Here is a 60,610-nt window from a genome sequence, read left to right on the forward strand (position 1 = left end):
ATAATCCACGTGTAGTGATGGATGGTTGTAATCTCAGAGCTGGGGAGATAGAACAGGGATATCCCTGGGGCTCACCGACCAGCCTAGCAAATTCCAGGCCAGTGAGAAACTACTTCATATAAATAAGTAAATAAATAAATGAACAAGTAAATAAATAAATGTGGATGCCAGCTGAAGAATGACATAAGAAGTTGTTCTACACACACACACACACACACACACACACACACACACACACACACGCACGGAAGACAGACTGGTTCTCTTGCTCAGGATGCCATGAGCTAAGATGGACCACAGCAAACCTCTACCACATCCCTTTGCCTGGACCATCTTCCTGGGAGGAGATGATCCCAGCTCTCCCAAGGGTGGACTGCTTCTAGAACAACAGCCCGCCCCCCCCCCAAGTCCACAGTTCCTGGCTCTCCCCACTCTTAGAACCTGAGGCCTCCAGTTTCCTTCCTTATTTCCTGGAATATTCCAGAAAAGACCCATCACCCTTGGGGCACGCCCGAGTCACCAAGGTGACTGTTTACCCTCTATCCTTAGAAACCATCTCCGGTGGTGGCACAGCTGCCCTCTGCCCATAGCTGAGCCATACAAGCAAAAGTGCTTCCTGCAGGGGTTGACATCTGCCAGGCTGGGTTTCCGACCCTTCCAGCCACTTCTGTCTACCCAGGTCCCCATGGACTCTCACATTTGGCTGAGAGCCATGCATAGCCACAGACAAAACTCACCTCTCCAGCTCTTCAGCCACACGTTGGCCAAGACACCAGCAGACATCCAGGCCTGGGACAAAGCCTTGGGCTCTGGGCTCAGAGAAACATGCAACCAAATCCTACCTTCTCTGGCAGCTGTGTGACCTCAGGCAAGTTGTTTCATCTCTCTGGGCCTCTGTGTTCCATAGATAGCATTAAGATAAGTGCCTTCTCCTCCCTGGGCTGTTATTCTAAGGAAAGTGTTGTAGCATCTAGACCTGATTACATCCTCACTGGCAGGAGGACTCGCCAGTCCTGAGAGGGCCCTAAGCACCTCACCCTTTTCCTGATACCCTATACCCCACTGTACCAGAAGATCTTGCATCCCTCTCTGGGGAATAGCCACCTGCTTGGACAAGAGCAGAGGGTTCATGTTAAGGCTACACTGGTACAGCTAACAGCCCTTTGCTAACTGCCTCCTCTTTATGTGATGAGACTCTGGGACACCCAATGGTGGCTAGGACTCTTAACACACTCTAAGTCCTCTGATGCTGCTTATGTCCTGGTGGCCACAGTCCTCTGTGACAACCCCCACCCCAGGAACAAGTTTCTTTTCCCTTGACAGTATTTGCCCCTCTGGAACTGGTCTCCAACAGCACATGCCCCCCACTTGCTATCTTCTGGGAACTGAGTCCAGCAGCCTAAGGTGTGCCCTGTCCCTACTCTGAGAATCCTAGGATAGGAAAACGTGACCTAAGCCCTGGACACAGAGAGACCAAGTAGGGAAACTGAGGAAGGCCTGGCCACAGGAGCAGGCCTCCATGAAAATGAGCCTACGTCATGCTTTGGTGAAAGGTTCCCCCACCCAGAGATGGAAACTCCACTCCCAGGCACATGTTAAAGGATGGAGCCCTCCGGAGGGGTTACCTCTGACAGCCCCATACTTACAGATGGAACCTGGGTGTTATTCCAGGGCCCAAAGAGTGGGCTTGCTCCTTACCATGGGAGGATGAGGCTTATTTAGCTCCCTTGTGCTGCAATTCCTCACCTCGTCAAGATGCCAGACCCTTAAACTTCTGTTCCTTAGACACAACCCCACCTCAGCAATTTTATCACAGCGGCATAAATAGACTGAGTCCTGGAACCAAGGAAATAAGAGACCTGTCTTCTCCCAGCCCCGGCCTCTTGCTTACTAAGGTGCTGTCTACAAGGCCAGGGGAAAGCAAGGCGAGGCAGAGCCAAGGCAGGGACCCAGAATCAGGACAAGAGGGCAAAGAAGACCCCAGTTATGGCCTGTCCTCTGCTATCCCACTCAGGGAAAGTTCCGTGTGTGCTTCTCCCCCTTCCTGCATGGCAAAACTCTATCCTCATCCCTAGCACTGTCCCAAGCCTACCTCTGGTCAGCCCACCTGGGAGAACGGGTCCAGAATGAGGCCAGCAGGGACTGGAGTGGTGTCTACCAGAGTCACTGGTGAGTTCATCCCCAGAGGGGATCCAGGCCCAAGCTGAAGGCCTGGCCTGCCCAGATCTAGGGCAGCAGCAAATCGGCTAGTCCCCGCTCTCAGAGCACAAGCAGAGAGAGCAGGCCTTAAACAGAATTGCTGAAGGGGGGCCTGTTCCAAATGCCCATGGAAAGAAGACAGCTTTGCCTGGTTAGGTCAGGAACAGAGAGAGGATTCACCTTCTCCTGCCCCAAGAGAAGGGTTCTCAGACCCCTGTCACTAATGACAGTCCCCACTCACACTGACAGCCCTTTCCTGGTCCTGCCATGGTTTGGACCCCATTGAGACTGGGATCCCCATAGCCAGCCCTGCTTCCTAGAAGACAGCTCCAGTCTGTGGGTCCCTGACCACCCTCAGACCCACAGGTCAAAGTCTAAGAAGCCTCAGCACCCAGAAGTACCCTTAACAAGTGCCTCAGGGCATTCCAGGGTACCTTGAAGTTTGGAAACAACTGTGAAAGGGGACATACCCACTTCCTGCTCTAATTCAGGGTCTTTTTGTTGAACACCTACTGTGTGTCTGACTTTGCTCTGGCTCTGAGAGTATGTATGAGAACATGTAGCCCTTGACCAGACCACGGGATCATCCACCATGGTGGTGACAGAGTTCACAAACAAACGATGAGACAAGACAGGACAGAGTCATCAAGGAAGGTATCTCAAGAGGGGATGCCTGGGTTGAGAGCTAACGCAGCCGCAGAACTAACCATTCGGTGGCATTGCCTTCCTCTGACTCACAGGGACCCAGCTCTGAGGTGTGGGACAAGTAGGGACAAGGACAGAGAGAGAGGCCCAGCCTCCTCCATCAGACAAAACCCTTCACCAGTGAAGCATGGAGGAAGTGGCTATGAGAGGACCACATGTAAATAGGCCTGTCCACCCAAGAATCGTTCTGGAAACCTGTGGTCAGCTGCAACTTTGCTTAAGGCCAAGCTCCCAGCTCCTGGGAGCTCAAAACGGCTGAACAAACTTCAAGCTTCACACAGGGCCGGCTGGCGATGAGTTCAAGGCCAGAGTATTTCCGCAAGGTCAAACCACAACAGGAAGGTACACTAGCAGTCTCTGGGGCAGCCAGCCTGGCACAAGGCACCGGCAAGCATCCCAGAAGCACAAGTCCAGGCAAGCATGGGACATGCCCTGCCTCTGCCATGAGCCTCCATACCTCATCTATCACCAGGAGAACAGGATAGAGAGGAAGCCATCTCGCGGCCTCCTCATCTCTGAGGAAGGCTGTGTCCTTGGTCTCTGTCCTAATTTCATCCTATTGAAGCCAACACAGGAGGAAGGGCCTTACTTGGCTTACAGTCCATTATTACAGGGACGTTGAGACAGGAACTTGAAGTATCATAACCACGGTCAGAAGCAGAGAGACAAAGGCAGCCATGCCATGCTGCCTGCTTGCTACACTGAATGCTCAGCTAGCTTTCTTCGCCCTGAAACAGCCAAAGGCCCAACCAATGCATTGGCGCCACCCGAATTCAAGGCGAGTCTCTCCATCTCAATTAATCATCAAGATAATCCCCCATATACATGTTCACAGACCACTCTAGATAATTCCTCACCTGGGATTTTAGTCCAGGTGATTCTGCAGTGCCAAAGCCACTCAGAGTTCTGGGGGTTCTGAGGTTGGCTCCCCCATACCAGAGTACATCTCTAGTTAACCCAACCCAAAAATGAACACATGAGACCTGCTAAGGATGAAGATTCCCAGAAAAATGGATTTGGGGGCATCTTGGGCAATTTACTTCCCAGGGTCACTGCTGGCAAGTTCTCATGATGCTCTGCTCTCTCAGTACAGGCATAGCTCTGCCTCCAGAGTGAGGCTCAGTCTCATCTTTATAAGCCAGCCTTGGTGATAGGACCTGTGGTCCCCTGGAGGGGAGGGCCTCAGGAGCCTACTGTACCCCATATCACACTCACCTGCAGATTTTGGCTGTGCCCCCAGTTCCAATTGGGCCTCCCTACATTTTAGACGAGAGAATGTCCCAGGTCATACAGCACCTCAGAGCTCTGATCTCATGGCCTGAGTGTCCCTAGGCGTCCACCCAGCCCTCTGCCCAAGTGACACTTTCCTGACCTGTCCACAGGTGTAGGAATTAAGTGTCCTGGAAGAAACAGGCTTGGTCTAAGACCCACACCCCTACCACAGCACAGGGGGCTGTCCCCAAAATCTACTTTACCCAAAGGTCTAGAAGGGGCAGCCACAACCTGGTCACCTTCCACACCTCAAAAGTCCTGGTGTATGCACCTTGACCTCCATAGTTCCAGAAGAGCCCATCATGGGCAGTGAGCTAGCTATACTCCTTCAGAAAAGATGCCCTCCCCATCTATTTACCCAACCAGGCCACTCCACTGGTGCAGGCCAGCCAGCCACAGACAGACCCTTGCAGCCGCCTTGTCTATTTTTTCCTCCCCACTTAATTTGCAACCTCCTAGCTTCCAAAATAAACTTCCCCCAAACCAGTGGAGCTCCTTCTGGCCCAGGATCCCTCTATGAGAGCCCCCTTCAGCCCCTGCCCCCACTTCAGCCCAGGCAGAGCCACCAAACCCAGCCTGGCCCCTCGGCTGCCTCTGGCCTTGATTTAGAAGCAGCTGCTCATGCCCCGATTGGATTCTGACACCCCAGTGCCGGGGTGTCTACATCTGTGGGGACGCCCGGCTGGACATCTGTGCACATGGGTCCTGGCTGGAGGCCGAGGATGCTGGCCCTACCTTCATTTTATCATAAGTGCATTCACACATACACACACATATGCATTGACATAGGCATACAGGCCTCCTCCAGCATTTTCTTTGTGTTGGTAGTGTGGGACTTCCTTCTTCTCTTGGCTCCCATCCTGGCCCCTAATATCCTTCTATCATGTGACCCCTCCCCTCATTTGTCCACCACCATCCTCAGCCCCTTCTATCCCCAGACCCATCCTGCCACCTCGCCAACAGACCTGATGAGTATTTGTCTTAGTCAGGGTTTCTATTACTGTGACAAAACACCATAACCAAAGAGAAAGTTGGGAAAGAAAGGGTTTATTTGGCTTATACTTTTATATCATAGTCCCTCACTGAGGGAAGTCAGAAGGAGAACTCAAACAGGGCAGGAACCTGAAGACAGGATGCAGAGGTGCTACTTACTGGCTTGCATCCCCTGGCTTGCCAGGCCTACTTTCTTATAGAGCCTAGGATGGAACCTAGGGATGGAACCATTCACCATGGGCTGGGCTCTCCCACACTGATCACTAATTGAGAAAATGCCTTACAGATGATTTTCATGGAGGCATTTCCTCAGCTAAGGCTCCTTCCTCTCTGATAATTCTAGCTTGTGTCAAGTTGACATACAAAACTACCCAACACAACTGACCCTTTGTCAACACACAACCTCCTGGCGTTGGTGGTGTACTCCCAGCACTCAGGAGGCAGAGAAACAGGCAGATCTCTGTGAGTTCGAGGCCAGCCTGGTCTACAAGAGCTAGTTCCAGGACAGCCTCCAAAGCCACAGAGAAACCCTGTCTTGAAAACAAAAAAAAAAACAAAAAAATAAAAATAAAAAATAAAAAAGCCACAGCCCTTCCCCAAGATCTCACATTAAAATCATAAATAATTTTTAAAGTCCCACAGTCTTTACAAATTCAAACACATTAACATTTCAGTCTCTTTAAAATTTCCAATCGCTTTTAAAAGTTCAAGTCTTTTATCTGTGGACTCCTTAAAAATCAAAATTAAATTAAATACCTTCTTTGAGTGGGAGGGACTAGGGCACTGTCACAACTGAACAGCATAAATAACCCAGTGTCCGATTATCTTGATTTTCTGGACTGCTCTGAGTCCAGAGGAGTGCTCCGGCTCCACCCCCTGCAGCACACACGGCTGTCTTGTAGGCACCAGCTAGCTCTGGCCACTACTGCTGCTGCTCTTGGTGGTCACCCCACGGTACTGGTACCTCCAAAATGCTGGGGTCCTTTGCTGCAAGTGGGCTGCACTTTCACCAATAGCTTCTCATAAGCTCTCTTCATGGTGCCAAGCTTCAACTTCTTTGCAATGACCCCTTCAGCCCTGGGCCTTCAACTGCCACTGAGGCTGCATCGTCACCAATGGCCTCCCCTGGCCTCTCACAGTGCCAAGTCTCAGCTGCTCTCCATGACTCCTTCGTGCCTTCAAAATTATTACCACCTGGGTGACGCTTACAGGTTACTAAGTCCTGCTGCCATCATGAGGTACAACCATAGACACTTCCCAGGAGATTTATTTCACCTCAGTGACGCTGGTCTCTTCTTAATTGCTGATAATGTCTTAGCTCCAGCCAACCAGCACCAAGCAAAGCTTCACTTTAGTAGTTCTTGTTTTGGGTTTTTTGTTCTGATTTGATTTGGCTTGGTTTGGCTTGGCTTGGCTTGGATTTTGAGGCAGGTTTCTCTGTGTAATAGCTCTGGCTATCCTGGAACTCACTTTGTAGACCTGGCTAGCCTGGAATTCACTTTAGGTCCCAAGTGCTGGGATTAAAGGCGTGCGCTACCCCAGCTAACCAGAACCACAGAATCTTAATTCAAAATAACAAATGGCCCTGATAGAGCCTTTAAACTTCCCTCTGAGTCTTCACAAGCCAAGCCTCAATCCCCTTCACTGTTCTCAACATTCTTATTTTCCAAGTTCCCACAGAACATCCCACAAAGCTCTTAATACTCAATGGCTCTCCTAGCTTGCTTCCTATGGCTTGCTCAGCCTGCTTTCTTATAGAGCCCAGGACCAGAAGCCAAGAGATGGTACCACCCACCATGAGCTGGGCTCTCCCCCAACTGAACACTAAATGAGAAAATCCTTACAGCTGGATCTCAAGGAGGCATTTCCTCAACTGAGGCTCCTTCCTCTATAATGGCTCTAGCTTGTGTCAAGTTGACACAAAACCAGCCTAGAAATGTGCTCTCAACATTCTCTTCCACAATAACTCAGTCCTAGATGCAAGTGTCGTCTTCTTCAGGAAGTCCTCCTGAGCAGCACAGGGAAGCAAGTGCTCTAAGTGAGCCCACCTTCCGTCTCTAAAGCCAAGGGGCATTCAGAGGGCACAGCCAGGATGAGACTGCTATAATCCCACAGGTCCCTTGGCCCTGCCTGGGGTGCTACAAACTCAGGGTAAACAGTCGTCTCATCACCAGTAGAAAGTGATCCCTCACCCAGGGCCGGGGGGCCATTGAGTCCATCTCCTGATGCAGGGGTTAAGGATATTTAATTCGCCCATGAATTAAGGAATTTAATTCAAGAATTGAAACTCCAACTAAATGTTTGATCTTGTGAGCTGTTGGATCCTCAAACCAACAATTCTGGCTTTTTTTTTCCTCCTTCTGAGGTCTTTTCAAAAGGCAAGGATGAAAGAGGAACCATTGCTCCCCGGGCATGTATGTATGCCTGTTTGAAGGGAAGATCCTAGACTGGCAATATGGTTCGGTAAAAGCGCTTGCCTCCAAAACTGCTGGCCTGACTTTGACCCTGGATGACCCACATGGTACTGACCCCTGCAAACTGTCTGCTGACCTCTCCATTTGCATCATAGTACGTGACACACAGATGATAGATAGATAGATAGATAGATAGATAGATAGATAGATAGATAGATAGATAGATGTTAACCCTGGCCATTGAGAAGCTGGTGCAAGAATGTTATACACTCTTGTCAAAAAGCAAAAAAAGAAAAACTGAGCTGGAGTGGGGCAAGTTAAGCATCTCTCCCAGTAGAAGAGACAGCACATGCTGGAGGGGAGACAGCAGACAGGATTCATAACTGCCAACCACACAGCCCTCAAGGAACAGGCTAGAGTCATCCTCCAAGCTGACTGACCGCATGAGCTTTGCATGAGCATCTATAGGAGGGTACTCCCAGAAGCTGCGTCCATCCCTAACTACTGCCTTGTCTGGAAAGTTGGCTTTCAGCCATAAATATGACTGAAGATGGCACCATGCATTCTACTCGGGAATGACGGAGGAGAAAATTGAGTCCTCCATGAAACACCTAAGCAGCCTATTTTCTTTAAGATCATAAAAAGTAAAACAAGTCAAGAAATTTGGGACTGGGGAGGTGACTCGTTCAGTCACGTGTCTACATGCAAGCCTGAGGACCTTAATGCTATCCCTAGCACCCACATAAAGGCAGCTCACACCCGAACCTCAATACCGGGAGGGAGAGACAGGCAGACCCCAGAGTGCAGAGAGGACAGAAAGTCAGCTAAAAGAGTACATCTATGGCACACTTAGCTGTCACTCACAATGTGAGGTTGGTAGAATAGCTCCACTACACACTAGACCTTTCTTGGAGACTCCAGGCAGAAGCTCCCAAGGCTGTCTGTATGCCTCTTGGTAGTCACTACAGTCTAATGTTCCCTGATTTCTTTCGCTAAAGAGAGTGTGAAATGATGAGTTCACATTGGCCACGCAGGCCATGAGCAGCTTTGTGTTCTGCCATGTTTTGGACGGGTAAGTGTGACAGGTCACTGATCCCCCAGAATCATTTTTCCTAGGTGGGGTCACATTGAACATACTTGTCCTAACAGCAGCTTGAGCACAGTAAGCCCTGGAGGAGTATGTGTTCCCCTGGTGCCCCTCTACTGTCCCAAGGGGTGATGCACCTGCTTCACACAGCCTGGCTTCTAAAAGGCAAGAATGAGCGAGCACTGTCCCAGCAGTGGACTCAAGTTGACTACCCATCCCAGCAAGGGGATGGAGCCCACAGAGATCAGCACCAGAATTCAATCCAGTCTGGCAGACAAGAAAAGATGGCACTGCACTCCTCTCATTCACAACAATGACCAGAGGCTGGGTCGGTGGACCAGACCCCACATATGCCAGATGAGGTGCACAGGGAGACCACAGGCTGAGATGACCACTCTCTGCCCTGACCTCTGAAAGCCCCTGGCTTCAGCCAGCGGAGATGTGCCCAGCTTCCCCTCCGAGGGGGCTGGGGGAAGGTGCCCAGGAGAAGTATATATATATATATATATATATATATATATATATAAATAAAAATATATATAATAACAAGCATATATATATATATATATATGCTCTTTGCTTGTTACAAGCATGAATGGCTACTGGGATCATGTTGTAGACTCTATTATTGTTATAAGCTTTGTAACCAACACTGTCTCTTAGCCTGTAGGACCAGGAATCCTATGATCCTAGGGTAGCTGGCTCATTTTTCTCACAGGGAAAGGATACATGGCTATCCAAGTGCCAGCACCCTAGTACAAACTCCAGAAGGCAAATGCAGAGCATCCTGGCTAGCGAGAACCAATCAGAAACATCCAGGGAAATGAGACCATCCTTCCCAAACAGCAGAAGATTTCATAATGCATGCACTTGGACTATACAATACAACAAACACATGAAACTCAAAATTGCTTTCTCATGAGTTCACATTTGATTTATCACAAATTCATTTATGGAACTTGCAAAACCTGGGTTAAGAAGGCAGCTAGCTGGTAGTGTGCTTGCTTAGCATACACAAAACCCTGCATCAATCGCCAGTACCACATGAAGTGGGGATGGATGGTGGCACAAACATGTAATCCCAGGACTCAAGAGGTAAAGGCAGGAGGATCAGAAATTTAAGGTTATCCTTGGCTACATAGAGAGAAAAAGGTCGGCCTGGGCACCATGAGGCCCTGTCTATAAATAAACATTAGTTGTTAAACCCAGTTCTATCTACAAATCTGAAGAAGAAGGTGAAGCTGAAGCCATACAAAATTTAGCACACCCACGGGGGACACAGGGAAGAGGGACATGCTAGCCAATGTCACAACAGGCATCTAAAACAGGGGCCCTCAGATCAGCTAGCAATCTGCAGCCATCAAGGGCAAAAAACAGCCCTTGAGAGGTGGAAAGAGGGACCCTGCTCTTGATTAGGAAAATCTAAGACCCATAGTAAATTCAGGTGTGGTACAGGAGGATCCAAGTTCAAAGTCAGGCTAGGTTATGAAGTGAGATCATGTGGGGGGGGAGCACATACAAAGCAAATGCCAATATCATCCGTGCATCTTTTCTGAGTCTTGATAACACTGTCACTTGTTAAAAGGTGTTTTTATAGTTATTTTGGGTGTTTGATTAATGCAGTATGTTTCTAATTATTTAAGGCATTTGATTAGCCTATGCTTCCATGGGATGTTGTTATCTACCCATTTCTGTGTCACAATTTCAAACCATCACCATGATGTCACTGAACTGGGAGCTGAGAGGATCCCAGCACAGTCAGGTCTAAGCTGCCAGAGCTAGCTGGTTCTGGCAGCCCCTGGTTCTGAAGATGCGTAAATGACACAGTAAGAGGTTTGGCAGGTGTTGTGAAATAACCCACCCAAGGTTGCCCTTAACATTTTTAATGATGTGTATGTGGTCCCAGCCAAGATTTTAAAAACCAGAGGAGAGGCTCAGCAGTCAAGGATTCACTGCTTTTGCAGAGAACGCAGGTTTAATTCGCAGCACTCGTGCAGAGTGGCTCAAACCATCTGTAACTCCAGTTCCAGCAGGATCTGGCCTCCATAGACACCTGCGCTCATGTGCAAACACACACATACACACACGCAGGGGAGAATTTAAAACAAAATAAATCTTTAAAAATTTTTTAAAATAGAGGAGGCAGCCAGCGTGGTAAAACATGACTGTCATCCCAGCATTTGAGAGACTGAGGCAGAAGGACCTCTGTGAGCTGAAGGCTAGCCTGGGCTACATGATGAGTTCTAGGACAATCTAGGCTATATAAGCAGACCTTGTTTCAAAATAAAAGTTACAAAAAACAGAGGACTCGGCCAGGCAATGGTGGTGGGCATCCCTTTGGTACCAGCACTCAGGAGGCAGAGGTAGGCAGATCTCTGAGTTTGAGGCCAGCCTGGTCTAAAGAGCGAGTTCCAGGTAAGCCAAGGCTACACAGAGAAATCCTGTCTCAAAAATAAATAAATAAATAGAGGACTCAAACAGAACAAAGTACTGATCACTTTGGAATGTGGAGGATTCATACGTGGGCTTTATTTACTAGTGCTCTCCTCTCCTGTGTATATTTAAATATTTTCATAATAAGAAATTTAAATCCATAACACACACACACGTTAAGGAGGGAAACTTTTATTCCAAGAATTCTAGTTGTGCCATTGACCCTTTGGAACCTCACTTCCTCCTATGGTCTGAGAAGGAAGGAAGGAAGGGATCCATGGAGACTGCAATCACAATCCTAAATCCATTTTCCGGTCCAGGGGGTCATTACCCTAGACCTTGTACCAGATGAAGAATGGAAATATAGCCTCCAAAAGAAAAGTCATCTGGGTCCTGGCTGGGTATCCTTGGGGTGCCACCTGCCGAGAGCGTGATGTTGGGCAGCTCTTCCCAACTCTGAGCCTTTGTTTCCTGGTTAATGACAGGAGGTTCAGTTTCTTCTGGAGGTTGGAGGCAGTGTTAGCCTACTTTCTTCCCTGGGCACTGACACACAGGGGAAAAAATAACACTGAGGGCTCTGCTGGGGGCTGCAGGGAAGACAGTGAGCCCTCTGAAGCAGGGCCTCTCTGGCACCAGGGGTGGAGGTCTGTTATAGAGCCAGCAGATGCAGAGTCCTGGGTTTGACCTCCCAGGACTCGAGAAGAAAGAAACGGAGCCTGTGTAGGAACACTCCACTTCTCCCAAAAGAGTGGGTCCCAAACTGGCAAATATCCCCATTTTTTCAAGAGGAATTGAGGTTCTAGCACCCTTTGCAAAACTTCTCCATCTCAAGTGTTTAAAAGTCCTGAGGGAGCTGAGCCAAACCCTCTGAGAGCATATGTAGGTGACCTATGTGTCACCACAGAACAGGACAAGGGACTGACATCCCTGGAGGCTTTACTCACTGCCCACAGCCTGGCCCAGAGCTCCAGAGACTTCATCCAGCCCACCTTACTGGGCCCCACCACTGCTTAGGACAGATGACGAAACTGAGGCCCAGAAAGACCAAGTGAAATCAAATGCCAGTCTTCCCAAGAACCTGCCATTAGGGTCTGTGGTGCCTCACGGCTCATAAAGGGCCCTTAGGAAGCAAATGCCAGGCAGGGAGAGGAGTAGGGACTTGCCCAGGGCTAGACAATGTGAATGACTGGCCAGGTCTCCCATTCCTTTCCTGCTTGGGGACCCAGGCTGGGTAACTTTGGGCGGTGCTGTCATGCAGGTCCATACATCTCCACGCTGGGCAGTGAGGCCACAGAATCAGGAAAACTCCCCTCCTCCTTGAAATGCATGCACAGACAGGAGATTGTTCTTGCCCCAAGCTGGGGCCTTCACTTTCTCCACTTCAAAAATGCTTGAAATTAGGCTAAAAAACCTCAGGTACCAGCCCTACAGACATTTGCTCCATTATCAGGTGCCTCTGGGATTGGGCTAAAGACAGATCCAACCACAGGGTTTGGAGCCCTTCCCTCGGGAGCCGGAGATAATGCACACACATGCCATGTGATTCTTTCTGACTAAAACCTGGCTGACCGACCAGTGGGCAAAGTGCCTGCCTCAAAAGCATGCCGGTCTGAGTTTGGACCCCCTGGCGCCCACTTAAAAGCCAGATGTGGTACTTCCTGCCAGTTGTCTGAGCACTGAGGAGGTAGAAACAGGTGAAATTCATTGGCCAGCCCACCTAGCCAAATCCATGAACTCCTAACTCAATGAGAAGCTCCATTGTTTGGTAAAGGGTGACTGAAGAAGACGCCTGACCTCTGACCTGCACAGGAACGCATGCGTGTGCATGCATACACACACACACATACGCACACGTACACACACAGCCAAGGGCTAACCTCAGTAGTAAAGTACTGGTGTAGTATTTTGAAGACCCTGATTCTACCCCTAGTACAAAAAACAATAATAAAATTAAAATAAAATCTGGCTTCTCTTCCTGAGTGAACTTAATAGGGTAAAAAGAACTCACTCTGAAAGTGGGCCACTCAGCTTAGTCTTGTGCATAGATCTGTAATCTCAGGAGGCAAGAGGCTGGCAAGTTCAGTGTCAACCTGGGCAACTTGTTGAAATCCTGTTTCAACACTTAAAATACAAAAGGGCAGACTGGAGAGAAGGCCAAGCGGCTAAGAGTGTATTGCTCTTCCAGAGGACCCAAGTTCAGTCCCCAGCACCCACATCAAATGACTTACAACTGCTTGTAACTTCAGCTCCCGGGAACCTGACACCTCTGGCATTTGCAGACACCAGCATTCATGTGCCACGCCCCCACACAGAAACACACCTACACATAATTAAAAGTAAAATAAAATTTGAGAAGTATAAAGGGCTCAGGGCCATCACTCCAAGACAGAACACTTGCATTAAGCTCTGTGTTCACTCTTACCAAAAATAAGTAAATAATGCCAGCAGGTAGTGGCATGCCTTTAATCCCAGCACTTGGGGGCAGAGGCAAGATGATCTCTGTGAGTTTGAGGCCAGCCTGGTCTACAGAGTGAGTTCCAGGACAGCCAGGGCTACAGAAAGAAAACCTGTCACAAAACAAACAAACAAACAAAAATAAACAAACACATTTAAATAGGCCATGTGGAAAGTGAGGGGATGATCATGTCCTGTTATATGTAGGGCACTCAAAGCTCTGGTCATAGAGAGAGTTAGAGTTGACTAGCAACATCTCAGGCCTGGAGAACTAATGATAACTTCCAGAAAGAGCCTATAACCGTCCCACATGTAAACACCGCCTCCCCTTTCTAGACTGAGATACTGACTCACATATGGACCAGGGCATCTAAGCTGTTCTGAACTCTGTGGCACTCGCTGGTCACGTGGCATGACAAACCAATCTTTACATCCAAACAGAAATGGTAATAATAGGCCCTGGGCTGTTGGCCTGTGTTAAAGTGCTTTAGAACAGGGTTCCATTCCCCATACACACGACTAATAGTATCTGTTTCTGGAGCTGGACCCAGAATGACAGTCAGGAGTGCTCTGGGACTGCGGCTCAGTGGTACTGTACTCTGCACTTGTGTGCAACGCCCTGGGTTCAATCTCCACCAGCTCTGCCTAGTACCAGAAGATTAATAGGAGCAGAATCCTTAATAGTGGCTAACTCTGAGGGGCTGCCCTCAGTCAGTAAAGTCGGCAAAGTAGACATGGGTCCTGAGTTCTATCCCCAGAACCCTGTTAAAGCAAGCAAGCAAACAAACAAACAAACCAGCCAAGCATAGTGACCCACACTTGAAATCCCAGCGCAGGGAAGGTAGAGTCAGGGGGATCCCTGGGGCTCATTAGCCTGGCAACTTCAGGACAATAAGAGGCCTTGTCTCAAAAATAAAATAGATGACATTCCTGAGGAAGAACATTTGAAGTTGTCCTCTGGTCTCCACATGCACATACATACATACACATACACAAAGAACTATTGAGGCCTTGGGCTATATATATATATATATAGCTCAGTAGTAGAACACTTGTCTGAATGTGTGAGGCCCTGGGCTCCATCCCCAGTACCACTAAACAAACAAAAAGTTCATAAAGGCAAAGCCCTTGGGACAATGGCTGCACCCACACTGCAGGGCAACCGGCAATTGAACTTTTTAACTAGTTTGTGTTTGTATCTTCACGGTCGAACGGGTCTTGAAAGTTAGGAGAGCACACTTCCTCAAAGAGATTTTCCCAGTAAGCTTTCCACTGACTCAGAGAAGGCCCTCCCTCCCTTATCAGAGATCAGGGCGAGCCTCCCTGGCCTTGGCCTCAGCACCCTCCTCTCTCGTGGCGGCTCTTTCCAGCTCACAGGGCTCGTTCACCCCACCACTCCGGGTGGGGACCTACTCCAACACTCAGAAAGAAGTGGAAAAAGGGACCAGGGAATGTCACTGGAAGTCCATGGTGGGCTCCAGGACCCCCGCTTTCTCTTGCTTCCTCCTCTATGAAGTGGAGGAGATAACCACAGTCACTTGTGGTTGGGATCTGTGTGTTGCAAGGCTTCAACAGAAAACATAGGCAGAGACCCCAGACCAATGCTGGCACCAAGGATTCAGGATCTCAGAACAGTACATCCAAGGCTGCCTAGCATGGTCCTGGTTTAAATCTGATCTCCCAGCAAACCTTCTGGTTAGGGTCCCCTATCACCATTTTTAAATGTCATGATTTGTACTCTGCAAGATGGCTCATTGGTAAAGGCACTTGCTACCAAGCCTGACGACCTGAGTTTGATCCCGGAACCTAATGGTGGAAGGAGGGAACTGACTGTTACAAGCTGTCCTCTGACTTGCAGGAGTGCACCATAGCACACACACATAGAGATAAATAAATAATGGGCTGGGGAGATGGCTCAGCAGTTAACATTGTACACTGCTCTAGCAGAGGACCTAAATTCAGTTTCCAGCACCAATAGTGAGCAGGTTACAACCACCTATAATTCCAGTCCCAGAGAGACTGGATGCCTCTGGCTTCTTTGGGTACCTACCTTATTCATATATACCCACACAGTGGTATGTAATTTGAAAATAAAACTTAAATAAATAAACTTAAATATTTTTAAAGATGAGTAGAATGCCAGCAGAAAAGCCTATAACATACATGTCCCGACTTGGAGTTATAATAGGCACCCTAAATTAATTGCCTACTGCCATTTAAATTGTGATTTATTTATTATTTTCTATCACTATACTCAGTCTCCAGATTGGCTCAAAATAGCTTAGGAATCCTGCACCACCCTTAAGCCTAAGAATGGCCCTGCCCTGAACATCCCACAGTCTGGCCCTTCTCTAGCTCACTGACTCTTAACACAGGGAGAGAAGATCATGGGGCCAAGGGGATGTGTTCACCAGGAGCCTGGATCCCCTCCTTGGCTGTCACTCTGGATACTAGGCTCCGGGGCTTCCTTGCACAGGTGACTCTAGCCAACTTCCAGGATAGGTGGATCTCTCTTGAAGATCCAACCTGAGAGGACACACTGCACACTAGTGTGTCTAGCCCTCAGGCTGAGGGATAGCCAAGGGTCAGCTTTCAGGTGGGTGGAGGGCTGGGGTGGAGAGGGCAGGGGAGACAAAGTTTGTCTATGCAAGCTGAGATGTTTACATGTGTGCACACGAGTCCCTGGAGGGCAGGAGAGGCAGAGGTGGGAAAAGGTGAGAGTCAGGACCAGGCACCAGGGGCCCCTCTCAATGCCCCTCGATGCTGCACCACGCAGGACCCATGCAATGTAAGCAGCCTACACTCAGAGCAGCTTTGCGTGTTATTATTATGAAAGCATGTTTGTGAGAGCAGACTAGAACATATTTTACTCCTCATTTTATTAGCTTGATTTATAACCTGCAAATATTTAGACATTGTGGTACACGAACTCGCATCTGCACTTTTGCCGGCCTCCACGGACCTCTACCACCTTCTGCCCAGTCCCTGTGCCAAAAGCTTATCAAGCCCCTCCTGTGTTAACCCAGACAACTCCAGGAGTCAAATGTGGCCATGGTGGGGGTGGGCAGCCAAACTCACACAGAGAACACAGCTGGTTCTACAAGGACAGAGGCCTGGTGCCTTTCTCTACCCCTTGCTTTTAGTGGCATAGAGCAGGGTCTCTGGGCTTTTGGCTCTCTGTTTAGACAGGGGGCTTCTCTAGCTCATGGGATGTAGCCCCAGGCAGGGGCAGAGGAGTCTGGACTCTATCAGAAACCTGGAAAGGTTGTGGCCCAGCTATGGCAGGTAACTATTAATACAGAATTAAGCTTCTACTTCAGCCAGGCATAGGTTTTTAAGCGGTAACTCCACTCGATCCATTCATTCCACAAACGTGGCACCCACTCATTCTGTGCCAGACACCAAGCTAAGGGCTGAATCTGCCTGGTGTGAGAGAAGAAATTAAAAAAAAAAAAAAGCGCACAGAAACCCAAGCACAAAGCTAGGATTGGTGCCTGTACTTAAAGGAGACCTCCACAGCCTTCCAGTCCCTAAGTGTAAGGTCTACTCAGAAAGGCGAGGGGTTCACTCAAGACCTTGCTGCCTTGAGCGCGCCAGAACCCAGGGCGATCCAGAAGCAAGGTTTCGGATTCCCGGAGTCTCAGGCCACTGTCCCAAGCTGCCCGAAGCAGGGAGGCCCTTGTCCAGCTCCGGGAAGGCTGGAGGGAGGTGAGCACTAGGGAGGGGCCGGACCGCAGAACGCGGGGGCCTGAGGGCCGGGAGGGGTACGGCGGGGACAGGCGGGCGGCACCGCAGCCTGGTGCGCCCGGAGCGCTAGCGCCTGGGTGCGCGCGAGTGGCAGCCGCGCTCGGGTGGCTCCGCCGGGGTCGACCGGGGATCCCGGCTCCCAGGCGCCGGCGGGGGGCCGCGGGGCGCGGCCAGGGCGGCGCTGCAGTGCCCGCAGCGGCGGGCTGGGGGAGCTGTGCCCGCCCGTCCCTAAGGCCCCGGGCGGGGACCCAGCAGCTGGGTCGCCGCGCCTCTAGCTCTGCCCAACTGGGCGGCGTGCGGCCAGGCGTGCCTGCAGCGGGCTGGGGCTCCGAGCGCGTCAAGGCGCCGAGCCGGGAAGGCCCCCCAGGAGAAGCCCAGTCCCGCGGGCTCAGGCCCGCCCCCGTGGGGGGGGGGTGTCCCGCGCCGCTGGACCCGCCCAGGTAACCCCATCCTCGGCCCGCCCCCGGCCCGCCCCGCCGGCCGCCCGCCCGCCTCCGCCGCTGCCGCCGCATCCCGGCTCTGGGGCGGCGCTGACAGTCGGGTCCGCCGGGCAGCGGGCGCAGCAGCGGGCGGCGCGGCCGGCTGCTCGGAGGCTGAGCCCCGCCGCGCGCCCCGGCCCGGCGCCCCAGCCCGTCCGCGCGGCGCCCACCTGCCGCCCCGACGGGAGCCTCGCGGACGCTGCCCGGGGCCGGGCGCCCGAGACACCATGAGCCCCCGCTCGTGTCTGCGGTCGCTGCGACTCCTTGTCTTCGCCGTGTTCTCGGCCGCCGCGAGCAACTGGCTGTAAGTCGGGCCGGGGACCGGGCGGGTGGGGCGGACCCTCGGGCAGCGGGCACGGGGGCTCCCGGCAGGTGTCTCGGCCGCGAGACCCAAGGCTCGCGCTCCCGCCCGTTCGTTCTACCGGCCACCACCACTGTCCCGGCTCCCCTCTGGAGGTCCCGGGACCCCAGCTGCCCCGGATCAGGCTTCCTGGCCCGGGGCAGCAAGGCTGGCAGCGTCTGCACCCGGACGTGGCCCTGAGTGCTCGAGGGCGCCAGGGGGTGCGAGCGCGGGGCGGTGTCCCCGGAGCGGTGCGGGACGCAATCGGGCAGGCTGACAAGTCGCCGAAGAAGCCCACTATAGGGAAGGAGTCCCGGGCATAATAGCAGGTTAATCCTGAGGAGTCTGGGCGCGAGCTCCCCGCGCCGCGCTGCGGGCTGGGCTGGAGGCGTGCAGGGACCTGTTTCTGCTTGGGGGGCGGGAGCCAGGCATAGAAGGCGAGGACCGGGACGCCGAGCCTCTGAGAGCCCGCAGGCTGGCTCTGGCAGGACCTTGCTGTTCCCTTAGGCAGGAAGAAACTTCTCCCAACCTTTAATAAAGAAGGCGATGGCCCCCATCCACCTCTAAGGGTCTTGCCTGAGAAGGAAGGGGGTGGTAACCACTGGTGACCTGAGTGTTTCTCCTTGACTGGGTCTGCACTCAGGAGGATCCCTGGGAAAGAGGAGGAAAGCTAAGGAGATGGGCCAGTGACTACGAGAACAAGGAACTAGACCTTCGGCTCCTTCATCCCTCCTTGGTGACACTACCCCATGGCCCTGGCTTAACCCTGGCCCCAACTTCTCCAGCCCAGAGCGCTGCTGCCTTCCACTGTGGGCAGCCAGTGGGGAGCCAAGCTCCAGTATTGATCTGAAAAGCATGAGGTGGGAAGGGGGGGGATAGCCAACAGTGTAGCTGGGGTTTCCATGGAGACAGTGGGAAAGGAAAAATTCTCTCTGCATCAAGACCAAAGAACAAATATCTCCCATGAAATTGCCCTGAGTGTCCAATGGCTGTTGCTATGAGGTCATTGTGGCCAGCCAGGGCCCTGTAGACTGGAAAGGAGTGTGTTCGTTGGGGTCAGAGCCACCCAGAGCTTGGGAGACTGAGGTGATATGGAATTCTCCCAGCTGTTCGGAGAGCTAGCGACTCCAAGGCCCAAAGTGGCTGCAGAGCCTTTGTTTTTCTTGGAGTCTTAATTTGATTAACACTTGAGGGGCAGTGGCAGAGTGGACAGAAACCGGGGCAGAGCCACTACCCCCCTCCCGTGGGACCTGGGTGGCAAACTTGGGTTGCCGGAAGGGAACTGCTTTAGACTTGAAGGAGTCTCGGGGTATCTGAAGCTGCCTCTTAGAAAGGCATGAACATCAGGGGAACTAGAAAAGGTTCTGACCTGCCCAGCACCAAGCACTACAAAAAAAGAAAAGAAAAGAAAGACAGAAAGAAAGAAAGAAAGAAAGAAAGAAAGAAAGAAAGAAAGAAGCAGGATCTGAAGTGTGTGAGCCAGGCCTGCAGCAAACACAGAGACAGCTGCCAGGGAAAGGCCCCCGGGAGCTCCTGGCTCTTTAGCTCTCTTTACAAATGAGGAAACTGAGGCCCAGGGAAAGGAGCTACTTACTGACTCAGAGCTGAAGACTGAACCCACATGCTTTGGTCTCCAGACAATGATAATCTACTTCTTGCCTGAGGCTGTCCCGAAGTTGACCCAGTACACCCAGGTGGAATTGCCACCTGCCTCCAGCCATGTCCACCACGCCCTGGTCCCAGCTAGGGAGGCAGGCCCAGCTTCAGGTCTTGCAAAGCATGGGGAATTCCAGAGCTCAGTTCTTGAGCTTTGAGCCTGCACTGTGGGGGGTGGGTGAGGAGGGGAGGCCTGGCGTTGGAGAGGTTGGCAAACCTGTTCTCTGCAACGGTGATGGCTCCTGTTGCCATGCAGCCTGGCTCTAGGCAACCCAGTTCACTCTGTTCCGCCATGAGGGCTTCAAGTCACGGCTCTCTCTACACAACTCAGAGAGGAGTAAAGAAGGGGTTTCCCAGGACCCTACCAAATTAGAGAGGCTCTGAAGCAGAAGAGGCCCCAGGCACACACCCCCAAACTGGGATCACTGCCGTGTATATATAAACACCTCCATCCTCAGCCAGAAACTGGACAAGTCCCTAGGGAAACGGGTGCCAGAGTCTAACCTCCCAGAAGCTTGGGTCTGGGTAAAAAAACACAGGAGAAGCCACAGCCTGAATGGAAAGGACAGCGCGCCTGCTCCAGAGCAGTGGGGAGCTGCTGCTGTGGCAATCACAGAAGGCTGGAGACTGGAGAACAATGACTTAATAACACTCATTACCCACTGCACTCTCTGAATTCTCACTACATCGGAACCCCATCTTACAGATGAGACCACTGAGGGCCACAGAGGTACTTAGCTAGTAAATGGCAGAGCTATCCAATCCAGCCTCCATAAGCAACAACTTTGGGTTGGCAGCTGTCCATATAGGCATGGTGATGGCACTGTGTCCTTTCACGGGTGAGCCAAGGGCCATTGAGATGGCTCAGTGGGTAAAGACACTTGCTGCCAAGTTCCATCCCTAGGACCCACACACATGGTAGGAGAGAATCAACTACCACAAGTTGTCCTCTGATCTCCACATGCATGCACAGAGGTACAAATAAATAAATATAAAAAGGGGATGAGCCAAGCTGTGGGCCTGGCCCCAAGAGGATAGCTGACAGCATATCCCGAGGGTACAAGGCCTGGGTGTCCCTAGAGAGACAGGCTTCCCATCCATGATGGATTGATAGCTGATTGCAGAGTCTGTGCTGTCCAACGGCTCAGGACACTAGCCTGGTGGAGAAGCCAGGTGTCTCTCTGCATGCAGGCGCTGGAGCTGGGAGAGCTATGCAGCCTGAGGCTGGGCAAGCCCAGAGAAGCTGGATGCTGTTGAATAGGCTGATGTTTGGCATCTAGAGCAAAGTGGCAGCTTGTGCGGCTCCCACTGGTGAAGGAGGAATGGGGGAATACACAGTTAGTGGTAGAAAGCCTGTACTTGACCCTCAAAGAACTACCCTGCTATGTCTGAGTCATGCCGGAGCACCAAGGCTGCACCCAGGGGTCAGGGACACTTGGGCTTGGGTCACAGTTCCATGCTTCATTCTGGGTGGCCTTGAATGAGGTATTTCCTCCCTCCTCCCTCTGGGCTTGTTTTGAACCCCAAATGGAAGAACTAGGAAGAGTTGAGGACAGAAAAAGTGAGTTATCTCTACTGTGTGTTTTCCCAGGAAGTGCATTGAGTGGGGTGTTAACCGAACCCATTGAATAAAACAAGAAACCCCTACTGTACTCAAAGTCAGGCCCAAAGAGTGGCTCAGAGCTGGGGCTCCGGGACAAGACATCCCAGGGTTTCTACCCCAGCTCTGCAACTAACGCCCCCCCCCCCAGAGACCTTGCCTGTCATCTGTAAAGTAGTGTTCATGGGTGCACACGGTTCACAGTGGTGTTCAGGAGTAGTAAGCCCATGCATGCAACATGCAAGGCACAAAGCCAGGCATGCTAATAGAGATGGGGGCCCTCCCTGGCAGCTGCTAGAGCCTGGGCACTGCTGTCACTGAGCTGTAGAGCCACGTCTTTGTCTATAGGGATGATGAAAAGAATGGGTACTTAAGCTCCTTTTGTCCCAACCAGTGCTGTCCAGACCCTATAGTTTTACAAAGATAGGAGCCAGGCTGCCCCCTGCCTGTTCTTCAGCCAGGAGATCCAGCCTGGTTTGCGGGCATCCTGATGGCCAGAGGGTTGTTACCAGAAACACACTTCAGTACCCCTGGGGAGAATAAAAAGAGGTGCCAAGTACCTTAGTGGTCCCAAATCCCCACAGGTGGGTATCCCCAAGCCAAGCTCACACATGTCTGTTTGCCCAGCAGGGATGCATGACTCCCCAGGCTACAGGCAAAGTGGGGTGGTGTGACTCAGCAGTCCAGGCATGGGTAGACCAACCAGCCCTATAGGTAAAGAAGTGGCCTGTCTTCCCCAGGAATGTTTCATTGGTCTCCTCCCTCCCCCTGTAAATAGTAAAAGCCGGTGTCCTTGGAGCCTCTCCCATGACAGTCACTAACACACTCTAAGCACTTTACGGTTTATTCTAGGACCCTTCCCCACCCTGGTATTGTGGGTATTTTTTGATAGACACCCTAGGGCATTTAGCAGTATGTGAAGCCTCCTCACTCCTAGAAACCAGGAACACACACTTCACCCCATGCCAGCTGATGACCCAGTATCTACAGACATCACCAAATGGGTCCCACGGGTGAGGCAGGGTCAAGACTCCCTGGCACACCTGGTGAATGGATGTCTTCCCTTCTCTCCCAGAGCAGGGGGGGGCGCTCCAGCCCCCCTCAGAGCTCTAGAAGAATCAGGGCCTTAACCAAGTCCAAGTCTCAAGTTCTGATATAAGTAAAGTAACCACCTCCTACTACATGCGACATGGTTATGTGGCTTCTGATACTTGGGAGGTCATGGCTCTATGACACACATATGTCCCCCTAGTACCTGGCACATACCTGTCAGGTTATGCATGCTCAATGGGTCAGTGAAAGAAGGGCTCAGTCACTGAGGGTTGGTGGCCTGGGCTAGGAATCCCTGTCTATCTCTCTTCACTTTCCTCGGGCTCAGCTGATACTGAAAGTCCCACAGTGGGGCAGATCTGCAGGCTGAACCCTCCCTCACTAGCTAGAGCAGAGCCTCCCAGCCAGCCTGAATCTTTCCCACCCTCCATACAGGGGGAGCAAGACCAGGCTCTGCCTGAGGGGTTTGCACAGGCGGCAGCCGGGACCCAGCTGTCTGCTAGGGTTTGACTTTCTTCCCTCCACCCTGGATTAGCCATTGAGCAACTCATCCAGCATCTGACAAGACGGTGCTCCCCAAACCTGTTGAAACTCGCCCAACTAGGGCCCTGTGGGTGCGCTCGCTCGCCTTTGCACCAAGCCTCTGCCTCTCGTTCCTTCCTGGGGGATGGAAGGGCTCAGGCTGAGCCAGCCAGGCACAGATTGATCAAGGAGCTGCAAGGGTGACAGCACCCGCCTTTGGCCCCACCGGTCACCCCTCCGCTCCCAGCTAGCCTGCAAGAGGTGCTCCTGGTTTGTTCTGCAAGCAGCTGGGAGGCGGAGCTGAGCCAGGACCCACAGTTGCTTCCCAGATTTCCACAAGAGTTGCCAGGTTTTATCTCTGAGTCCCTAGCTGCATCTTCAGTGGTGACTCAGCCAGCCTGAGGGGAAGCTCACTCCCTGCTGTGACCCCGCCAGTCCCCCTTCTCCTGCAGCCCCTCTCTGCCTCCCCCGTTTTCTGGCAAACCTGAAATCAAGCTATGTCTTAGAGGTTCTCCTCCAAGTCAGAACCCCTACAGCTCCTGGAAGGGACTTGATCTTCACAGAGAATAGGAGAGAGGGGAGGAAAAGAGGGAGGACACTTCAGCCCTTGTCCTAGGAAACTTCCTCCCACCCTGACAGCTGGCAGGCAATCTTGGAGGGGCCTGCTTTCTGCAGGGGATTGCTGATGCCTAGGGAACCTCTGACCTGCAGGGATTCTATTCTTGCAGCAGCCCTACAAACCCAGGATGAGATCCCAGGAGTTTCTCTCCCAAAGCTGGACATAGGAGAGCACTCCCTCCTGAGTCATGGGTGCCTCACTGCCCTGGCACCCCCAGCTTTAAGGATGAATCATAGACATCACTGTCAGGGAAGGTCTCAGGGACCCTGAGCTACCATAAAAGGGAGTGGTGGGCTTCGTGCCTTAAAAACATGTTGGGCACCTATCGGCATCAGCACTATCTGTGCTAGACTCGGCGCCTACAGTATATTCATAGTAAAGTTGGAACTCCAGCCAACTTCCTTGCCTTCATCTCAAAACTTGCGGTGGCCAATGAAGAAGAACTAGGGTAAGGGAGGAACCCAGGTTTGCCCAATTGCTTGCTGGGTAGGAATAGAGGTTAAGCAACAGCCCCACTCCCGCAAGATTGGGTTAGACCACAGAGGACCCTGGCTGCAGCCAGTCTGTGCTGAAATTCTCCTTGGGGATTTCCTCATCTCTCTTCACTCCCCATCTCCAGGCTCCTTTGGCCATCCGGGAACCATGTTTCAATGTTTTCAGTGGTCAGGGGACACATGGAGAGTTCTAGTGATCTAGTAAGGAAAACTGGGGAAGGGGTCTCTGCTGCCAAATTAGAGGCAAGGTGAGCTCATGGGGCACCTTACACTTAACACCCACTCACCCCAGGAAGACATCTGATTTGGGGAGAGAAAAATATTTACATCCTTGCAGAGTGTGGGGTCATCCTGGTTCCCATCGTAATGGCTCCCTGTTGGCCCAAGTCAGCTACTTCCTCCTCTAGAAGATGGAATATGGAAATTGAAAGAGGAAACCAGCCCCCTCAATTAGAAGGAGGGACTCAGAGCCCTCAGGAGCAAAATGCTCACTTAAGAGATAGAAGCAGCAGAATCAAGAGTTCAAGGCCAGCCTGGGCTACATGGCACTGTCTTTAAAGAGGGAGGGGATGTAGCATAATGGTAAAATGCTTGCTTAGCATGCACTAGGCCCTAGCTTCAATGCCCTAGATCACATAGATAGATAGATAGATAGATAGATAGATAGATAGATAGATAGATTAGATAAAGTAGATAGATAGAGTAGATAGATAGATGATAGACAGATAAATGATAAATGATAGATAGATGATAGACACATAAGTAGATAGTTGATAGATAAGTAGATAGATAGACAGACAGATAATATCAACAAAGAAGGAAGGGTATACACTGAGTCTTCTGAGCATCACGGGTAAGAGGAGTTGGGGATCCTAGAAATCAGGAAGTGTGGGCCCCAAAGAAGGTCAGCATTTCTCTCCAACTTAGAAAAAAATGGGGTCTTGTCAAGTTGGCCTTGACATTCAGAGTCCTGTCAGGCAGGAGGGAGGCAGGACAGAAGCAGCCCATCTTCCCCACAGAACATCAAGAATGTCTCCCTCCATTGCTGGCCATTCCCTACTGGCTGCCCTCCAAGGTTCCAGCCAGTGTGGTACCTCCTTCTGGTGACTTCAATGACTACAGCAACCACAGATAACACTGCATAACCATAGGAACATTCATTACCTCAACATCCTTCACACTTAATAACACTCTACTACCCCTGCTGTAGATACAAGTCTCTGGAAGGATCTACCCAGGGAAGAATCAGGCCACCTTGCTCAGGTCAGTGTCTGATGACACCGAGTGGTCCTACCCATGGAGCCCCATGCCATCTTTGGAGCCTAAGCAGCCAACTCTCAGGCCAAGGGGTGGGGTTGGCAGAGAGCCTGTTTCAAGTCCTGACCGCCAGTGACCAGCTTGAGTACAAGCCTTGGAGCCTTAGTGCCCTTCTGGAAAGCAGGGTTAAGGGAGGGGATGCCCTACTCTGTGGTGGCATGGCTATGCAGAAGTATCTGACTACTGAGTGATGACAAAGGTGGCAGGTGTGGTCCCCAGGGAGTCTCCATGTTCCCTTGGCACACTTGAACTTACACTGGACACCAGCCCCCAGCTCTTGATCTCCCTGGGGAGACATTTCCTCCACACCACCCTTTGCCCCTGATCCTGGGAGTGAGAGTGGAGAAGGCCCCAACAAAGAGCAGTCGGCACAGAGTCCCACAGAGTCAGCTGGCTACAGCAGAGGGCGCAGTGTGAGGAGGGTGGGAAGGTCCACAGAGGAGGCGAGAAGCCTCCCAGTGCTTTGCCCTGGGTGTGTTTAGTTCATTTTTACCTCCTACAGTAATAACAACTGATCTCCCCATTTTACAGAGGAGCTCATTGAGGCCAAGGCTCCAAGATGTTCACTAACTTGCCTTGAGTGACACAGAGATAGGAGTCCGACCCAGGTTGTTTACTGCATCACCCCACCCCCAACATACTACTTGCCAAGAGGAGAGACAGGGGTCTTGGGACAGGGTCACAGTGGAGGTCAGCACAGCAGCCACTCAAACTGGTTAAAGAAACAGTTTGATTGGTGGGTTATGTAGCGAGTGTCCTGAGAGCAGCACATGCCTCCCACTCCCTAAAATCACTGCCCCAGATGGAATCTGTGGCCCCTTGCTTCCGCCTAGCCGAACGCACTAGCTGAAAGTCACTCTTGCTTATATACTGTTCCCTTCGGGTACCCCCTCCTGCCAACTTGGCCTCCTTTCGCTCTGCTATGGAGGGCACAACTACTCCTGAGGAGGCTCTAAATGTGGCCTGGGCAGGCAGGAAGGCCAAAGGGAGGGGGCAGAGAGGCCCGGGCTGGTGTCCCAGCCCCCACCTGGACACTGTAGGGCCAGGACCAGTGCCACTGACCTGCTTGGCTCCCCACCACGACCGCTCCTTCCCGGCCCCTCTCCTCTAGCGTCCAGGGAGCATAGGGAAGAGCCACAGAGGTGTGGATTAGCCTCTCCAATTTTGTATATTTTGTTTAAAAAAGCAAGCAAACCTGGAAAAGCTTGGGACAAGCCCAGCTAATTTTAGTTTCTAATGAAAACAGCAGGTGGCTGAGAGGATCTGATCTCCCTGGCAGGGCCAGGGCCCTCCGGCCTCCTCGCAGGCTGCAGTCACGGAGGGGAGGGCCTCCTGGGAGGAGCCTGCAGGACCTACAGGCCCCATTCGAGAAACTGGGCACGAGCTGGCCAGCGGCTGCATGCAGCAGGGGCACCCTGGGCTGGTAGGGTAACCTGATCGATGGCACGGCCATGGCTGGAGTCCTGGGTGGCTGGGGCAGCAGGTGGCAAATTGCTAAGCCTATACTCGGCAGCAGCAGGAAGAAGCCTAAACGGTGGCAGCAGAACAGGCTGGGAGAAACAGGGGTGATCAGCCTCAGACAGCCGGTCCAGGGGCAGCCGACACCCATCAGGCCCTGGCTCTGCCTCTCCCAGAAACGGCTGTGCAGTCGATATTTGAGCCCGACCTAGCTCCCAAGTCAGTGAATGGCACACGTGTCTCTGGGGGAAAGGTTGAGCCACTGTAGGGCACTAGGAGGGACCACAAGGCCGCCCCCATTTCTCTCTCACCCGCTCTTCTTTCCCTTATGTACTCTGCCTTGGGGTGGGAGGACATCAGGACAAAGCCCCTTAGATGAGCTGCAAACATTACTAATACCTTCTGTGTGCCATGCCCTGTGAGAGGCCCAGAAAGATGCAGCCTGAGGAGTCAGCTCTCCGGCTGTGCAGCAGGGCAAATTCACAGCCAGAGATGGGGACAGTTGAGAGCCCAGAGCTGTTTGCTGCTAGACAGCTATGGGGCTTACAAGTCTCTTCAGCTCTGCGGGCCTCAGTTTGCTTGGTTCATCTGTGAAGTGAGGTCAGGTACCAGCCAGGCTCCAGGACAAGCATGTGGAGTGAGGACAGGCCAAGGCCACTGAGGACTGGGGTGCCAACCCTCTCTGGCCTATGCCAGCTCTGACACCCGCCAGATAAAGCCCTAGGGTCTCAGAAAGCAGCAGCAGAAGTGGCAAGGCCTCCCATACATGGGAGGGGCAGCTGCTGTGTCAAGTAAAGGCAGGACCAGGAGGTGGACACTGGTGCTGCTGGAAGCAGTTTCTCGTCATCTTCCTGGATGATATCCCAGTGACTCACAGCTATGGCAGCCGGGCAGTGTCCCTGCCACTGTCATTTCAGCCTGTCTCCCTATTACATTCAGAGCCCCAGGGAGGAATGTTCAGTTCCTCGAGTCCATTACTCCCATTTGGTGGCATGGGACCAGCAGGCCCTCTTCTGCCAACAGAAGGAAAACTCCAACTCTGATAGTGGGAAGGGCCTCACAGACGTACCAGCTAGCTCACTTGCCCATAGCCAGCTCCAAGTGGAAGGGGATTTGCCTTTGGTCACAATGGGCTGATGGCTCAGCCAGACCTCCCTACCTGTTCCTTCTGGCCAGAGACTTCAGCCCCTGAATTCGTCCCTTTACCAGAGACTAGGCAGTGCCCGATCCAGCCAGACCTGACCTGCTTAGCTTACAAGGAGGGGAAAAATAAGGTTAGACATGTGCCCCCCAAATCCTGGTGGGAATGGGGTCTCCTTTCTGAGAGTCCTAGCCTGGGTGGGTACAGGAAAATACCTAATGGTAGGTAATGAAAGGACACAGTGGCCACAGAACAGAGTCCTGGCCCACCGCCAGTAGCTGAGCTCTTGGCGCCCCCTGCAGGCCAAGAGTGACTCATGGGTGTGGTTCTGTAGGAGGAACCCCCCCCCCCACGTTGCAAGGGAAGCAAGGAGTACCCAAGTTCACCACTTCCAGATATCCCGTTCTCCTGACCCTTACTCCTTTCCTTTCCTTTCTCCCACCCTCCCTCCTTTCCAAGAGACTTGGGTTCCGATAAGGATTGGCCAGAGTGCCGCCTGCTAGTCTGTGTATATCCCAGGACTTAGGGAGATGACTCAGTCAGCAAAGAGCTTGCTGGGCAAGTGTGAGAACCTGAGTTCGATTCCCAGAACCCATGGAAGAAGCCAGGTCTGTTAGAGAGGCTATGAGGGCTAAGAGGGGCCCTGGAAGACCAGGAATGCATGCCAAGGGAGGTTGGTCTGTCTGGCTTTGACACTCTCCATCTCCCTTGCCCACTGGTGCTGCCAGGGACAGTTCCTAAGATGCACCCAGGTGAGCTAGGTGTGTTAGCACGCCTTGCCATGTTCAACCTCACAATTGCCCTCTGGAACAGAAGCCGTGACTCCAGTATGGATAAGGAAAGCTAGACTCAACCTTACAGCCATAGGACAGGCAGGGGGAGGGGTGGCTTCTCTGAGAGCCAAGGCCACAGTGTAGACAGGAATGCCCTAGGCTGAGCCTCTGGGACTCAGTAGAAAATGTCAGATACCTTTCCAAGACTACTCTCTAGGCTAGTGACTTCCCAGCTGCACCCCAGAATATGCCCAAAGCTGAGAGGACACTGACAATAAGCAGTTGAGGAGCTGGCCCAGGCACCTGTTCTCTCTGTAACCCCATAGGTGCTCCCAGCACAGTCAGATTCAAGAAATAACCTTAATCTGACCCAGGGGCCTGACCAGCAAAACTTGGATGCTATGTGCACATCTCTAGAGATGTGAAAATAGTAGCTGCTGACCAAGCTGTCAATCCCTAAGTCACACAAAGGCTAGCAAAGGCTATGACGTCAAACAAAAAGCAAGTTCTACCTCTCACCAGCTGTGAACCTTGGACACAAGGCAGCAACCTGTCTTTGCCTCCATCTTCTTCACTTTCAAATGGAGGAGGGAGGCTCTTGCAGGGGACGTGGCTCAGTTAATAGAGGATCTGCCTAGCACAAGGCCCCAGCACCATGGAAACCAGGTGTGATGGTGCATGCCTGTAATTGGGGAGGTGGATCAGATGTTCAAGGTTATCCTTGGCTACATAAAAAAGTAGGAAAAAATTAAAGGGTGGCTATCTCCTTAGGCACACCCAAGGTCAACCTCTAACCTTGCAGGGATATGCACACAAATATACCCCACATACACACATACACACACACACACACACACACACATACACATGCACGCACAAACTCATGTACACACCCCACACACACACACACTCAACCAACCAATATTTAAAAAAAAAAAAGGGAGACTCATTGACTAGCTGACAGGACTAAATGAAATAATGTAAAGTGCTTTGCCCTGGTCTAACTAGGTTCCATAACTTAACTCTTATTACAGTAAAACTTTTCCATATAAGACTTTCTATGTGCTTTCCAAATTGGTCATTCCTCCATTCAGTAAACATTCCCCCCTTCTGCTTCAAGCCCCATGTCAGGCTTCACATAGTACTAGTCTGAGAGCTGTGGGAGACAGGCTTGTCCCCAGACCAGGAGATGAGGCAGCCCCCCAAAACCCTGAGTACAGAAAGAGAAAATCGGGCACCAGGCCGGCTGTGCATCACATCCAACCTCTGTCCCCAGGTACCTGGCCAAGCTGTCATCAGTGGGCAGCATCTCCGAAGAGGAGACGTGCGAGAAGCTCAAAGGCCTGATTCAGAGGCAGGTGCAGATGTGCAAGCGGAACCTAGAGGTGATGGACTCAGTGCGCCGGGGCGCCCAGCTGGCCATCGAGGAGTGCCAATACCAGTTCCGGAATCGACGTTGGAACTGCTCCACATTAGACTCCCTGCCTGTCTTCGGGAAGGTGGTGACACAAGGTGAGGAGGGCATTCTGGGGGCATGAGTTGTCTGTGTGCAGCCCAGGTGCCTGGGGAATTACACTTCTAGGGCCAGGAGCATCTAAGGGGGGTTGGGGGGCCAGAAGCAGCACAGGGCCTGAGCAAGGGCATAAAGAGTGCAATTGAGGGCACTAGGGAGGGGATGACTCAGGAGGAGGCCAGACAGTGCTCTGTGATCACAACACACTCTAAAGCGCAGTTGGTCCAGTATAAGCTGGAGTGGCCCTTGTTTTCCAGAGGGAGAAACCAAGGCTCTAAGAAGAGACAGGGCTAACCTGCCCCAGGCTCTTCAAGGACTAGAGTCAGGCTTCAACCTGGGGTGTTCTGCTCACTTTTGCACCTGGCCTTGGAACCCATTTGTGAACTTATACACATGACAGGGCTGGGGAACAGCTCTAGTGTGGCCGGCTCCTGTCCCATAGGGCTCACAGTCCATTAGGGACCAGACCGTCCACAGCAGCACAACACAGGCAGCTCATATACCTGCAGCACTGACCATGGGCCGGGCACTATTGTAAGGAACACATCATCTAACTCATCCGCTTCTGAGTCTCGCCTCCATGTAGCAACAGCAGAACTGGAGGCATAGAGCAGTTAAATGATTTGCCTGGGGTCACAGAACTAGGGAATGGCAGGATCTGAACGTGTGCCCAGGCGGGGTCTGCACTGTCACGACCAATAAACCCAAGAGCGTCTCCCCTGGCCAATACTGGGTGCTTGGGAAGGCTTTCCCAAGGAGACTGGGAACCTGAGAGGGTATTAAGCTAAATGCAGGTGATCCAGGGCCCAGCAGAGGTTCTGTGGCACTGGAAGGTTCTGAGTCACCAAGATCAAACCCCTATCCTCAGTGGGAATGCTGAAAGGCAGCTGCCTTTCTGCCTCCTGAGCACGAAGCTGACATGTCTAAGCCACCCAGTCGGCAGGGCTCTATGACTCGCTCAAGCTGCAGGAAGAGGTTGCCGGGGCCAACCTTTGTCTTGGCACCTGTGGGCCTGGACAGCCCCGGCTGCTGGGCTCGTGGCAGAGCATTTGGATGCTGTTGGAAACCAACTGTGATTGAAATCTGGAAGCCATTCTCCTGGGAGCTGGCAGGGGCCGGCGGGCATGAGCGCATTTGGCATTGCTGAACTGTGCTGTTCTGAGAAAGACAGCTACCCAACGAGCAGTACAGTGGTGACGGCTCATAGCGGGCATGGCACTGCTGCCCATGGCCCAGAGATGCACTGGGGAGGCCCCAGAGCCAGCTTTCCTATGGAGGCTGCTCTCAGGAGCCCCTGTCACACAGTGGGTGTTCAAAGTATCCTCTAGAGCAATGATTCTCCTAATTCTAATTCCTAATGCCGTGACCCTTTAACACCATTCCTTGTGTTGTGGTGGCCACCCACCATAAATTTATTTCATTGCTACTTCATAACTGCAATCTTGCTAATTTATAAATCTTGATGTAAATATCTGGTATGCAGGATATCAGATAGGTGATCCCAAAGGGGCCGCGACCCACAGGTTGAGAACAGCTGCTCTAAAGAGACTGACAGATAGATCATCAAAGTTTCCTATGATGGGCTGTTACATGCTGTGTCCTCCTCCCCAAAATGCCCAACCATCTCTCCACTAGCTAAGTGGCCCCTAGCAGGCCCCTCCTTCCTTCTGCCCCAGTCATTCCCTCCAGGATCTATGCCTCTTTGGTGTTGTTTCTTTGAAGATATTGTCTTATTAGGTAACACAGGCAGGCTAGCCTTGAACTTGCTATGTAGCCCAGGCTGGTCTTGAACTTGGCAGTCCTTTTGCCTCTGCCTCCTGAGTGCTGGGATGACTTAACAGGTCTAAACCAGGCTCTATATTCTTTAAAGGGGGTATATTTTTATATGTTTTGTTGTTTTGATTGCATGTTTTTATTAAAAAAATAAGTTTCAGGGTGATTCCTACATGTTCATTATTAGAGTCACTGGACATTTTAATATAGTTGATTCGCTACTATGTATCTACATTTTTTTATGGAAACCATGTATGCTCACACTGCTTCTGTATACCTTCACACTGAAATATAACAATTCCCCACCCATGCTCCCTTTACCCATCACTGCATCCCTAAGTACCTGTCCCCTGGCACACTTCCAAACCTTGCATGGAGAAGTCAGTAGATGTCTGCTGGTGATGGGCAGCAAATCAAGACAAGGACTTGAAAGGACAAGGAAAGGGAGGCATGATCAGTGAGTGCCAGCCTGAAGCTAGGAAGGACTTGAGGACCCTGTGGAATAGTAGTCTGCCTTTCTCACTTGTGGGCAGGAACCAAGGGGGGACAACCCAAGAACCCTGCCGGGCCAAATGGAAGCTGTTCTAGAGTTCTACAGTCCAAGTGGCCTGTTCAAGCATCCTGTCCCCTTGGAGCTAAGTCAAGGCACCCTAAGACCAGGCCAGTCACAACAGGCAGACACTAGCTTTGTCTGGGGGACACATCTGAGCCCATCCCACAAACCCACCTCCCTCCATTTTATGTCTGGTTTTCTTCACTAGTAAGACTGCTCTTGGAACACTCTTACCTGGTCAGTCTCCACTGAGCCGGTGGGGCAGGGCACGACTCATTGCTGGGAGCACAGGGCTGGCTCTGGAGGCCCATGAGTTGAAGGACAGCAGAGACTGGCAAACCTAGCGCAGACGACTTCATTCCTCCGGGTCCTTTCTGGTCTCGGGCATAACTCTCAGGGCTATTGCTGACATTCAGTGGCATGTGCAGTGACTAGTTCATGTAAACCCTGACCTGAGAACACGCCAGCCTCACAGGGGCATCACAGTCACTTCAGAAGTGACTGCCAGTCTGGAAGGCCTCTTGCCCCAACTCTCAGGAGGGGGACTCAGTGGGTGTCTGCATATATGAGTTACCTGGTTGGGGCAGTGACCTCAGGGATACAAGGGGACAGAAAAGATCCCCTTTTGGGTCCAGACTGTAGCCAGTGAGGAAAGGAGGGTTGTTTGCTGGCCTATCCTGTGCTATCTAGCCCAGCTCATCCTCACGACAGCTCTGAGTTTATGTCACTCCCAAGTCACAGCTGAGAAGTTTGAAGGAGCCAAGGGTGGTGGTGACCCAGATCCTGCCCTGCCAGCTGTGAGAACTTGGGCAAGGTCTGTGCCCTCTCTATAACTTGGTGTCCTTCCTAGAAAGTGAGGACAAACCCAGGGCCCACCTGCTGAGATATCTGGAGCTGTGCCATTCCCTGGCCTCCATGGGGACACCCACCTCATGCCCAAAGGTCACCACACCCAGGGCTTCCTCGCCAACCCAGCTCAACCTCAGCCAGTTCCTTCCCCAGTTCCAGCTCCTTTCTGCTGGATTGGCTTCCCTCCCGCCATCTGGGGAGATGTCACTGTGACGTGCTCCCAGGCCTTGAGTCAGACAGGCTCCAATCCAGTTCCCATTCTGCATTTGCTGCTGAAGAACTCTGGCAAGCCTTATGTTTTCAAGGGATCAATAAGATTGCTCTGAGTCCTGGTCAGCACACAGAAAGACCATGTGGTCCTCAGAAATAACGACTAGTGGACCTATATCATCACTTTGAACCCCTAGCCCCAGGCAGCTTCCCCCCTCAGAAAAGATGGCATTGAGGCCAGACCCATGGGACCAGGATTTGGGGTACTCTGGGAAGAAAAACATCAGAAGTGAGTTGTGGGTTTGGAAAGGGTAGATGGCAGGGGAGAGAGGGGTGAAGGCAGCAGGGTGGGCACTAGAGTTATGCCTTCTCCTGGCCCAGGATAGGAGCAGGCAAAGATGCCTCCCTTCTGCAACTACAATGCGGTCATGGTGAAGTATCTACCACCTCCCCAGGACACCCCACCTCCCCAGGACACCCCACCTCCCCAGGACACCCCACCCCCCCAGAACACCCCACCTCCCCAGGACACCCCACCCCCCAGGACACCCCACCCCCCCAGGACACCCCACCCCCCAGGACACCCCACCTCCCCAGGACACCCCACCCCCCAGGACACCCCACCCCCCCACCCCCCCAGGACACCCCACCCCACCCACGATGCCCCACCCCCCAGGACACCCCCCCAGGACGCCCCACCCCCCCACCCCCCAGGACACCCCACCTCCCCAGGACACCCCACCCCCCAGGACACCCACCCCCCCCCAGGACGCCCCACCCCCCAGGACGCCCCACCCCCCAGGACGCCCCCACCCCCCAGGACGCCCCCACCCCCCCAGGACGCCCCACCCCCCAGGACGCCCCACCCCCCAGGACGCCCCCACCCCCCAGGACGCCCCACCCCCAGGACGCCCCCACCCCCCAGGACGCCCCACCCCCCAGGACGCCCCCACCCCCCAGGACGCCCCCACCCCCAGGACGCCCCACCCCCCAGGACGCCCCCACCCCCAGGACGCCCCCACCCCCCCCACCCCCCAGGACACCCCACCCCCCCAGGACGCCCCCACCCCCCAGGACGCCCCACCCCCCAGGACGCCCCCCCCCCACCACAGCACTCCCAGCCCCACTACAATGTACTTCTGAGGAAATCAGGCCCTGGCGTGTCCTCCTTCAGAGAACAAGGCTCCAGCCTGGGTACCTGGAAAGCCATAGGGGCCATACTACTGAAGCCAAATGGCTGGAACCCAGGGTCAGTAAGAAAAGAATGAGTTCAAGTTCTGGCTACTCCACATCCTAGCTGGGTAACATTGGACGAGCTGCCTCACCGCTTAGTACCACGATTCCCTTGTGTAAAATGAGGACATACATCTATTCCTATCATATTGTGGAAAGCACCTCGGCTAATGGACTGAGTGCTCGGACAATGCCCACACACAGTAGGCTCTCTGCACACAGTAGGCTGTCTGTGAGGTGGAGCTTTGGTTCAAAGGGTCTTGGAGAGCTTCTTCCTTCAGTCACACAGAAAATGAAGACATGGTGACAGATGTTTAGAGAATGAGGCAGTGGTCTCTTGAGCAACCCCATCGGGAGACTAGTATCCCCAAGACCACTGGCACTAGGGGGCGGAGGTGAATAAGAGCCAGAAGGCAAGGACTGCCCAAGCAGCTAAAGAAACAAAGGGACCTCCCAGGGCAGAGGGCTCAGGCCGCCCTCCAGGCCCATCAGCCCTACCTTCTGGGACTTCCCTTCCCCCTTGGTCTTTGGGGCAAAGATTTGTGCTGGTTCAGGCCTGGAAATACCAGAAATACCAGAAACTGAAGTTGTCTCTCTTTGGGCGGCCACAGCATAAAACCAACCAACATGAGCCTGCTATTAACCTCAATTAGCTTGGAGAAGATTCCATCCCAGACTGTTGAAGCTCCAATGCTCCAGCCAAGCCCCTCAATGAAGGCCCAAAATGGCCAAGCAGAGAGTGGGTAGTGGAAAGGAACCGTGGGTGGTACTCCCCGCTCAAGGACTGTACCGAGAACAGGGTGTCCTGAGTGTTGGGGGCTGAGCTGCCTCCTGCTCCAGAGCCCAGGCTGGGCTGCCTCTGTCCACAGTGAGCACAGTGGAGGTGACTGTTCTCATCTGACCATGGTGACTGCTCCCCAGGGCAGCTGGGAGCACAGGCCTGGGTGTCGCAGAGGTAATTGCCAACCATGGGGCCAAAGCCTGCCCCCACCACTCTTGTGGACACAGACCCTGCATCAAGAGACAGAGGGACAGTCACAGCACACAGAGGCCCTCACAGGGTCTCGGATAGGAGCAAGACCCACGGTCTGGTCACACACCCAGCCAGCATGCGCGCTAGGCTCACACACTGCCCCAGCTCACCCCGAGAAGAGTCTCCACAGCAGCTACACCCCCAGGCATAGTTCCTAGGAGGATAAAAACATCTATTCAGGCAGGGGAGGAGGGCTGTCACCAAAATAGAATTGCTGAGCAGCCATGGGCAGGAGATGTAACCACTGCACAGGCGGGCAGACCTGTGACTGCACACTCGGCTCCCACCACCTCCTGGCTGTGGGACTGGGACAAGTACTCTCCCCCCCCCCCAGGAACCTGCTGGCTAGTCTCTGGACACTGGGGACAGATCAAGCTGGCAGGGGCAGAGGGCTTATGAACAATAACCCCCACCCCCGGTCAGCAGGAGGGGCTCAGTGCTAGGAGCTGCCAATACTATAGTTTGCTCTTCAAGTCTCAAGGAAGCATATGAGAGCCCCAGGCCCGGCCTCCAAGAGAGAGCTCAGTCAGGGTCACAAGGGGGAACTTAAAGCCCACTGAATAATTCTGTGTGCCTGTGCCCCTTCACGGCACTGCAGTCATCTCGATTCCCCAGACTGTCACAATCGCACGACTATGGCTTGCCTTGTGGAGGAGACTGTGAGAACAGCTGAATGATCGGGCCGTGAAGCCAGGCTGTCTGCTGGCTCAGCCATGTGCTGTGTGACAAGCGGCCAAGCCTCTGTAAAATATGGGGATGACCATAGCTCTTCCCTCACTGGGCTGCTGGGAGGAGGCGCTGATCCTCACGTGTGAAAGAGGTTCAGCTACTGGTGTGCTGAAAACAAGGAGCCGCTGTGTCCTTGGCACACAGGCTTTCCTCCTGCCTTGTCCCTCCTTGGTGTCCAGCATTCGGCAGCCCTCATACACATCTTCCTTTACTTAAAGAAAGTAGAGATGCGGTGCCCTAGGACCTAGCCCTTCTCTCCCTCTGCCTTGCACAGGGACTCGGGAAGCGGCCTTTGTGTACGCCATCTCTTCAGCAGGTGTGGCCTTTGCGGTGACAAGGGCATGCAGCAGTGGAGAGCTGGAAAAGTGTGGCTGTGACCGGACAGTGCATGGGGTCAGCCCACAGGGTAAGCACAGATGTTCAAATGGGAGGGCGGGGGCCTAGCCCCAGGCCCAAACTCACCCCAGCCCTCCCCGTGCCCTCCATACCCCAGGGTTCCAGTGGTCAGGATGCTCGGACAACATCGCCTATGGCGTAGCCTTCTCACAGTCCTTTGTGGATGTACGGGAGAGAAGCAAGGGGGCCTCCTCCAGCAGGGCGCTCATGAACCTTCACAACAACGAGGCCGGCAGGAAGGTAGAGTGGCATCAATCCCATTGGCATTGGGATAGGACTGTATGGGCAGGGTCCCTCAAATAGCTCCATGGCTACTCTGGAAAGGCCCATGTCACCAGGCACCTCTGTAGGCCAAGGACTGGTAGTGTGGGGGCAGATGTTATACAGCAGTGTAAGTGACCTTGTCCATACATATCTGACTGGGTCCAGTCCTGTCTCAGGCTCTGTGACAAGCAGATCTGGGATTTGGACCCTCCCGTCCACCCACATACCTGTGACACTATCTGACTTCCTGATGTCTACTTCCAAGGTCCCTTCCAAGACCCTGCCAGGTCACTCGTCACTCACACAAATGCTTCCTTTACTTTGTGGCCTCCAGCAACTCCAAGTACCCCAAGTACAGGGACAGCATCTCATTGGTCTGTTCGCAACACTGCTCGCAGCTCAGCATAGTATCCAGGAGGCACAACAGTGAACCCCTTGAGTCTGCATCAGCCTTGGGGTCCATGTGTTGGCCCCCAGGGGTCCCTCCCCCACCTCCACTGTCCCTGATCACCCCTCTCGTCTCCTCCCTGGCAGGCCATCTTGACACACATGCGGGTGGAATGCAAGTGCCATGGGGTGTCAGGCTCCTGCGAGGTGAAGACATGCTGGCGAGCCGTACCGCCCTTCCGCCAGGTGGGCCACGCACTGAAGGAGAAGTTTGATGGTGCCACTGAGGTAGAGCCACGTCGCGTGGGCTCCTCCCGGGCACTGGTACCACGGAATGCACAGTTCAAGCCACACACAGATGAGGACCTGGTGTACCTGGAACCCAGTCCAGACTTCTGCGAGCAGGACATGCGCAGTGGTGTGCTGGGCACCCGGGGCCGCACATGCAACAAGACATCCAAGGCCATCGACGGCTGTGAGCTGCTGTGCTGCGGCCGTGGCTTCCACACAGCACAGGTGGAGCTGGCGGAGCGCTGCGGCTGCAGGTTTCACTGGTGCTGCTTCGTCAAGTGCCGACAGTGCCAGCGACTCGTGGAGATGCACACGTGCCGGTGACTGCGCCCACCTGTGCCCAGCATCACCTGTGTGGCCCAGGGAAGGCCAATAATTTAAACAGTCTCCCACCGCCTACCCCAAGAGATACTGGTTGTATTTTTGGTTTTGGTTTGGTTTTTGGGTCCTCAAGTTATTTATTGCCAAGAATAGGCAGGCAACCCCAAGGGCGCCAACCAGGGCCTCCCCAAGCCTGAGCCTTTGTGTGTGGCTGCCACTGACCAAAGGGACTTTTGTTTATGCCTCTGGCTGTCCACATTGACCACTGCTGACTACTCACTCAGCTGTTGTCGGTGTCTATTTTTCTACATGTAGACTAAAAAGTGGGTAACAGGGAGTGACTGTGGACCCACCTTCCAGGGAAACAGATGGCCCTATGGCAGGGACAGCAGCTTCTATCTTGGTGGAGTTTCTATCACCGGCAATAAAGGAGCTTGTGCCTCTGCATCCCCGAATACACAGGGACGGCTGCCTGATAATGAACCTGGTAGCCCTGGCTCTTAAGGTCCCTAGAAAGGGAAGGGACAGGTACAGGTCAAAGGCTAAGTGCTCCTCTCAGCCCTCACATGAACAGCGAGATTGCAGGCAGGCACACAGATGAAAGGGGGCAAGAATGGCCACCTGAGGCCAGCCTGCCTCAGTCTCCTGCTGGGAAAGGGAAACTGCCCCTACTCCTAGACCCTCCTAGACAGGGTAAGGCCATCACCCTGGATCAGGTCCTAGCTTGGGCCTAGCAAGTCACATACCCATGAGTCACCCTCACGACACACAGAGAGACAATTAGGGACTGTGCAGAGATTCCCGCCCTACGATATCTCACTCACTTAACAAAATGTATTGAGCAAACACTATGCCCCAGGCCCTGTCCTGGGCTATCTCCCTTGGTGACCACGTACGTCCTGGGAACAAACAGAGGCACATGCCCTCTTTACAGCAGGTAGTCATGCCTGTCAGCGCCCCAAGACCTTGGCAGAGGCAGGGCCAGGCTCCTCCTTAGTCCCTGTATCCAGTGGCAGAGATACATAGGCCTCTTTGGCCCTAAGCAATGGGACAGGGGCTCCGGCTAGAAATAAAGGTACAGGCAGGCAGTAGAAGCCAGAGACCACAGGTGGGGCTGGGGCCCACATGGTTGCAGCGGGATAAAGGCACCTCCATCCCCAGGACCTCGGCCCTAAGGCCTTGAGTACAGTAAGGACAAAAGATTCCCCAAGGAACATCATCGGTAGCTGGTGCCTGGCCCATTGCACCAGCCAAACTGTCAAATATCTACCAAGTGTTCTGCACACAAGACACACAGAGACCCAACTCCTTCTCAGTGGGTGACCAATCCTCAGAGGAATTTCCCAGCATGGTCTCCAAGTTGCTCCCATGTTCAGGACTCCAGGTTTGATGTCTGCAGCTCTGAGATCCCCCTTGGGACTCTGAAATCCCAAGCTCTTTGCTATTGGGTGGTGTGAACACGAAACCCAGGATTCCGAATATGGGCTCAGGCCTGCACAAACTCTCCTCTGGGTCTGTGGTTTGTGTCTCCTAGCGTTGGCTCCCTCACAAAGAGGGTCAACACCCTTGGCCCCCATCCAAAGCTCTATGCTCACTATCCATCTGAAGAGGCAGCCAAAACCAAGTGAGATACTGGATAACCTTGGGCAGGCTGCCTCTGATGCGGATGAAAGCTGAGCTGACCAAGGGTCCCCACAGCTGCCCAGCTCCTCTGGCAGACGTAGTTCAGCACCAGGGAAGATAGGACCCTCTCGACAGAACCAGGCCCCCAGACAAAGGAAGCAGGGGAGCTGTCCCTCAGACAATGCTGAGCCAGGAACTCCATCCAGCGGTAGTGGGGTCCAGACTGCTTACTCATTTGATGGACACTGCCCCAAGAAGGGAGGTACCTAGTTCCCCTAAGATGATCCTCCCGGTGTTCTGCAGGCTGTGACCAGGTGAATCAGACCACAGGCTCGAACCACTGCCAACACCAAAGGAATCCACAGCCACAGAAAAAGAGCGTCGTTGGACCTGTCCAGCTCCAATCTGTCTCAAATGCAGAGCTGGCAGAGGGCTGATATAGCTTGCCACACTTGGATCACAAAGGACCCAGGAAATTGGCCAGGTCCGCATCCTACCTGAACCACTCTCCACTGTTCTTGTCACAAGGCAAAAGTGGTATTCCTCCAAGGCCAGGGCTGGATAAACCCCAGCTCTGGATGCTGCTACCCTACTCTGCTGCCCCACCCCATCCTCCAGTTTTTATATGAGGCTCCTTGGCATTGTGACATCCCCATGGCATAGTCTGAGATGCACGATAAAATGGTTATTTCTTTATCTGGCAATTGTAGCTGTGACTTTTTTTTTTTTTTAAATAGAATAGGGAGAAGACTTCAAGAAGGATGTGGATAAAACAGGTACTACTTGCTAAGTAGTTATTAAGTGAATTCTAAGTATAAGAATACCCCACCCTTGTCTTTTTATTTCTGAACTAGTCAAGGCCCACCAGACCCATCTATATGTATCTGAAATCAGGCATCAATGGCACTACACTTCACTAAGTCATGACCAGTTATGTAAACTTTGCCCTGACTGAATTGATCATCCCTTTCAAGTGTTTGTGTGGGTTTAGGGACTGGACAAAGAAGGTATTGATGCAGGACACAGGGAACAATGGAACAGACCACATTCCCATCTGAGACAAAGGAACACAAGACCTGTGACTAGAAGAATTCAAGAAATAGAAACAGTCATAATGGGGGGGGGTCACAAGACAATGACATGACACAAACCTCTAATAACACACACACACACACACACACACACACACATACACACACACACACACACACACACACACACACACACACGAGGATCCTTGCAATGTGGAGACCCAGGGACCCTCATTCTAGCTGGTGAATCCCTCATCTTTCACCAACCTGTCCCCACTCACATTGATGAGTCAAATGCACAGCAGCCTGGGAACACGTGTCTGGCTTTCTAAATACCCGCTGACAGTAGAGGCTGGAGGAGTGTGTTCTCTGGGTGGCAGAGCAATGTGCATTTGTGACCAACAGGCAGGATGAGGACAGGGGCAGGGACAGACAGAAAAGGGCGAATCAGAGTCGAAGGCAGGAAGTAGGACTGGAGATGTGAAGAGCCAGGATGTGGAACAAGGATACCCACCATGATGCCAGTCTTTCACTGTGGGGGCCCTTAGCTGATCCATTGTCTTCTTTGGAGTTCATCCCCTCACCTGTAATATGGAGCATCCCAGCATACACACTTTATATAGGGCTATGTAACAGAACTTATTGCTTGGAGATAGTGAGTAAGATAGCAGAATATAAAGGGGGACTCCTAAGGAGTATGCCCATTTTCTATTTCTCAGGAACATAGGCAGTGAAGGTAGACAGAGATGAAGGAGGCTCGAAAGGGAAAAGGCAGAGCGGGGAGGGCTAGGCAAGTGCCCTATTCCTCACTCCAGAGGTCAGAAGCATGCCAACCTCCCAGAGCTGAGACAGTCGGGGAGCAGCTCAGGGACTGCATCACAGTGGTCAAAAAGCAGGGCAAGTGTATGGTGAGAAGGTGGAGTGGGCACACCGTGGGCCCTGAAGGGTGGACAGCTCTCAGCCCTGGGCTAGGTAGCATCCTGGATAGATGTCCTGGGAACTCAAGTTCAATGGTCTCTGGGGAGAGTATGAAAACACCTTGAGAACAAGCCCTCCCCAGGAAGTATGGAGCCACCAGAGGCCAGGCTGGTCAACTCTGCCACACATGGCTGAGGACACGGGACTCATGAGGGCAGAAGCAAAGACAGGGAAATGAATGGCTGAGGGTGCTAAACTGGGCTGGAAACTGAGTGAGGACATGGCAGGGGATGGGAGGGCATGGGGGGGGGGGGGAGAAGGTACTGAGCTGCTATGGGTGATGTCTGAGCTAAAGAGCCCAGCAGTTTCTTAGTTTGGAGCAGAAAGCACTGGGCTTCGGCATTTGATTCAGGGTGGAGTGGAGGTGTCTAAGAATGCAGGAGAGAAGGGTGAGGAGTGTGGCCTGGCCTTGTCCAGGCGATGATTTCATAGGCTTCCCCCATTTCTTCTTGAGTCCATACTGATGACCCCCTGCCCATATCTCAAGGGTCTAGGCCAAGCAGGCGTTGACAGGGGAGGAGAAAAGGGGCCCTTCTGGGCCAGGCCCCCAAGGTTGGCATGGTGCCTGCTTAGGGAGGAGGGGACTAAAGGCCCAACCCTTGTCAGCATCCCAGCCGGCCGGCACTTTGGAGGCAATTAGCAGCCCAGCTGAGCTAATCCCCCGCCTGGCAGGGCCAACACAAACAGGTCCAGGCGGGGTGCACACTCGCCTCCCTGTTTGCCGAGGGGCCCGGTGGTCCGCCAAGAACAACATCAGTAACCCGGGGCCTTCTCTAGGTTAAAAGCAGGACTCAGTCTTGCTGAAGGGTTGACAGTGCCCGACAGAGCATGCTCTGGCCAGATGCCCTGGCTGCCCCAGAAAGACAGCCACTGTTCCCAAGCTTTGGGCTAGCAAGGAAGAGGAAGCTAGACCCTAGGAGCCATGCATTCTGATCCAGCATACTCCACCACCCATGCCACCTGTGAGGGAGAAGGCCTGTGTCACCTTGGCCAACCCAACAACTGAGGCCAACAGGAGCTGGACACTCTGGTCTGGCCCAAGGATACAGGCTCCATGAAGGACCTGGGAGCCAAGAGGCAGGTCAGACCAGGCCCTTGCCTTCAAACAGTTGTCACCAGTCTAGTAAAGAACAGACTGGATCCTGAAGCACAGCCAAAATCTAGCCCCATCCACATCCTCATGACCTGGTGAGGTTAAAGGTGAACCCTCAAGACAAAGGGGGAGGCAGAGCTGGTACAGGAGAAGATACAAGCAGAGACCCAAACATGGGCAAATGGAGATGCTGCCAAGGAGACAGCCACAAACTGGCCCAGACCGAGGGGTGGGAGTGGGGTGGGAGAGGTACTCAGTCAGCTTAGACAGCTCAGCACTCACTGGGATGGACAAGCCCCTCTCAGACCTCACTTGCTGATTCCACACAAGTTTCATCTCCATCAGTCCTACTAAGTCTGGAGTGTCTTTTTGGAGCCAAGCCCTCCATTCTCAGTTTGGTTCCTTATCTACCCAAAGAGCCCCTCTCCTCACCCACTGAGTCCTCACAGGGCTCCTGTGAGAGACAGGCTACAGATGAACTTTGGAGGACAAGAGCAGCCACCTGGGAAAGTTGCAGCTGTGCCTCCGAGTGGGCAGGTCCCCTTGGGGCACTGAGCGCTCAACACCGCCATCTTCAGAGCAGCGCATCCACTGTGGATCAGGCCCACACGAAAACTACCTACCAGCATCTGTCACAGACACAAGCGACAGCTGAACATAAGGATTTCCTGTCAGACAGGCCGGCTCAGAGGCATGTATGATTTGTGTGCATGTGAAAGCCTAGGATTGAGGCCCGCAGAAGGGGAAGACACCGCTTGCTTAAGCACAGAGCTTTGGCTTTCTGGTCAGGTGCCAGTGTGTCAGCAGTAGCCCTGCCCAGTCCCACCAGCCTCTCCAGTAACTGCCAATTGCTCTACACTTAACTGTCTCCACACGGGAACCTGCAAACAGCTTTCTCTTCAAGGCAGAGTGTGAGGAAGCTGGAGCAGGAAACAGCAGCCCTCCTCAGTCCCTGCCCAGATGGTGTGGCAGACTCTGGGCCCTGCTCCAAGGCTGCCAGATGAACTCCCAGCTTCTTGCTGGTAGGACACTGACAAGCCACCAACCAAACCTTTTGGGGTTATGTGACACCTGGATCCAGAACAGTGGTTCTCAACCTGTGGGTCACAACCCTTCTCACAGGGGTCACCTATGGAAAACACAGATATTTATTACATTACGATTCATAACAGTAGCAGTGTTACAGTAATGAAGTAGCAATGGAAATGATTTTGTGGTGGGGGGGGGGGTCACCACAACATGAGGAACTGTATTAAAGGGTGATGGCAATAGGAAAGTTGAGAACCACTGCTCTAGAACATTCAGCATACAGCCAAGGTGTAAGAGATGAGAGTCCCTTCTCCTATAGTTCAGGCAAAAAAAGAGATCACTTGCAAAACAGATCTTTCACTGGGAAACTCACAAACCAACCATATAAGGACACATAAACAAACAGACCCCTAAGAGGGCTGGCTTCAGCTAGCACCTAAGCAGAGTCGTAGAGACAAGCTGTTTGTCTCCTGACAGCTCCTCAGCCAGCAGTGTGCAGAACCCAAAGCAATTCAGTAAATTCTGGTCCCTCCTAAAAATGACGGGACCAGACTGGGTCTCCTACAGTTTGTGTCCACACACCCTCTCTCCATTTTTCTATTATGAGAAGACCAAGTCAGACTACAATGGAGTCTGCAATGAAGACTGGGAAGGGCCCTAAAGGGTCCAGACGACAGTCATCAGCCAGTTAAGTATCCTGACCGGCTCCTTAGGACAGGAGGGGCTGCACTGAAGGCCCTGTTCCCACAGGCTCACAGGCACCAGGCCCTGCAGGGTCTTCCTTCTCCCTGAATCCCCTTCATTCCTCCTCCTCCTGGCTTCTAGCACCTCTCACAGCATGCACTCCTCCTTGCATCCCTTTCTAGGACAGAGGTAAGCTGCCTGGGATGCTTCAGGTATGGTTGGTGGTTATCACAGGTAGAACAGGGTGGGTAGCTACCCTGATCATTGTGGAGATGCAGATTTAGAGAAGTAACTGCAATGATGTGGGGCTGCCGTGAAGTCAGACTGATGGAGAAAGAGGCTGGGAGTAGAGGCAGTTACGTCATTCAAATCAGAAGGGGGAAATAAGAGGGAACCTGACTCACCCTTCACAAATACAGGCTCAGAGTGGTACTAGAAGCCTGGGAGTCTCAGCTGCAGAGATCTGGGTGTGCACCCATTCTAGCCACACCTGGCCAGGTGACCTCAGATAGGTTAGCTCTGTGAGTCTCCGTCTTCCCATCTGGAGCAGCTGAGGGCTGCTATGGGAACTGAAAAGTAGTTTTCTTTTTCCCTGAGCCATGCACTCTCTCCTCCACCTCAGGCCAGTGGGCGTAGCAAGACATTGATGGTGTCACTCCACACACAGACCCTAACAGTCTCTAAGAATCTGGGATATACTCAACAGAACATGTGGCTGCTGGTCCCAAATTGCTCATGTGCCCATTTTGAACCACAGCAGGCCCCAGTTTAAGAAGAGTTCAAGCATAAAGAGGGGAATGAGGAGAGACTGTCATTTAATTCCCTCTCAAAAGCCAGAGTCCCACAGCTTCCCTGGTGGAGAAAGAGGATCTGCACCTAGAGGGACACAGGAGGATCCAGACCTGGGGGGACAAAGGGGGATCTGGACCTGGGGACACAGGAGGATCCAGACCTAGGGAGACAAGAGGATCTGGACCTGGGAGGGGGGACAAATCACCAGCAGTTCCCAAGTGGACATGTGTCCCTTCTGGCCATCAGCTACACTGTCACTCCTGTCAGGGCTGTCTAGTGGTAAAGAGCTTTAGAATCAGCAAACCCCAATTCTACAAGTCCCTAGCTGTGGAACTTGAAGATAAACTGTACGAAGGATGCCCACATTGAAGATAAAAGCACACTAACACAGCATCGCCTGGCACACACAAGGACATGATACTTTATTGCTTACACATTTGTATCTGTGTCCCCAACCATGCAATCCTTCAGAGAAGGATATGGCGCCTCAGTTCCATGAAGGGGAATACTGAATAAAGGTCAGAAGAACTGAGGCGTGAAGCTGGGGAAAGGCTGCCCCGTCAACTGAAGCAGAACACAGGTGCAAGGCAGACTGCGCTGACCAGGGAAAGCAGGGGAGTAGGCTCTGGTCTGTCACGGTGCTACAATTCAACAGCTCAATGCCTGTGATCTAGACCTTCTCAACACTATGACCCTTTAACACAGTTTCTCGTGTTGTGGCGACCCCCCAACCATAAGATTCTTTTGCTGTTATTTCCTATCATAATGTAAATATCTGATATGCTGGATATCTGATATGTGACCCCCCCCCCCCCCCGCAAAAAAGGACTGCGACCCACAGGTTAAGAACCACTGCTCTGGGCTCTCCTCCTCCACTCATCACTCTCCCTAGAGCCAAGAACTCCATAATTCCCCTTGCAGAGCCCCAGAAGAGAGCCTTGGCCTGGCCAGTGACCCCTGGTCCCTGCATAAGGCCTCCCTGGAGGGCCAGCTCACATGGCTTTATTATAAATGATACCCTGAGTGGCCATCTGACCCATCTTGTCTCCTGGCCTCCTCATCTCCAAGTCCCTGAAGCCTCAGCCAAAGACAACAGTGTGGGCTTGTTTCTTTGGGGCCCAGAGTAGAAGACTCCCCAGCACCTGGAAGCAGCTGGACACTGGAACTCAAGGACTATGGCTGGTCTCCTCATCCTGTGCCAAGTGCATCTGTAAACACGGCTTCTCAGTGGCTCCCTGCAGCTGCTCCCCGAGGGGTCAAAAAGGGGGAGAAACAGGCTAGAGTCGGGGCAGCCTATAGCTTACAAGTGAGAACTGAGCTGGCAGGGTCTGGCCTTAAAGGGGTCCCTGGGTTCATTGAGGCTTTTCACGGCTGGCCTTGTGCCCATAGCCTCAGATGGGTTCATCAGTGCCCAGGACTGCTGTTTTGTGCCAAGCTGCTGGGACCCCACGAGCCATGGAGCCTGTGTCACTGCTGTAGGTCCCACTGTTTTACAAGTTGGCGGGGAGAATGAGCTTGCTAGGGTGGGGATGCCTGGATGCTGGGCTGTTGTGCGTGATCCCGTTTGCTATAAAACAGCCAGACATTCCTAGGACCTGGAATCACGCCGAGGCCATGGAACTAGCCTTCCCGGCCATATATCTCCAGGAGGGGGGACAGGCCTGAGACATCTGAGATAATAAAGACATGACTGTCTCAGCCCTGGGGCTTGTCTCCCCTTTGTCCCAGGGCTCAGCAGCCAGCAACTTTAAAGATATCCTCCCCCTTCTCCTGGGAAAGTACAGTTTCATCAGATTCTACAGCCCATGGGGTTAGCTTCCCAAGAGTCAGGCCTGGGCTGGACTCCTGTTCCCAGCTCAGCAGAGCACGAGGTGATCAAGGGCCCAGCCTTTAGTAACACATGGGAAAGTGTGGCTAACTAAGCGGTGATCACTCAGGCCACAACTATGGCATGACAACCATTCTCTGCACATACACTTCTAGCTCTACAACACAGGGCCCAACTTTTAGGCATGAAGAACAAAACCTCCAAAGAGGTGAACAGGCTTTTCCAAAGTGAAAATACATGTTGGATGGCAGACACCTGACACTATTTTGCAGTTAAGTTTTGAAGCTATGGACTCTTCCCATGTTTGTAACTCAGAGCGCTTTTCTCTGAAGTCTGGGACTCCTGAAGTAACCTCGATGCTATCTTTTCTTCTTCCCAATGCTCCCTCTTCCCCAGCTTCCAATGTCTAAATCCTAGTGGGAGGGGAAGTTCCCCTTTAACATCTGAAGGAGAAAATTCATACAAGGGAGACGAATCCAGAAGCCAAAGACACAGCCTGGTCTCCCAGGTGTCACTTCTACCCCAATCTGAACAAGTAATAGCAACAGCCTGTCACTAGGATGAGTGACAACTTCATGAAGGGAACACAGGGCCATGAGAGGAGCTAAGGATGACTCTGGCACACTGTGACTTGGAAGGCTATGCCTGACCTTTCTAACCTCAATGGCTGGAAAGAGGCATCACAGGCATATAAGCAGAGGAAACACTGGGCACAGAACCTACAGGCCTGGGTTCAACCTGTAAAACCTCGTAAAGCTCAACTCTAAGCCAGTTTTCTCATTTGCAAAATAAACACCTGTTCCATTGGCCATACCAGCCCTTGCAAAGATGAACATGAAAGCAGCCTGTGACAGCTTTATAAACAGATGACATCACGCCCCACATGTGCTCTTTCCTTGCTGTTTTCTTTTGCATTCCTGATGTCCCCTCTCCCTGCTTTTCTTCATCAAACATCTGAACTCACTACGTTCAATATCACATTAGCTCAACATGCACAAAAACCTGGGAATGATCCTCTTATAATACAGCCATTTTTAAAAGGTGCCAAGCAGAGAGGCTCAAACACCTGCTAAGACAACAGACATATCACACAGCACGAGCCCAGAGCCAGCTGGTTCCTGGTGACTGCAGGAACAGACCTGCTGAGGCACAAAAAGGGCCAAGACCTGTCTGCTTCTGTCAGTCTAAGCTCCAGGCCTGCCCAGACACTCCGTTCACTTGACAGCAGAGCCTCAGAAGGAGAGATTTAGTGTCTCCCTAATCCAAGTCTTCTTCATGGGACCCCTGATATCTCGAGGCTGCTTCCAACTACAGATCTAGCAATCTAGCCTCACCCTTCTCTCCTCAATCTCCATCTCCAGGGCTTTGCAAATGAGGAAGATTCCACTCTATTAGGAACACAATTGCCCTCCTCGAGAGCAGAAGGCCACTGAGAGAAACCAAGCCAGAGGAAATCCTGAGTGGCCCAAGAAGATACTAAGCATTTTCCTTATTCCCCCATTCTGGCTTTGAATCACCGGGGAACATGGAGGCTGCCTGCTCTGAGGGTCCTAATGCACTGTTTGCACATTCCAACCAGCCCTGAAACAAACCAATTCCTCCTAAATTCCCACCTACATTTCATTATTCCTGCCTGTCCACAACAGAGGCTATCTCAGGCAAAAAGCTCCTCAGAGGCAGTCAACATCAAAAACTTAACATGACTCAATTAAAAAAAAGATGAGCCTGGCTAAAAGTTACCTAAAAGGCAAACAAATTCACAAGAATCAATCAGACTGGAGACTAAGGGATTGGCAAACAATCTGTTTGAGAACTGGAAAACAGGATCCTTGGTTCTCGGAAGTCAAAGTAAGGCTGACTTAGGTGACAAGACTGTGAGCTGGGAGCAGTTTTGGAGTCTGTGCTCTCACTGGAAAAGAGAAAAACAAACTAATAGCCTTAAAACCTGAGCAACAACGGTCAGCCTTTTCTTATTGTTTCTCTGCCACCTAGTGGATATTTTGCATCATTACAGAGCTACTTCAAGGCCATTTTCTTTGGGTGCTGAGGGATGTTTGACCTCCACTACTTCACAACACTGAAGGTAGGCAGAAACCCTTTTTCAGTTAGGGCAGTGGTTCTCAACCTTCCTAATGCTGCAGCCCTTTTAATAGTTCCTCATATGATGACCCCCAACTATAAAATTATTTCATTGCTACTTTATAACTGTAATTTTGCTACTGTTAAGAATTATAATGTAGGAGCTGGAGATGGCTCAGCGGTTAAGAGCACTGACTGCTCTTCCAGAGGACCTGAGTTCAATTCCCAGCACCTACATGGCAGCTCACAGTTGTCTGTAACTCCAGTTGCAGGGGACTTGACACAGTCACACAGACATACATGCAGGCAAAACACCAATACACATGAAATAAATTATTTAAAAAAAAAAAGTGATGTAAATATCTGATATGTGACCCCAAAGGGGTCTCTACCCATAAGTTCAGAATGGCTGAGTTAGGGAAAGAGAAGCCATCCCAGGTTGCAGAAGACAGCAGAAAACACACAGCCAAAGTCTCCCTCAGGCAACACAACTGCTTCTGAAGAGACAAGGAGGCTCCAAACTCGAAGGAACTTCAGTTCTTCTCCAAGTCCTTGCATGTTGCATGCTCCCTCTGGCCAGTAACCAGCCAAGTCAAACATGGCACCGGCCTCCTCCAGCCCCAGATACAGGTGTGCACATGGCCCCACTCAATCTCCCATTCGGGAATTAAAAAGCCATACCAAAATATGTACTCAGGTTCACTGGAGGTATTCTGGATGGACACAGAATATTACAAACCCATGGACCAATAAGTAAAATGTGACAGTCACCGGACAGACAGAAGCAGGCAGGGGCTAGGGCTTAGAGTTTGCCTTGAATTCACGCAGACAGGGGATGAAGTAGTCACACATTGACAAGGGGGCCTTGAAAACATCCTAAGTGAAAGAAATCAAACACAAAATAATGCATTATGTATCACCCTGTATACATAAAACCTCCAAACTGAGAAAACTTAGGGTGACAGAGACTGCCCAGTGACTGTTTAGGACTAGAAAGAAGGGGTAAGGGGTTCAAAAGGAATAGCTCAAAGGCTAGAGGTACAATGTTCTGGAATACCTGTAGACTCCAGGAGAAAACCTAGAGATGAAGTAGGGGCTTCCTGCCAGCTGACTGCTTTGACAGGCTGCTGAGATCCCAAAGGCAATGGGGTGGACTTGGGGGGAGGGGAGTGTTCCTTATGATCCTGGCTTTGTATGATTTTAGAATTACTATAGATTTTGAGCACTATCAGATTTCTGTTTATTTCCCCTGATCTTGCATTTTCCTGAAGATGTGTTCTGTTCACTCTTACAGAGGCACCATGTACCAGTGGGGATGATATCTGAATGCACTACACAGAGCCAGAGTGAGACATTAGGAACGCAGCCTCAGCATCCACTAACAATCAGTGCCAACTCTTGATTCTCCCCTCACCTCAGTCTTCCAGGGATTTGGAAGTCTAGTTGGCTAGCACCGTCAGAAGTTCTCCAGAGTTCCTGTTTCCTGTGATACGTTTAAGTCCTACTAGGTTCTTCAATAGCAAAAATCTCCCTCAGGAGAACCTGCTGTCCTGTCCCCTAACCAGGGCTGTATGACCCAGGTTAGTCCTGTCACTTAAATGAGCATTATAAAGATTCAAGCTGTTCTCTCAGAAACTGGGGGGCAGAAGGTAAGCCTGGGTCTCTTCTAAGTATACAAACCTTCCCTAACAGCTGTGGTTGTAAATATCCACACACAGCTCTAGTGGAGTGCATGTGCTCGCCTGGCATATACCAAGCCCTAGGCTTGGCTCCCAGCACAGCATAAACCAAGCATAGTAGCACATGCCGGCTGGGGAGTAGAAGTAGCACAGTATCAGAAGTTATCTATCCACAGCTAGCAAATATTTCCTAGTTCTCTCCTTTAATCCCAGCATTTGGAAGGCAAAGGCAACTGGATCTCTGTGAATTCAAAGCCAGCCTTCTCTACATACATAGTGAGTTCTGGGCCAGTCCAAGCTATTAAAACAGAGGGTGGGGGTAACTAAGAAGCTAGAGGAAAGCCTACATCAAGAGTATTAAAAATCTCTTGGTAACAACCCATGCACAGGGGCACACAGCTCAATTTGCTTGGGGTAATTGGGGTAGTAGGGCAGAGGAAAACTGATGAGCCACCATGATGGACTACTTCCCGCTAGCTTGTTTCTGTAATGGGGTTCTACCACATAAATCAAATACCCCGAACAGAAACTGGGTCTCCAACTCCCAGAGCTTCTCCCAGTGATACTGTCAGAACAGTGGGAGAAGTGGAAAGGGACACCAAAAGCCATGCTGTAGCAGGAAGCACAACCAGGGGGTCTTGGAATAAACTTGCAGTCAAAGCAGTGAGTGCAGACTCAGCTCCTGGCAGTAACATCATTCCCCCTGGAGGCCAGGGAAGATCTGCAGGTACTATCCACTATCCAGGTGGAGGGATGGCTCTAACCCCAGTATCCCTGTGCCCTTGGTTAACAGAGAAGAAAGGGCTTCCTTTTTAAAGCTCTTCAGAAAGGAAGCCCCAGATCCCCTCCATCAGATCAGGACAGGACAGTCCTCTGAAGCTACAGAGACCAAACAGCTAAGTCTAAAAAGCTTCAGGCACAGTCCCCACACTTTCAGAACTGGCTAGAGACAGGAGAGGGGACCCCTCATTCATGGAGTAGCCCAAGGGCAGGAGTCAGTTGACAGACCTTTCTGCTTGACAATGACTCTCTTTCCAGCCTTAAATAAAGCAATTCTGTATTCTCAGCAAATCACAACTACTTCCACTTCACATGGGAAATGTTTACTTGCCTCGCTAGAGATCAGGGAAGTAGTCAAAGACAAAATCAAGCCCCAAGCCTATGTATGCAATCTGCACAGCACTGCAATGCCAAGTTGTCTAACTTCACCCTCACCAACTATCCCTGCCTCTCTCCTCAGGGATGTGACAGGGTCAGGCAAACCCAAAAATGGCTGAGACCCTCTGTTGGGAATGATGCAGGCGGAGACCAACTGTCAACCTAATTAGGGGCAAACAAATGAAGGAGGGGAGGGAAACAGGCTTTTGGGCTAGATTTCCATTCTCAGCCTTGGATACTAAACTAGGCCCAGCCTGCTCTCGCTCCTAATCCAAGTGCTGGGGTCACATATCTGTACCAAAGTCACCTGAATATACTAAAAAATTGGAAACTCACTTTCCCCCCCCTCAGTGCCTTGGGTAGGGTAGGCAAGGCAACTGCTTTCCACTCAGCTACATTCCCAGCACTTTCAAAATCCTCTGCTCCAGGGGTTCTCAAACCTTCCTAATGGACCCTTTACACACAACCATAAACTGTTCTTACTACTTCATTACTTTAATTTTGCTACTGGTATGAATTGTAAATACTTTGAAGACAGAGTTTATCAAGAGGGGTCATGACCCACAGGTTAAGAACCACTGCACTAAGCCACACAAAAGAAAGGATGTCTTATTCTAGTGCTGGCCCTGAAGCTTTTTCTCCAAAATGCTGCCTCCCAATGTACCTGCCCTGCATAGGAAGCCTTTTCCAGCACTGTCTGCCCTAACCACTGTGAGACACTCAGGCTACAATTTTCAGCTGTGTGATTAATCAGATTTTACTTCCAAGGAATACTAGTCAAACCCACAGGTTCTAAGTCAGAAAGATCTGTTCTAACTCTGGCTTCAGACATGAGGGAATTACAAATCAGAGTCCCTCTCCAGTCAATGAAGGGATCTGTGTTATCAACTTCACAGGCTGTTAGAAACTTAAGTGTGATGCATACTCTGCACTCAGTCAACACACCTATTACTCCAACAGCAAACCCACAAGTGTTGTTTCTTCTATGATACTAAGTGTTAAGTGTCACCCCCTCCCACTCTTTCCACAATGCATATCTGTTCCCATGTTGTGGTGGAACAAAACCCTTGGCTATCCCTCAACATGCTCAGGCTCTCCCATACTTATCCAGCCTCCCACCCAGAAATTCTTAGCTAACTCTTTACATTCACTCATGCATCACATTATTTCTGCATGTCAATTAAAAGGACAATTAAATGTCATCGTTGGGAGTAGCAGAGCAAGTGACAAGCAGTGAGCTCCAGCTCCAGCCCCGACACTTCATTTTCTGCAGAAGTCTTTCCTGGTTTCTTACCCCCTCTGTATATTCACAACTATGACTTCTCCTGCACTGTCCAGTTATTGCCAACTTACTTTCATTCTCTCTTTGACAGCTTTCATCCCAGTTTCTATCTCAAAGACAACCTCCCAGCAGTGTTTTAAAAGTACACTGTCTGTACACAAAAACCATTTGGGAGATGTATGGTTTTAAGCCTTTCTTATTCCTTCCAGCAGGATCCTTGTACTAGCCAACCTAAGGACAGTCCTTACCATTCTGAGACACAGAAAACCACACAGCTTGTCTGATCTTCAGATACTGAGTACCCAGGGACATCAAAAAGGACAGAAGCCATTTCCGAGAGTAGGATCTCTGAAACTCTTGGGAACCAAATACTGTGTACATGAAGTACTTCTGTGAAATTACAGAGCTGGGGAGGACTACCTCTCATCAGCTCTCCCTAAATGAAGTGGAACTTCCTTGTATTGCTAACATTCTTCTCAAAATAAACCCTGAACCTGAGGCTGGGATGTAGCTCAGTAGGTAGAGTGCTTGACTACCATGCACAAGCCCCATTTTTGATCTCTAGCACTGTATAAACAAGGTGGCAGTCCATGTCTATAATCACAGAATGCAGGTGAGCAAGGTCTTTCTCAGCTATACAGAAAAAAGTTCAAGGCCAACATGGGGTACAAAAGATCCTGCCTGGAATGCATGAGCTTCTGTCTCAAGAAAGAAAAAGTGAGTGAATCTCTAGCTGGCTAGAGAAAACTTGAAATCTCTGACACACACTGCAGTGGTGCCAGACAAAATTTCACACACCATGTTCTCCCTGCTTGCAATGCAAATCTACAAACTACTAACACTGCACAGCAAAAGCTATGATCTCATGCAGTACTCACACTCAGGTGTAAAGTCAACCATTATTTCCAACCTACTGAAGTACTGAGGGCATTCATACACTGCCCAAGACTGCACAGCACAGTCAAGGCTCTGCACAATTTCCCTAAATTGAAGTTCCATGGATTTTACATTTTGATTGCCTATGGAATTTCTAGACGTCTTGAACAATTCACTGGTCTTCCCAATACAGTAAAGTACTAAACGCAGCTCTATTAATTTCTGTCACTGATAAAAACCTCAAGGAAGAACTGATTACTCAAATTAAGAGTGCAATCTGGATTCAACCACCAGAGTTTTAACCTAAATTGACCACTAGGTGGCACTGATTTCAGCTTCCTAAGAGGGTCCTTTTTTGTTGTTTTCTGTTTGCTTATTTTTGTTTTTTTGAGACAGTTTCTCTGTATTGTTTTGGAGCCTGTCCTGGAACTTGCTCTGTAGACCAGACTGGTCTCAAACTCACAGAGATCCACCTGCCTCTGCCTCCAGAGCACTGGGATTAAAGGCATTTGCCACCAATGCAAACACGACCCAAGAGGCTATTGTAGGAAACTCTTGTCTGGGGTCAGAGCTAAAGGTTTTCTAATCATTTTAAAAAACTAGACAGGGTATAGCCCTTCCCGCCTTCCTAAAGTTGCTTCAAAGCTCATGATCAGAAGTAATTCAGTAACACCCTCCAGCAGTTCTACCTCTGAGACTGGCCAGGTACCTATGTTACAGCCCACCACAGGTCAAGATACAAGAGCTAAGACTCTACTGATCAGTATTAACTGATTATCAAGCTAATCCACAAAAGCAGCTACTACCTGTTTAATCCTTTACAGCTAAAAACCAACCCTAGCCAGGCAGTGGTGACATACACCTTTAATCACAGCAGAGACAGGCAGATCTCTGTGAGTTCAAAGCCAGCCTGGTCTATAGAACAGAGTTCCAGGACAAACCAGGGCTACAGAGAAACCCTGTCTCAAAAAAAACAAACAAATAAATTTAAAAAAAAAAATCTAAATAATCAAGGAAAAAAGTCTATCCACCTAGTGTCCTACCAACTGATGGGACAGGGAGCCACAGTTACCTGACATAGTGCTCAAGTGAGACAGATAACACAAATGAGGAAATCTTCAGCAAAGGAACACAGCAACCATAGTTTCTACATGTTTCCTAGAAGCCCAGCTCAACCTAAGAGAACAGCTTTATTCACATTCATTTCTAACACTAATCTACAGAACTAGGAGTGCACTGAAATAGTCCTGAAAAGACAATACATCAATTTCCATGAAACCTCACACAGCACAAGATCGGGTACTAGAATGTGCTTTTGCTTACAGCACCTACTCCACACACACCCCTAACTTCAGTTATATGGGTTTTTAGGTCAGAATGATGCTTGATTCTGCACACGCACATTAATCACTGACCTGTCAGTGATACCAATCTCACTTTCCTTTGAAGCTAAAGACACGAAGATAAGAGCAATTAGTTTCCTGTTCCAGACCCCCATTAAGGCACCTGGAAGCCTTTGGTCACTGTCTTAACCCTGCAGTCACTTTGTATTCCAGGCCATCAGAGCCTCTCAAACAGATCACACCATGATGAGGTCATCCTCAGCAGGAGCTATAATCTCCTGGGAACCAGACTAGAGCCAGCATCAAGCACTAACTTAACCAAATCATCCTGCAGAACCTGAACTGATTCACTGACCAAGCAGATCACACCTTGACCAGTGGCATAATTATGCATGCCTCTCCACCCTGCCCAATTCTTCCTCTACACTTTTATAAAGCTTAAGTCATTCCCCCAAGGAAAGACTCAAATTCATTGTATTCCTTTTTCAGTATTCACCAACATGGCCTTGCTAGCTAAATCTCCTTTCTTGGTTTTGGCACGATCCTTTAGTTGGCATACTGGGGAATCTTTAGTTGGCATACTGGGGATGAGTGGCTAAGATTAGCATGTTGGGGCTCCTGGGATCTGATTGTATACTCCAGTAAAAGCAGCAGAATAAGCAAAATAGACAGGCCAAGAACTCAGAAGCCATAAGGCAGCTCAATAAGATCAACACAATACCGTCATCACAAGGGATGCTCATCTGCCTGAGGTCAGTGATTCCTAAAGAAGATGTGTTAAACCAGCCAGGAGCTGCTTCTAACATAGATAGATAGATGGATGGATGGATGGATGGATGGATGGATGGATGGATGGATGATAGACAGACAGAATCAATCAATCAATCAATCTAGGAAAAGCAGAAAGAAAGAATCTAGGAAAAAGCAGAGATAAAAGCAGTGCTCGGTGCTGAAACTAGGATGAGGCCCCATCACTTAAAACTGGGGCTAATTGTTGGCTATAATTGTTGACTATAAAGGGGAAGCCAGGGCCCCCGCTGTTACACAGCTGTGTTGGGAAAAGATGTCTAAATTACCTCATTCTCTTCACCACACACAGAATTAGGGGATTATATGAACCATTCTCAATTCTGTGATGATGAAACACAAGCACTATGAAAGGACCACAAAACTGTTTATCCACCCAGCTGCCCTTAGCTTGTTTAAAATTCTACTACCTATGACATAAGGTAACAGCCACTTCAGCAGGGTGGATGGAGTACTGCTCAACAGTTAAGAGCACTGGCTATACCTCCAGGAAACCCAGGTCGATTCCCATCATCACCTGCATTGTGATACACAATCACCCATTTCTCCAGCCCCAGAGATCTGACCCCCTCTTCTGGTCTACCCAGAGACTACGTGCATGTGGTGCACAAACACATAAAAATACTATGAAAAACTGGATGTGGTGGTGCACACCTTTAATCTCAGCACTTGGGGCAGAAGCAGGCAGATTACTTGAGTTAAGGTCAGCCCGATCTATAAAGAAAGTCCCAAGACAATGAAAACCTTGTCTCAAAAAAGTAAAAAAGAGTCAGGCAGTGGTGGTGCATGCCTTTAATCCCAGTGCTAGGGGGGAGGGGGGGACGCCAGAGGCAGGCAGATCTCTGAGTTCCAGGCCAGCCTGGTCTACAAAGCTACACAGAGAAACCCTGTCTTGAAAACTAGGAAGGAAGGAAGGAAGGAAGGAGGGAGAGAGGGAGGGAGGGAGGGAGGAAGGAAGGAAGGAAATAAATATTACTAGTACAGTTACCCAGTGTCTTTCCGTCTTGTGGGGGGCTGACAGTGGGTCACATACCAATCATGGCCTCCAGAGGACTATGGATACTGAAGCATATATACAGCAAATGGAGTAGACAAAGTGACATGGGGTACTGAGATCTTTACTCTGCTTGATAACATAGACACTGCTTGACACTCATTCTCCAGTGTCTCCAGAGCCCCACGTGGGACACATCCTCACTAAATACTGGGAAATGAATGTGCCATGGTATGCACACAGGCAAGCCCTTGACTGTTTTGGGAGCAGTTCAAAGTAGGATGAGACCACATAGTTATTCAAGAAGAGGCAGCTGTCAAAACCATAAGGAAAAGATATTTCCAACTAGAAAGCAGGTGTTAGCTACTTGATTCTCTGTTATATTCTCCAGTGCATTAAGTGGTTTTTTTCTTTTGTTTTTTACACAAGACTCTGTAGCCTAGGCTATCCTTAAACTCTGTAGATCAAGCTAGCCTCATACAGAGATCTCCACCCTGAGTGCACCACTACACCCTGCTTGCATGAAGTGCTTTTAAATATACTTATGGTTGCCAAGTATGAATGAACAGTACTTTTTAGGCTAGCTTAGCTCTTTGGCATCCTCCAAGCAACAGAATGAGAACATTTCAATGTACTTAAATGTGGCCCCCTACACTCCTACATGCTGCCCATAAGAAGTCATCCACAGGTTCTAGCTTAATACAACCTGAAACTGGAGTTGTGTGTAAATGATCCAACTTGAGAAAGTAAACACTACAGTCAACTACTGTCCATGTGGTTTACAGCACACTACCACAGCCACTGCTACAAGGTGAGGCTTTAAAGGAAGGCGGGGCACTCTGAAAAGACCCCCCCAGCAACACCTTACGTGGCAGTGCAAAGAAAAGAACACACTCGGTGAGGTCTTCAGCTTCTCCGTGTAATTATGTCACCATGCTCTGAAGCTGGTGGACACAGAATGATTTACAGAGAATAAGGAAAGCTAACACTGAGGTGCAAATGGAAACCCCTTTCCTTGTACTCAGTCAGAGATAGTCTGATTAATTGATCATTCCTAAAAGATTACAGTTTTTATTACCAAGTAAGATGGTAACTTTCCAATTTACATAACAGATCTCCATCTAAAAAGGAAAGCCAAGGCCAGCAAGGATCAAAGTTCAAACTGGCTTTTGCTTGTTTGGGTATGTGGTGGAGGCAGGAGTGAGACCTTAGGCCCTCAAGTTTCCCAGGCTGGCCTTGAACTTCATATGTAGCCAAGGATGACCCCAAGCTTCTGATCCTTCTGCCTCTACTTCCCAGGTACTTAGATTACAGGCACGTGCCACCACTCTTGACTTTCAACCCTTAAGCAGGGCCACTGTATACAGTTTTTGTTTTTGAGACTGTCTCATGTAGCCCAGGCTAACCTGGAACTCAGTATAGGCAGGTGAAATGATCATGGGCACCTTATCTTCTGACCTCTACCTCCCATGCTAGAAATAGAAAACAGGGCTTCATGGGTACAGAGCAAGCAAGCACTCTACCAACCGACCCACATTCCCAGCCCCAGTAAACTGCTCCTTAGAACACCAGTGATGATGTATAAATATTGTCAATTCTGCTACAAGTCTATTATTATGTATCCCAGGATATCTATGAACTTGGCCAACATATTTGCAGCTGATCCAGCCATATTGTCAGAAGATTGAACACTAGCTGGAGAGGTAGCTCAGTGGTTAAGACAGAGTACTGTTCTTACCAAAGAGCAGAGTTCAATTCCCAAGACACGTAGCTCACAACCACCTGTAACTCTAGCTAAATGGAATCTGATGCCCTCTTCTGGCCTGAACAGTTATCTGCACTCCTTTATGTATAGCCCTACAGAGAGACATAAGACACATGGACACACACACACAAGTTTAAATTGTCTTCAGGGTTGTAACTGCCATGAATCTAACCCACCACACACTACAGAGCAGTATTACTAACCTACCAAGCTAAGACTATAAACAAATTTCTTGAATCAAAGAAACCACTATTTAAGTAAAAATCCACATTACCTCCATTTACTACTCATGTATGTCTTCTCATATGAAGGCAGAATGAAAAGTATTTAAATTTAACTTCAATTACTTGTCACCCTTGTTCATCTTATATGTATGATCTACCAGCACTACCAAGAGTGATGGTACACACCTTTAATCTCAGCACCCAGGAGTCAGAGGCAGGTAAGTATGAGTTCAATGACAACCCAGTCTGTATAGCAAGTTCCAGGCCAGCTAGGGCCACATAGCAAGACCCTGTCTCAAAAAAAGAGAACCAGGGGAGGGGGGGGGAAACAAAACAACCACATGGGCTGTTTTCATTTACTCACTCTCTTAAATTATGTGCTTATCCAGTAACTATTCTCAGTCAAATGTTGGGCTAAGCACCATTCTAAGACAGGCAGAGAGCCACGATGGAGGACCCACAGCTACTGTACAGACATCTCTGCTCTCCAAAATATCATGACAAGATCCAATTACCTCTCCCCAGAATGGTCAAAAAGCAAGATGCATTGGTTAAAACATGCAAAGCAGGAGCCAGCAAGACAGTGGCTGGTGGCTCAACTAATAAAGACACTTGCCAAGACCAACAACCTGAGGCTGATCATGGGATCCACCTGCTGAAGGAAATAAGAGTTCACCTGCCATGGCATGCTCATACATACACTCACAAAATAAATAAAAATACATTAAAAACAAAAACTAGTACAGCTTCAATGTGCCTCTTTTGAACCCCCTTCTACCCAGCCCTGCTTAGTTCTAACACAATGTAGTCATACCAAACTTGAGCCCCCATGAAGAACTGAGCTTGCACTGAACTGGACTAATGTTCTAAGTCTTTCAAACAAATCAGAATAATGCAATTAAGGTGAATATATCATTCTTGTGGACCAAAGAAAATGAATCATATCAACAAAACAAAAAAATATGAGAGGTCTTCAAACTTGGCAGCATTTTAGAAATTCCTGAAATTTCACTATGCAAGCTGTACTTTTTTAAGTAGTC

The 60,610-nt window shown here is 51.0% G+C and overlaps 1 protein-coding gene across 1 annotated transcript; it reads left to right on the plus strand.

Moving 5' to 3' along the window:
* The first annotated feature begins 17,856 nt into the window (after window positions 1–17,856).
* Wnt4 (Wnt family member 4) lies at window positions 17,857–40,624 on the plus strand. The gene is made up of 5 exons (XM_051173449.1): window positions 17,857–18,087; window positions 30,030–30,265; window positions 36,921–37,052; window positions 37,140–37,282; window positions 37,841–40,624. Exons 1-5 carry the CDS (start codon window positions 18,011–18,013, stop codon window positions 38,306–38,308), a joined length of 1,056 nt encoding a protein of 351 aa, XP_051029406.1. The 5' UTR covers window positions 17,857–18,010; the 3' UTR covers window positions 38,309–40,624.
* Window positions 40,625–60,610: the final 19,986 nt, after the last annotated feature.

This window comes from Phodopus roborovskii, unplaced genomic scaffold, assembly GCF_943737965.1.
Source record: "Phodopus roborovskii unplaced genomic scaffold, PHOROB, whole genome shotgun sequence".
In the NCBI taxonomy this organism is placed as follows: domain Eukaryota; kingdom Metazoa; phylum Chordata; class Mammalia; order Rodentia; family Cricetidae; genus Phodopus; species Phodopus roborovskii.

Coding starts and splice junctions, on each gene's coding strand:
- Wnt4 (XM_051173449.1), top strand. CDS start 18,011: ATGAGCCCCCGCTCGTGTCTGCGGTCGCTGCGACTCCTTGTCTTCGCC. Junction 30,266..36,920: donor CGGGAAGGTGGTGACACAAG/GTGAGGAGGGCA, acceptor TGCCTTGCACAG/GGACTCGGGAAGCGGCCTTT. Junction 37,283..37,840: donor ACAACGAGGCCGGCAGGAAG/GTAGAGTGGCAT, acceptor CCTCCCTGGCAG/GCCATCTTGACACACATGCG.